The sequence below is a fragment of the Acipenser ruthenus genome, chromosome 15 (genome assembly GCF_902713425.1).
Source record: "Acipenser ruthenus chromosome 15, fAciRut3.2 maternal haplotype, whole genome shotgun sequence".
NCBI classification, from domain to species: domain Eukaryota; kingdom Metazoa; phylum Chordata; class Actinopteri; order Acipenseriformes; family Acipenseridae; genus Acipenser; species Acipenser ruthenus.
Window position 1 is genome coordinate 1094408 of NC_081203.1, and position 72089 is coordinate 1166496.

Sequence of the window (72089 nt, forward strand, 5' to 3'; positions counted from 1 at the left end):
ATTCAGATACTGGCTCATACATCGCGTTCATAATGATGTCCAGATGTATAGAGGTTAAAAAATATATAGTTACAAATTAGAATATTATAAAGGAAACATTTTGAGTGTCCTGGGTCCTGGGGTAATGTTAACACCATGTAAGTCTGTGAATACCTCATAGAGAAAAAAAAACAACATATGGGCAAAGAAGGAAGCACACGTCCCATGTGGCAAAACAATATGCTTTATGTTCTGCTGCAGATGCATTGCCAGTTATTTAAGGAATTATTTCATACCCTCAGTGCCAGGACTGCTCCATCTCACTGTAATCCAGTGTGTCATATTTATTGTATTTCATTAATTAGTCTACAGGATACACGGAAGATGAAAAGCAGTCTGGAAATGAACAGAATCTTCACCATTGTGAGGTGATAGAAGTGCTACTGCATTCTCTCAAACACGCTGTCAAAAAAAATTTGGGATGAGGTTCTCCAGTGCTCAGCGATTGTGCCTGATTGTAATATTTCATGATAATTGTGCGCTGAACCAGCCCCAGGGAATGACCTAATTCCAGCGCTGGTTAACTCTGTCTCAGTGCGTGCACTACTGCATCCCCCTTACTGTAATGATCAGTTATGCCACTGGATGCGAAATGAATGCTTTCCCCGTTCAGGAAACAACGGTGTATGAATCTGGATAAAAGAAAATTGCTCGATAAATATTTGCTTTATTTTTTTGGTAGACAGAAACTCACTGAAACAGGCTTGTCGCATTGTAAATAACACAAAATGAAAAGCCTCTTTCACAGCAAGGTGGTGTAAAAACGATGGGACTGAACGGAGGGAGGAACATGACCTGGATACCCCAGCATCATTGATTGACTGAGCACTGATTTCAATAATGATAACTTTGACTCAGACAGAGTCCCGGGCGAATGCTTCACTGCCTTACCGAATGCTTCACTGCCATACAGTATCTGTGCAGGATGCTGTCACACTTCACAGGAGCTTCTCATTTATTTATCTTGCTATTTATTTGGATCCATTGCGTTGCAGCGTCTCATTTGTTTAAGTGCCTCGCAGTTTCTCCTTTAAACAGAATGCAATATAATATGAAAATGCATTTGGTTGCACTTCACAATACAGATACGTCGACTGCACTGTACTGTAGCATCACTGATCTTTTGCTACATTATTTAATGTACTTCATCAAAGTGCTAAGTGCATGCAGTAAATATTACTAAACGGTGCCTGCAGTGTGACTACATGGCGTGAATGTTTCTGCATTTGGCAGTGTATCTACTTACCCTTACTCTACATAGTGCTTTCTGTGTCAAGACATCCTGGGTCGCTGCACAATAAAACAAATAAATAACAGAACACCAATCAGCTGATGGTGATAATCAGATCCAATTAGATCTTCAAGGGTGACCAAAGCGGGCCCTTCCACTCCTGGTCTCTGTTCCAACGCTGATCTAAATTGAACCAATTAAACCTCCATCCAGACCCTGAAGTACTTAATTATATAACCTGTTACACCTGGAGTGCAATGGCCCTCCAGGGCTGTGATTGGACACCCCCTGATCTACTTAAAAGTTTCAATTGCAATTGAATTCCAGAGTCAGCGGGAATAGCAGCTGAAAGCTCCTTGTCTCAGTTGATTTTAACTGGCAGTGCTGTAGCTCAGAATTCTGTAATGTCACAAACCTGGGCTGGTAAGATATGAAGGCAGCAAGACTAGAAGGATGCAGCCCCGAGCCCCGAGGTTAAACAAGCTCTTCTGTTCTCTGAAAGCCAGAGTCAGCAGGTGTGAATTCTTACCTGCATTTCTCAATGCCTGATCGAGATTAAGTAAATTAAATAATAGTTCCTGAGCTGGTTATCAATGCAAGGGAATGTGCCTTGCATGGTCAGTCACACATAAGGTAATGGACATATTTTGTCAGCCCATTGTTGTTACTGCTGCCCCCTGCTGTTCACATCTCTAGTATTGCAGCTCAATTTGAGTTGCTATACTCAAAGCCATCGTTTCATTCTTTTTAGTCAATCAAACACAGGGCAGTGGTGGGTGAAGTTCATAATCATCCATGAAACCCACTTTATCAGGAGTAGCTAGAATCATTGCAAACATTTCACAGAAGTCATTTGAACATTTGTGTTTCAGTAAAAACCTTTGCAAGTTGTATCCCCCAGCTGTAGTTAACTGTGTCAATGATATAACCCAGTAGGATGGCAACATGAACTACTGGCACAGAGAACACCCAAGGTCATTATATGCCAGACTGACGATGTCAAGGCCAATACATTTTGAAAGCTAAGCGATCATGCTTCCTTCATCTGTACCCAGACATACTTGAGACAGGGCTGTACAGGACTGAGGCCCCGCAGCTAGTGGTGTAGAAGTGGGGGGGGGGGGGGGGGGGGGGTTGTCCAGCTCTGTGGTTTCTCATGTTAATCTTAAGACCAGACGCACAGAGAGCTTTTTCCAGCCACCACACACAGGTACAGAAACCACACTTCTATTACCCTTCCAAAAACAACTCTAAAGAGGCACTTTCCTCAGCAAGAGGAACAGGAAATGGAAGCCCAGAAGGAAAAAAAGGGGGAAGCTCTCTGTCTCTGGGTCGCACTTTGTTCTCCTGTGCACTGTCTATGAGGCACAAAGACGGCTCCGGACTAAAACTCAGAGCCAGAGAGGCACAGGCATGTGTTTCAAACGCCTTCCTATATCACTGGAGACCTGCAGGTTTCACGTTTTTCCTGCAGGTCTACTTTCTCAATGTCCTCTGAATGCAGTGTGTTCTGTTGTGACTTAAGCATTGGGACTTACTATCAAACGCTTCCATACGCCAGAAAGAAGAAGAAGAAGATGAACTGCTGACAAAAAACAGAATGACATCTTGTAGATTGAAACACCGACAGCAAAGTGAAGCTGAAACATACTACCCCATTTAGCTATTTCTGGGGAAAAAAAGAAAGACATTTTTGCAATGGTGTGTATTATTATTATTATTATTTGTTTATTTAGCAGACGCCTTTATCCAAGGCGACTTACAGAGACTAGGGTGTGTGAACTATGCATCAGCTGCAGAGTCACTTACAATTACGTCTCACCCGAAAGACGGAGCACAAGGAGGTTAAGTGACTTGCTCAGGGTCGCACAATGAGTCAGTGGCTGAGGTGGGATTTGAACCGGGGACCTCCTGGTTACAAGCCCTTTTCTTTAACCACTGGACCACACAGCCTCCTTCACCGGATGCATCTGAAACGTCTGCACTTATCGGAGGCTCCTGTTTCTGATTTCGCAATTCCATGAAAACTGGCAGCTACAAATGACGTAATCTCTGTTGTGTGCCTTACATGATGGATAATGAAATATTTGGCAGGTATGAGCTTTCACAAATATTTTGCAGAAACAGAACAATGGAATCCCACAACAGGCAGCTGGGCCCTGCTCTAGTTGCGCTGTGTTCCGGAAAGTTGAAGGCTTCCCCGATGATGTCACTCACCAGCTCACTGAAAGAGTACCAGAGACATTTCTCACACTAGACTAACAGAATGACCCCCTCGAGATGCTATCAAAGCTTACTGCAGACCTCCCCCCCCCCGCCCCCTCAACGCCCGCGCACACAAACTCGACATTAGTCATGGCACAGGAAATGGAAAAGGAATTTGAATTAAAAAAAACAAACAAACAATAATGTTTGCCATTATTTAAGTCATTTTGCCCCTAGTACTTATGACTGCATGAGTTATAGTTAATTCTGATACTGTACATGCCTTTCTTTCACCAGAGCGCAAACGTACGTCTCATTGCACCTAACAAATCCCGCTAGGGATCCCAGTACAATCCCCTGCATTAAACCATGGGGGTCTTTTTCCATTGGCACCGCCAGACTGCTCGTGGGAAAAGTGCTTATGGGTGCACAAGCTTCACAGGGAATAACCATGGGATTGTGTGAGGACAGAAATGATGTCATGGAGAGAGCCGAAAGACCAATGGCAGGGTTCTAAACTGGCAGTGCAAGGTCAGCTGCAATGAGAGGAGCCATTGGTAGAACGACACCCCAGGAAATGTAGACACAGACAGGTGCTTCATACTGAGTGGAGGCGGAGAGGCGGAGGTGCGGGGGTGCAGGGGTGCGGGTGGAGGGGGGGGGCTCAAACAAACAAACCTGCGGCCCAAGGTTAGGGTCTCTTTTTTTCAAACTTGAAAATGCTGTTATTGAAATGCTGTTTCCATTCAGACTTCTTGATGAGCGAGAAATATGCCTGGTAAATCATCAGCGATACACAAGTATGGATTACAGAGTCTCAGGATTGTAGGTCTTTACCCATCATCGGCTCAGCAAGGTTTGGAGGTAGAGGTGCTAAGCAGTGTGGACCCAGAACCTAGTGCGAACAGGTTGGAGGAAAGACCCCAGGTTACTGAACCAGGTGCTACATGTAGAAAAAAATGAAATCCTTTCGATAACCATTGTCGGTGCTTTTGTCATGCTTTCATAGGCCGTTCCTTGCATTTGCTAAGCTTTACCCTATCTCAATATAAAGCCTAAACTAATGTAATCTCACGCATCCTGATATGGTACGTAAAAGGGATATCATATGCATATTTGTGCTGCTCTCTAGATTTCAACAGAAATCAACATGTAAATTTAACAAAGCATTATAAAATATAATATAACATAATAAGACGTGTTCAAAAAGAGCCTTAATATAAAAATAAAAATGTACATAAATAAATAATATATTCAACTATAGAACCTTTTTTCAATCCCCAAAGAAACATATTTCAGGGGATAGTTTTAAAGATTATTTCCAATGTTTAAAGTGACGTGCTGACTTAATAAAACGTGCGACGTATCAATATCAACCACCTCTCATACTGAAACCAAACAAGTAAAACAAACATTTACGTTAGTCTCCAATTACCGTGTGATTACACAGTAGTTACATGTGTACTTAATTACCATGTTATTATGCATACTTACAATGTACATTGTAAGTCTGCATAAGTACACATGAATTTACTAAGTAACTACTATGTAAATACACCGTTATTAGAGACACTTACTGTAAAGTGTTAATCCCGGAAAGACTCATATCCCTCAAGACCTGACGGAGTCTATGCCAAGTCAGGTCAAGTCTAGGATCAGGGCAGCTGTAAGCAGAGTGTCCAGGCTCTGCATTTTTATTAGCCTGTGATATCACTGTGTATCACTGGCCTCCACACGACCCTGTGTAACCTCGACACAAGCAGACGTTTACGCAGTGTGAAGAGGTCGTTTGGCTGTGATGAAAGCGTAGAGAATTCCACTTGTGACATTGAAAGTAAACATAAAACGTTGTGTAGGAGATGTTTTTCTGTTTGTTTTCAGGGGAGCCCAAGCAGTAGTCTATTAAACTGAAAACTGTGATTGATTATGCAATGTTAGCCACTGCTAAAGGGTTATTTTTAACTTCTTTTGACTTGTATGTCCTTCACTAGCATGTATATATATACTGACAACATTATACAGTATATATATATATATATATATATATATATATATATATATATATATATATATATATATATATATATATAGTATAATGTTGTTAATCACGTCTATAAACACAGAATAATGGAAATGAAAAAAGAAAAATCACAAGGAAAAAATATATAATTTACTCTCATTTTATGAGCATTTGTCATAGTTGTGTAAATAGATTAATAATATTAAAAAAAAAAAAAAAACTGAAGATGTGCCACATACCAAACTCCAAAATACAGACACATAAACTGTCACAAGCATAAACACAACACCAGGCCAGCACATTTGAAGCTCACTGTGATGAATGTGTTTTTTAAATTGAATTTCCAGAACATGATCTTTTTTTAAGAGATTCTCTCATCCGCCAGGCAATACATTTTGTGACAGAGTGTTTTTCTACTGCAATCTTTTTTTTATTTATTGAATTGAGTTTTTTTTTTCAAAAGGCAGATGATTAAGATAAATATTTATTTATGTAAAAAAAAAAAACAGAACTGTGTTATATAAGTTCTTTTTCATTTATATACCAACACAGCTCCCTTATGAATCAGTGAGTTTATTGTACAGTGTTTTCTGGGATGAATTGCTGTCCCATGCGAGTTCACTGGACGGTACCTATTTTTAAGAGTCGCTATAATAGCAGAGCACTTTCTTTAAAAAAAGCAAAGCACTTTAAAAGCTTTGCAGATCACTAAATATTTACAGAGAGTTTAAATTACAGAGAGTTGCACAGACGCTGGCCCCAAATCATACAGCTAAATTAATATTCTATTATATTGTAAACTGTTTAGATTTGTCTGACACTTGGATGAGGTTGCAGAACATTGTATCACGAGTCCTTTAAAGTTCAATGGCTCAAAGTAATTGGTTTCCAAGACACTGTGTTAGGTTAGGTGTACGGATCACAGTCACGCCTCTGTATTTAGTGTAAAGATGAAAAATAAAGCCCTTTAAAACAACTGGATGCAATTTATAATGTTTCACAAATAACTTTTCAAGGTCCTCAAGATGTTGATGAAGTTTTGTGAAAAGTTTTACATACAAAACAGAACTTCTCTTTCCCCACGTTAAGTTCAGCTTTACTAATGCAATACGTGGCTCTGCGGAGGGGCAAGCCCTTTTGTACTATATGTCAGTGATTTCACTAGATCTCATACATCATTGAACATACTCTCCTGTACGGGGTGGAGATGGTCCTCTGAGTGTTTAGTCTGGGCACCAGGGTCAATGCTGTGGTTCCACTTCAATGAAAGTGTGGGACTGTCCAGCGGACGGATGGAACCTCAGTGTCATGTCTGGTTCAAAGAATGGATCCTCTCATAACCCAGCATACACCCACTCATTAGGCTGATGGATTAGCACAGATCACAGGAACGTGCAATCTTTTTAACCTCTCGCTACCAGTATTTCTTTCATGCTTGAACTGTAAAAATGTTTATTGATAAAAAAAAAGAATGATTTTGCCAGAGCAATCAACAATCTATCGCAAGATCTATGGGTGCTGTCACGATGAAGAAAAAAACCAAAGGAATGCCAGGAAGTATAAATGGAACTTCCTTATGTCATGATGAAGAAGGTTCTTTTAAGGAATTTTGGGAGGGAAGACCCGCGTGTTAAGAATTGATTTAAAGTTAAGATCACACTCATCTGCTAACTAAAAGTTTGTTCCATCATCCGATGAAGGAGGAGTAGTTTGTTTCAGTCGCTGTCACTTGACTATCAAGACCTGAAAACAAATATATATATAAAAGTATGCTGAAAAAAGCAAGACATTGGTTACAAGTGAAAAGCAATTGAGGACATTGTCAGTATCAGGCGTGTTTATTTCTACTGTACAAATAAGGAATCCCTTCCCAGTGCTCTCTGGAGTGTACTCAGCCCTGACCTCAGACATGTTAAGCCACATTTGTGATTAGCTGGCAGCTGGGTTCAAAAGTAAGGTCTCTCGTATTACCATCTACTGATTTATTGAGGCTGTCGCAGCACGGAAACAAATTAGGCTCTGTATGTTTCATTCGTTGATTTGTGAATTAATTTTGTATTTGTTATGTTTGTTTTGAGAGTCTGAACCAGAATTAATTTAACTTTTGAACGTCTGAACTATAATTATGAACAGTCTAATTCAACATCGGGAGAAATGAAACATGGTCGATACTAGCTAAATTTGCTGGGATGCAGTATTTCTAATACAATGACATAGTTAAGAAGGGAGACAAGCTTGGCTGCAATCAAAGTGTTATCAGAAGTCAATGATGCACAGTAGTGAGCCTACCTTATGCACCATATCATATTCTTGAATGTGGGTCCATGCAGATAAACAGAGGAAAACCCTAACCCTGACCCTAACCCTGACCCTAATGCTTTCAGGGACATCTTTAAAAAAAAACAAGCAGCACATTCATTTCCACATTTCACTTGTAGTTTGTCCTGTTTTTTTTTTTTTTTAATAAAGTTCATTAACAGTTTAGCGGTTCTTTAAAAAATGAGCTATTGCAGACACATACAAAACTCCTAATCCCTAGACTTTACACTTCACAGAATTTACTGGTAACCATAACCATTCAGGGTTTGTGCGTGTGTGTGTGAAAAGGAAGGAAAAGTAAAAGGAGGTTGAACGCTGGAATGAAATTAGAACTTTGCCGGTTAATTATTGAAATGCATCAAAGTCTTTAGAGAATGATTTTAAAAGGATGTGGAAACACAGTACCTATTCTGCAGAGAACATGCTTCACCTCAGCAGAAGGGTCAAAGAAACGTTCTTGAGTGTTTGAGACCCTACTGTTGACTCAGAATCCCTTGTTCAATGATCATATTACATCTTTTTATGATGCTTGCAATTTTCCTATTGCAATTACTCAAATACAGATTTTTTTTTTTTTGTAATATTATTTTGTCTGTTAAGGTGCTTTGACTATAAAGACCTTAAAATATAAATTGGAAACTGTCGGCTGACCCAGCTGATTTAGTAATCCCGTTTGCAGTAACTCTCCAACCATAGTTTATCACCACAGTTTACAATGCTATGAAAAGTTTACATGACAAGCAAGATAAGTGGTAGAACATGACGTATGCTTTTGTGGTTCATGGTAGAGTTCGACTGAAATAATGGAAAGCATGACATCACCTTCTCTTTCATCAGAACCATTAGATCCAGCTGTCTAATTATAAGCATCCTCTGACAAAGATAAAAAAAGAAAATAAAAAGCTAGAAAAGACAGAGAACCAAACTACTGCGCATGGGAGATGAGAATGAGTCAGTGTTGCCTTTTCTTCCTTTCCTGAAATACGGGTTGCTCTGACAAATTACTGTAATCACAGGGCTGACATTGTGGAACGAATCTGCGCAATGTAACTGGGGTCCTTCTGAGGCTTTGAAACGGAATACGGTTTTTGACTTTCTTCATTTCAAATTACATTTGGATATAGATGACCAAACGGAATAATTTCGTCTAATAGAGGCTTTATTTTACAATTAAACCCCTTCAGAATGATGGCTTTGTGCTGTGCTATGCACACACAGAAGTGCCGATCCTCCCTTGGCAAACGTTGACAGCTGCCATTAGCCTGACCGCAAAATGTTCTTTTAGTCTAGAGTTACTTGTAAGTGGACAGAACTCTTTTAATGGAGATAATTAACAAATATACGATAGCAAGAAATTACGACAAAACTGCTAAAGATGAGAACGGTAAAAGATGTATCTCCTTGTTCAATTATTATCCATAGAATTACACAGCAGCTTGCATATTGATTACATTTAGATTAACGGGAAGCCAGCGTGATTTATCGCTGACAATGAAAAGGCGCTAAAAACAAGGGTCCGCTGTTCTTATAATGGTTTGTTAAGGGTGTGGTAAATGTGAGCAATTATTTACCAGTTAGTCAACCACCACGCTTCTTTAAAAATTAATCTGGTTTGTGTAAACCACACAACCACATCCACACAACACTGTCTTTCATCTTTGCAGTTCAACATTCATATAAGGTCCTTTGCATCTATTTCACCCCATATAAACACTCCATTCACTACAGACCAAGAGCCTCACTTACTATACTTCAGTCCAAGTTGTCACGGCTCCTTTTTCTATCAAGACAAGCAAATGCTTTGTCTGCTGTGTTACTTTGCATTTCATATACAGTAGTGTACAGTGGGACAGTCTTTAATTAGAGCCTCGTCATTTACAGTCAGTGCCATGGGGTTCCACGGTCAGTTCAGATGCAATGGGCCATTATGTGCACACTCAACGGCAGTAGTGTGGATACCAAATCGAGATTCAAATTGAGAACGTCATTATCTTTGAGATGGTTCTCTATCAGTGGGCCATGCACAGTATGCCAGTTCGTGATATCAGGTTCTTGTCATTCCTTCCTTCCTTCAGTTTCAGTTGGAGGCATCAGGCTTAATCTTTCGCTGTTGTCTTTTTAATGGACAGCTGGACTGGATGCTGGGTCATGTGAAGTCACTGAAACACATATCCGAGCTCCCCTGTCTCAAAGTTAGAGTTACAGAACACCTTGCAGTGTTTACAAGAAACTAATTTTAGTCACACTTTCCATGAAGTGTCTAGAATTCCTCTGTATTTACATAGTAGTTACATAGTAAATGCATGTGCACTTACACATGTTTACAATGTTATCATGCAGTTACAATGTACTTAATGTGTACATTGTTTTCCATGATATAACCCTAATCTTAACCCTAACCCTAACTCGAAACCGAACACAATTGTGTACTTACATATATCATGCAAAAAGATTTACACTTTAAGTACATTGTAACTATGCCTGGTGAGCACCATCTGCTCAATTCAACAGCGCCGTTGCTGAGTCATCAAACAGCCTGTCAACAGGAGGAAGATATCTTTCCTCACTTGTGAGGCTGTATTTACCAGGCTAAGCAGAGAAGCTCGGCCATCCCATGTTCTTGCAATCACAGGGTGGCATGCCTTGGTTTTGCTGTGAAACCATGAGTCACAGCAAATCAATCAATGGCAGCTTTGTCACTGTGAATTCACCGAATCAACCCTGCCCGGCTGGAACCGCTGCTAGACATGGCTCCGCACTGGAGGTTCAAACAGGATCCCTTCTCAGACAGGTAAGGATTATACCGGTTCTACCTCTACTGGGCCTGTTAACTCTTTTAGAGCTTGTTTTGAATCTGCACGCTACTCTGTAAATTTGAGCACAATGATGTTCAATTGAATTCAGGGGCAATATCAGCACAGGGGCAGCTGCTAGGGGATTGGTAGAGGTTGCCAATAGTAGAATGATCCACATGTGTACCAACCCATTGCAGTGCCATGGCCCACTGCAGAAGCAGGTTTAAATTACAAATAAGTGTTCCCAATCCATTCTGTTGCTGTTGCTGGTGTGGTGTGATATGTCAGGGAAGCTGGAATTATAATGGTATCCCAATGGTATTTTTCAAACACCCCAATTTTCCACGATCTAGTTCCCAATTGAACCTGTTTAAACAGCTTCAATAGCACCTCTCTGTTAATGTGTGCCACATGTTTCTCACTGTGCTCCGTGTGAGAAAAGCTCCCGATCTGCTGTTGATTTCCTCACGTCCCAAAGTGTTTGAACTCTTCACTGGTGTGAACAATGCATTTCCAGATCAACTTCATAAATCTTTCCAATAATTATCCCTCTACTTAGGAAATGCACCCGTCTTGCTTGAATTCCAGGGCAGCCTCTTTATCTCAATCAAAAGATAGTGAGGACATGAAAACTAGTTTCTGTTCCTTAATCCGCATTGAAAAGGCAGATGCCAATACTAGGCAATGCAGTTCGGGCTAGTGGTTTAATAAATTTCTATTTATTTATTTATAAAAAAAGCCAGATTATTTTTTTATTTCAACCCGGCTTACCGCTGCCACCCCCGCGCTGACTCGTGAGAGACGAAGAAGGACACACGCGTCCTCCGAAACGTGTGCCGCCAGCCGTCCGCTTCGTTTCACTCTGCAGGCCCGCCATGCAGCCACCTCAGAGCTACAGCATCGGAGGACCACGCAGCTCCGGGCAACTTACAGGCAAGCCTGCAGGCGCCCTGCCAGTCTACAGGGGTCGCTGGTGCGGCTGAGCCAAGGACACCCTGGCCAAACTAAGCCTATACTGCCTTAATGAGATACACTGCAGTTTGAAGGTTAGCTTCACAGTCAGTGCACAACCATGTCATTATGGGTTTAGGAAAAGGCAACGTGTTATGACTTCATGCTTGCTCCAGTGCCATGCCACAACATGTGGCGGTAGTAGAGACCTGATTACCCAGTTCATATACCAGGGAACACCATGGGTACATACCCACAAAGTGACCTTTAATTAGGGTCATAGATTGCATGAATATGTGGGTGCAATTCTGTATAATGTTACAAACGATGGCTTTCTTAAAATCAATCAATGTTCAGAATTGATTAAATCCCTGGTGGGTATAGGCACACAATCAATGGACCTCTGTTCATTAAACACAAACTAAATGTACATTTTTGTCTGGGCAGTATGATGTATTTTCCTGTGCCAAAAACTATATGGAGATGTGTGCCTGGGGTGTGCACTAAGCCAAAAGTCAAACCCCAAACCATGTCGAATTTGGAGGTGTGGAGACGGTTGAAAAGAGTTGTGCTTTGCTGCTGCTATATGTGAACAGTGTTGTGCTTGGAGCAAAGACAATATTTAGGTTTCTCTTTATAATATCTATGTATCTTATTATTGATTCAAATTGAAACAATTCAAACCAAACAAATGCGTATAGTATTATAATAATTGTGACTGGCTAACACAGCTAACAAGGGGACTATAGAAAGCTTTAATAATTGTATGAAGCTTCAGACGCTGCTGGCATTATCGAAGACCTCAATAACAAATGTCGCCCCTCTTCTCGTACATTTAGAAAAATTTCTCAAAAGTAAAACTCATTTGATTTATGAGCGGGAAAAAAAAATCCAGCACTAATAACTATAAAAATAACAAAAAATAAGCTTTTCTTTTTTTTTTTTAAACTGCTGCCTCCCAAAGTCAGAACCATTTTGCAATCGTAAATATTAAACTATCAGATTTATTGTGATTGATCCTGAAGTGAACAGGACTTGGACCCGGCCCAAATCGAAAAGGTTCTGCATAGCCAAGAATATGTTTTTACAATTAGTTTCCAAGACACACACATAGCAACGCATTCAGAAAAAATCAGAAAACTTTGAAAAAAAAAAAACAGTTTGTGTTGGTTTTTCTTTTCCCAGTGGGTTTGGGAAAAGTGTCATTTTTGTTTTTAACTTTTAAAATGGCTGTAATGTATATTTTAATGCCTTTAAAATCCCAGAAGCTGAACTGCAAATCAAAGCCAAGTGTTCCAGCGCACTACAGATTAACCCAAGGTTGTACCTCTGATGTCATTTGAAAGGCATGTGCTTCCCTAACCTAAACAGTTTCGAACCCTTGGGAACTGCAGCTTGCGGTAATATTTAAACATGCTATTCAACTTCATCTCACACCGAAACATAGCAGACAGAACAGCACTGTTCAAGCAGGAAGGCGAAGAGAAGACACATTAACACCTTAATCCGTAGCAGCCAAGGTGGGGAAATTCCTGCTGAAGCCTTTCGCTTTACCAATGGCTTTCACTCGCAGGTCAAACATCTTTCTCTCAACAGCCTTTTCATTACAAGAAGGCTCACTCATTCCCAGGTCAGAATGGAACATTGCTCCACATGTCCCTTCATAGTTTAACTCTCTTAGTCCAGGTTCGGATGGGCCCCCAATCTCTCAGTCTTCTATACTGATATATTTCCTGCACTGTAATTCGGTTTGTTTAATTAATAAATTAAGGGATAAAAGAGAAGTATTCACTCATTTCGTCACAGATCAAGCTTTTTATACCACTTTGATGAGGTGTAATTTTAAACGAAGCACTCAGAAACGTTGTTTAATAAAAACATGTGTTAAACCGCCATGAGTGACTAGATAACCTCCACTGCATAACTGTTAACAACTGGCTTGCTGTTCATGTTAATTATTTGTTATACATAGGTATAGTATATAACCTGATTTCACTTAGGCAACAGGGAGAAGTTTTTAAAGACTAATAAATGAGCCTCTTTTAAAGAAATCTTCCCCAGCAGTTGTGTTATTTCTGAGAATTCCCAGAGTAATTGTCATTTGTATACTTACTGTACACACCTAAACATTGCTTCAGAGAATTCCTGGATTTGTAGCTGGCATTCTGATCAGCATCTATCGTCACACACACACACGCTCATATCAGAACTCTATTCAGAATCAAATCTGCAGAACATTCCCATTTAGGAATTCTTTCTGTGTTTATGAGACAAGGGTATTATACAAGGGGTCGCTATTTATAATGGGGTGATTCAGAAAGAACTGCTGTGGGATTTTACCATATCAAGGTTCTTACTCACCTACCCCAGTCGTGTCTAGCCATCGCACAGTCTCTGTGGAAAACTTTGTTCAAGAATCAAAGAGGCTATGGTTTTCCTGAGCTCCTCTTTTCCATTGCATCACCAGCTGAGAATGTCTCGTTCCTCGTTAAGAGATTTTTAATCTGAAACTTAATTTTCTTGTTGCTTACAGGGGAGGGGGGGTCATATAAAAGTTCCACCCCCAGTAACATTTATTTTAAAACGGACAGAAGGCTCGCTTCTGAGCCAGTCCTTTATTAAGTTAAGGTGGTCCTCTGTATCTTGTTAAAAAAGACATTTAATAGTTTGGGAGAACAACTGATTCAGCCATTACGAAACCACAGTGGTGTAATTGACTAACATTCCTCTGCTACCATCGTCAGTAACACATGTTCCAAAACTCGTTCTTCGATTGCAAAGCTAACAAAACAAGTCCAGTAAACCTTGCCTAATCTCAATTGCCACCACATTATGGGTCTCACATTTTCCGAAAGACGCACGTATTCTGGTAAGCGTGTATTTACATTTTTGGAGAGAAATCCCATTAAACTTGCTTTCGAATGATAGTAACGTTATTTATCTAGGTCATCCAGAACATGGAGGAGGGTGTGAGGGTATGAGTGTGTGAGGGTAGGAGCTTAGGAGGGTGTGAGGGTGTGAGGGTATGAGTGTGTGACAGTATGAGGGTGTGAGGGTGTGAGGGTAGGAGGGTATGAGGGTGTGAGGGTATGACTTACACAGCGATTCGTTCACACCACACCTGCCCTGGCACTGTTCCCCCAACAGCATGTGCTTTGTGTATCATCATGAACCACAAATGGAGGAAACCTCTCCCCATGTTATATTGCAGGGGGGTTCTGTCAAGGGGAAAGCACATGGCAACATGATATTCAGTCTCAGATGACCGATGACCCAAGACACGAGGATGAAAACAATCAAAACAACTGATATTCTGTTTGAATGGAAATGACCCTGCCGACCCCCCCCCCCCCCCCCCTCCCCAAAGCTCCTTCTCAGGTCCATCTGAACTGCATAGTTAATTGAACATAATGGTTCTCAACTGTTTTCCCCATTGTAAAAACGAATAGAACGATTAGTGGCATTGTGGCAGTCTCGACGTCTTTAAGCAATTATTTCCTGCATGCCTTGTAAAAAATGATTTCCATTTCACCTAAATGACTTGCAGGATGACAGCATCCAGCCCAGATGGACACGCATCAGGACAAACAATAAGGAGTTTAACAGTACGTTAACTAGCACCGGTACGAAAAGTATTTATAGTAGTACATAATAGTTACCTGGGGCAATTAGCAACCAATGTCTTAATCGAATATCGGGCAAGTAATAATCAACGCATTGAGAGTTTCGGTGTCTAATTAGACCAGCCCGGGCATTCAAGCCAACTAACAGTGCGTGTGAATGGCTTTCGTTTCCACTGGATGCTCCACACAGTGCCTGCATACAGAAGCTACCCGCAGATCCTATTCAAAGACACAACAACGGCTCTGTATCCACTTTCCATTGCCTAGCAGTTTCCGCTTCCTTGGCTGGAAGATGAAGAAGCCTGATCTGAAAGGGAGCTGCCACATTAGCATCGCTGTGTTCCTCCTTCATCCTGCTCCCAGAGGTACGCCTTCATGCGGCTCTCCCTGTGCCTCTCACAATCACATACTGCCTCGATGCCTTCTTAAAGTGTTCGAATGTTTCAGCGGCCAGCTAATTCCCTTTCCCTTTTATGCTCACGTCTGGTGCCATTGATAGTGCTGCACACGCTAAACACTTTTTTTTTGCCGTAAACCACAGTAAAGACATTGTAAAGTGTATCTAGTAGCATCATGGTAAGACATAGTAAAGAGCTGTGATTTACATCAAGTCCTAATGGGATATTTGCATAGCACACAGTGCCACCAAGTGGCCACATGATACAATGACAGCAATGATACCAAGGGAAATCTGAGCTGTATGCACACATGCAGTAAAGCACAGTCAAGCATACAGAACATGGTAACAGCATAGGGGACTGTACTTTTGACGGCAGCCTCTGTTCTGAGCAAAGCTATTGTTTTGTAAGAGAAGACGCCTTCATAGAGAAACAGTACCCCACAGTTAAATCCACACTGTTTCAAGTCAAGGTAATCAATCTCTTTCATCCTTGGTATATGGCCATCTCTATAAAACTTTCCTTGTGTTTTTGATCATGACTGATGCCTTCTGACACATGTGTCCTGGTGGCCAACATGATTTTACACAACGGTCAGGGTTGCATGGTAAAAACATTCAGTCAGGTGTCTTAAATCTGCAACCGGAGACTGGTAGCTTTAGACCCCGCTATGTGAAATGGAATGAGTATGGAAATCGCGCTGCCTAAATAAATAAGCACAAGCAGGCAGGTGTGGTAAATCACAGAGCAGAATTATACACCAGCAAAATGGAAGATTTTCATTGAAAACAGTCCATTCAACCTCAAATGCAACAATATATCATTTTGGTTTTTGCTGCTACTTTAATGCATCGGAATCAATCGCCTCTAAGAGGCTGTGTTCTGAGGTGCAGGAGACATTTCTTTACACTGAGTGTGGTGAGTTTATGGGACGGGTTACTTAGCCATGTTGTCGATCCTTTTAAGACCCGACTTGACCAGGTTTTGAGATCAACCAGCTACTAGGAACCGGGTGAGCCTTGCTAGGATGAATGGTCTCCTCTTCTTAAAATAGCACAACTGGGAATAATAATTTCACAGTTAAAATGGTGTTTTTCGTATGGGAAATGTGGCTCTTCTAAATAGGTGATCCACTGTACACTTACACGCTGATACACTCCACACTCTCGAACTGAAGTAGCTGCTTTGGGTAAACCCTGCCAGTGACCCTGATCTTCATCCCCCAAAACAAATGTCCCTCTTTTCCCCACTTTCTCAGGCCCGCACCCCAGGAAGAGATTAATTTCAAAGGCAAAACTAGAGACACAGAACTAACAGGGAAAGGGAAGTGAAACTTACCCCAGGCAGAGTTTAAGTACCTCCTAGTGTTTTTTTTTTTTTTTATAACACTGTTTTGACAGTACAGCACAGGAAGATCTCTAGGGTACAAACACCACACTTACAATGCAACCAAACACACCGCATGGAGCGATTCAGAGTACAAAAACAGGCGCTAACGTCACCTTAAAAAAAAAAAAAAAACTGCGGTAAATTGAGAGACTGCAGTAAAGTGTGGTAAAGACACCGTGTCGTAGTCTACATGAAAAAAAACACTTTTTTTTTTTTTTAAAGTGTATGAAACTCAAGCAAAAGCACGTGAATGAACCCTCTATGGGAGTGTGAGAGTGTTTTTTTGAAAGTGGAATCCCATTTGGTTCTGAATGATTTAATACTGAGGTCTGGTGCCGATATTAAATGCTGTGTGAAATACTGCAGCACTCAATTAACATCCTTGATCAAGAGGTCGTATTTATTTCATACTTTTAACACATCCACACACATCGTCAATGTTCCGAAGCTTATAAAACAGTTACAGGAATTGCATCAATTTGGAATTGTTTTTGCACTTTATCAAAGGTAGGATCTGCTGCTTCAAGAACTGTCATAATACAGCATTAGTCACCTGCATTAGCCAAATAGTATTAGATATAAAACAGAGGACAGCAGATGCACTGCTAATTGGACCCTTTTCATTATTATTATTATTTGTTTATTTAGCAGACGCCTTTATCCAAGGCGACATACAGAGACTAGGGTGTGTGAACTATGCATCAGCTGCAGAGTCACTTACAATTACATCTCACCCGAAAGACGGAGCACAAGGAGGTTAAGTGACTTGCTCAGGGTCACACAATGAGTCAGTGGCTGAGGTGGGATTTGAACCGGGGACCTCCTGGTTACAAGCCCTTTACTTTAACCACTGGACCACACAACCTCCAATTATTTCATAATTAAAGTGATGTGGAAGAGGTTCAATTCAACCTAATGGGAATAGCTTTGTACGCAGATATCACCCAGGTTTTTCAACCAAGCTCGTAAAGGAAATTTTAGGACAGATTTTTTTTTTGGAAAACTCTGATGATGCATTTTCCCGTATGCGTCCCTGGGTTATTGGAGTAGGAACTCTAATAACATTCTAAATAAAAAGCTGTCTGGAATTCCTTGGAACGGACGAAGCACAGTGACTAGGAGTGAGCCAGCATGATTTTCCCATTGAAAGCGCGAGCAGGGGCGTTAGCAGAAGGGCTGCTGTGCTTCGCGCTTTGCTGACGGATACAGATACAGCCTGCTGGAGCTCTGCAATGGAAAACCAGCCACACCTCCGACTGTCTCCTCTGTAGCCGTGCTAATCAGAGCTGCAGCCAGCAATGCAATCGGTGTATCCTGTCTCTCCCCTCCATGCCTTGTTTACCAGCTCACCCCAGAGTTCCCATGTGGAACATCAGACCTTTCAGTGCAAAGCCACCTTTCCTGATTGTAGCTGCCTGGCTTTTTAAAATGCAGCATCCCCAGCATTGTTCAGCGTTTCGGAGGTTTCGGGTTTCCACAGGCATTGCCAATTAAAAGCTCTGCGCTAATGCACCAAGACGCGAGGTCCCATTATCTGTCAGCACCTCGACAGGGAGCCGAGATGTGGGAGCTCATGTGTCAGTTTCTTCCACTTTGAGGGTATCTCAGAAGTGTTGGGCGAAAGAAAGACAGAACATGCAGAGACAGACGTGGAAACGAGAGCTCCCGCTTGTTACTGATTGGCACGCATCATTCTTAGCTGGAGTCAAAAGCGACAGGCTGGTAAAAGTAAGTCCATGTGTAAAAACAAAAGCATCACTTTGCTTTAGTGCGGTGCTTTAGAAAGGTATACCTTAGTGAAAGCAGAGACGTAGCTGTAGATGCATGGAAAACTACGGTAATGACATAAAAGATACTGCAAAATCAGCATGCATGGTCACTGTTTCACAGGGTCTCCAATCATTCCTTTATCAGTGTTTCATCTAGCAGTGACACTCTGAACTGGTGTAAGTTTTTATATGCTTAGGGTCTTATTAATAAAACCCATCATGTGTGTTTTAAAGTCCACCTTTATAGCTTAAAAAACCCAAATGCATTTACCATAGTTTACCTTGGTTTCCCATGTTTTTTTCTGGGTTTTTTCTTCTTTAAATATGCTTTACCACACCTCTCTGGCTTCCCTATGCTTTACCATGCTTTCACTATGCTTTATTACACTCTGATCTGCTTTTACTATGGGGAACTTTTATAAGGGCTGTGGTTAACAACACCTGCTCTTTGAAAGACTTCAAAAGGGTTTTTAATACCCATGGAGTTGACAGGATCTTGGTTTAGCCTCTCATCTGGAGAGTGTCAGAGCCTCCTAACACGGTGCAGGGGACTGAGGTGGGGCTCAGAGGAGAGAGCGCCCCCTAATGTGCAACCACATACTGCACACCTTTCATGCAAAACCTGGCAAAGCCTTCATGCAATGAACGCACATCTACAAATGAGTTCCACATTGCCTGGGGGTGGATGATGAAGCAAATCAGAATTCCATCTAATAACAAGCCTGGTAAAACCGACTGTTAGCCATCACTTGTGACCACCATTACCTCATTTTGGCTGTGGGGGAGCAGAGGTTTGTTTGCAGAAGCTTGGATATTGCTAGGCAATAAACTCCCACTAATCTCTACGGATGTCCACCGGTCACCCCCACAACTCAGCGTTGGAGAATACTTGACAAGCGATCCAGCTGCGACTGAGCCTGTCTGCAGCACTGGCCTCCCCGTTCAGTATGACTCTGAATGAGGGTCCCGGTAGGAATCCTCAGTCCTTACTGTATGGAGGAGCAGTCGAGTGGAGGTGCCGGGACAGGCGCCCAGCTTGGATACTCTGCTGGAAATTAGTTCAGCCCAAAGGAATGCTTTTGAAACAGCACTGTTTCAATTAGTTTTTTTCCCCCCATTTCTTTGGTAGAGTTCTAGCAGCGATAATTTATATATTACAGATAAATAGATGCAGAGACAGACAGATAGACAGATAGACAGATAGACAGATAGATAGACAGGTAGACAGATAGACAGATAGACAGACAGACAGACAGACAGACAGACAGACAGATAGATAGATAGATAGATAGATAGATAGATAGATAGATAGATAGATAGATAGATAGATTCTCCCTCTTTACAACGTAATTGGAAGCTGTAGTTACTAGACTGAGCTCTTTGTTTTTTGCCTTACTGTATACCGTGAATGAAAGTGTTACTGGTAGCATTGTTTTATATTGTTCTGTTCTGGTAATTTTCCTTTACTTCACTCATTCCCATGCTTTCCCTCAAGCTGGGTGGGCAGCACAGTTCTGAACCCATACACTGCCATTGTTCTGTGGTTGTTTCACCTTTGGACTGCAATGGCCCACCGCTTACAGATTTTCCATTTTGCACCGCTATTTTATTTATGTGGTCATAAAACCCACTATGAACACACAGGAAAACAAACTGCTGCATGCAAACCCATTCTTTTTGGCAGTAACAAAAAAATAATAAAATGGAATAATACTATTTCTGTACACCGGTGGGATACACAATTAGAAACACATGGCTTATGGGATACTGTAACACACACTTTGGAGAACAGCAAACAGGAGGTCCCCTAACGTAGCCGTACCTGAAATCCACAGCTGTACCTCAGTTGGGGGGCACTCTGAAGGCTTGGCTTGATTGAGAGAGCTCTGTGGAGGACACAGGGGGTGCACCAGGACTGAAAAATAAAAATAAATCTAAACAACAAGAAGAACAGATTAGTTAGGATCACTCTGATATTTCACAGCCATGCCAAAGCTCTCTCCTCAGCCCTTTGCATGTGCACAGGCTGCAACCAGGGAGCGGAGAAACAAGCATGGCCAACTGTCCAGACAGACCGCTTACCAGAAAACACAGGGAAGAACCACACATAACTATGGAACAGCAGAACATTGCCTCCAGTAAAACTATAAGAAACGCAGTGAAGTCGGAAAACAGATGCCTTTGTCTGTATTGTTCTGCAGGTCCTGGAAAACAATACAAAAAATTACAATGTATAAAAAAACAATTACAATGTAAAAACAACACAATAAAAACACATGTGGTTCAAACTTAAAATCAGAGAATAGAATAAATAAGACCAGTATCTGTTTGTTAGTGAGGATTGAGGGTGAATACATTGGCAGGAGGTTCTAAGCCATTCTCAAACACAATCTTTAAAAACAGAGAAGATAATCAAATTCCATCGTCATGCTATGATGGAAACAGTTCCACGTCTTCTGGAGTTGATCTGCAAAAGAGAATTCTCCCGTACATGTTCGAAACCCTTGGAACGGCCAAATTAACGCTTACTCCCGGTTAGGAGTTAAACATTTTATTATGAGCACTGGGAAAAACCTCACCAGCCGTTGTCCATCAAGCTTCAACAATACAGTCAGCAAGCCTCTCATACTCAAAGAATTTAAACAAAGTGGAATTAGAAAGAAAGAGACAACAAGTAACTTGATAAGAAATAAAAACGTGTTTAGTCTACTTCTGGCCTCTGTACACCGAGTGAAAGCCTGGTGGTGCAGTCATCACCCCATGCTGGTGGGATTTACTGGGGTTCATGCTGGCTTTGCTCTGTGTTTATCTACAGAGCTCGAGGATGTGCCAAAAAAGTGACAATGCAGTTTTACACAAGATACGATGAACCAGCAGCTTCATTGGCAAGGACTGGCTGATTTTTGTCCAAGAGAAAGAGTGGAGATGTTTGAGGATGTTTCTACAGTAATAAAACTCAACATCATGTCCCTGTTTATCACATTGAGAACAGCAGATTATCCACAGTGAGGAAACTTTGATCCCCTCAACTGCTCTGCCTGTGAGCCACGATATTAGGGTTGTGTAAATCAATGCAACACTGCCATCAACACAGGGCCAATAGGAAATCCACATGACCTGGAGGAAAAGCGCTGAAGGCTCATTTATTACAGCGAAGCTACGTCTGGGTTGGTAGACAATCCAAGACTTTTCTCTTTTTCCCATTTAAACCCAGTGTGCCGCTTCCTTTTCCAGTGTGAATGACGGAGTTCGTAATTCAGCACCAGTGAGCAGTTCCGATTGAGCCTTTGTGGGGTTTGTTTATCTGAACTGTACTGGTGTGGAATTCCAATACCAGTGAATAGCAGCCTCTGGTCATGTGATTCACAACAGTGTCAGTGCAGCTGATTCATTAGAGAGCAAAACAATGATGTCATGAATGGAATCCTTCCGAACTCAGGGAATAGAACTCCAGACTGGAGGCAGGAAGTCCAGATGAAGAGAAGAAATATAGACATAGATATATTTAGATAAAATTATATTTTAGGACGGTGGGAAATGACATCACCTGCAATAATCCTAACAACTGGAAAAAAAAAAACTCTGCTAACCTATAAAACAGCAACAACTCTTTGAAAAGTCCCATCACTCTTTTAAGATATGTTTTTAAGCAGCCTTCTAGATAGCCAAGACATTTGTCTTTGGAATACGTGAGAAACAAAAAAAAAATGTCATAATAGATAAGACTGTGACAAATTGTGCAAAACCTTTGGCTCGTTCGTATTTATACCCAAAAGATGCGCTATTGGAAGCGGACATTTCTCATGGAAATCAGGGCAGTATTGACACTACAGTAAGCCCCGCTGTCTCGTTATGCAGGAGAAGGCGGCAGTAGAAACGCATTGTGATCTGGAGAGGGGTCACCAGTCAGAATTAACCTCTGAGCGTCTGCGAGTTCTCCGAGAGGAAAGCGAAGCATGGCGAGGAAGCTGGAGGTCGGTGTGTTAGATGCCAGGGGATAACCGTAGCAGCCATTGATCTCGATAATATAAACCACACTTGAAACAGAGCGGCTTTTTAAACAAAGCGGGACCCTGCCAACTGCAAGATTGAAACCCTTTTACTGCCGAGACAGACAGGCCCAGAGTACATGTGAGACCTGCAGAAATAAAAAAAGGGATACATCATAAGCAGTCTAGTGAAAAGACGTGTAAAGATTGGTTAACGCATTCCAAGTGCTTTATCCTTTTCAGATCAGCCTTTTGTAAAAGTTAGTCTCCTTGCTGTTTAAGTTTTTTTTTGGGTGGGGGTTTGGTGCCTTTCTTTTCACCTGCTTTTTCAAACAAGCATTCATAGCAGGTTTTTATTATTATTATTATTATTATTATTACTATTATTAAATGAAATGCTAGAATTTCTGCCAATACAAAATGAAAACAAAGCTGGCAGATCTCTTCTCCGTGGCCCTTGGCTGGTTCTGCTGCAAAGCCAGTACAGCATACTTTACTGTTCTGTATCCTTTCCAATCAGATTTTTGCTCTTCTGTTAGCTGGAGTTTACTTGAGTCTGTCTCAGTACCGTCTGGCAACAGAGAGCACCATCAAATCTTAAAAAGCTCAACTTTAAGAGTACTGCCTCATCATGATTAACAGCTCTTGTTTAATATAAAAAATTGGCCTAGGATTAAAAAAAATAATAATAACGTAATGATAAAAAAAAGAGATTCCAGTTGTTAGAAACACATATTTTTCAGGCACAAGGCATTAAAACCGTTATTGCTGCCATGTATTCCACAAAAATAGCTTATGAACTGACAAAACAGCAAAGAAAAAAAAAACACATAAAGTTACATAAAGTGGAGCTCAGGGACAAACCATATGGAGATGCTCAACATTATTTATCAGTCTACAGTACACGTAGTATGCATGTTAAGGAATATGCAGTCTGGTCCAGGGGAATGTGATTTGTTGCATTATCCATGCCAAACTGTAAAACATCCATGTCGAAGTGTTTATGGGGTATGATGTAGCTTAACTAACTGGGGTCCCAAGCAATCTTACTACACTGTATGAGGACTGACTGTAGCTGCTGTAAGGTTCTGATTAAAGCCAGTGCCTTGAATGCTCCTCCCCCCGAGGGTGTTACTGTACATCTTGCTCCTCCCCCAGAGGGTGTTACTGTACACCTTGCTCCTCCCCCTGAGGGTGTTACTGTACATCTTGCTCCTCCCCCTGGGGGTGTTACTGTACGCCTTGTGCTGATATTGAGTGACAGCAAAGAGCAAAACCAGGAAGTTACACAGGAACATATTCATTCGAAAGAAATCTGGCTTCCTTCGCCAACCTGAAAACAAATACTTAAGAGTCGAAAACTCATGATCAGTCAGAGAACTAATGATCAGACAGAGAATTAACATGGATGGAAACTTAATCCATTGCAAAGCCTTACTTGCGTAGAGATGTGGTATTGCACATCAGACAATATTTAATCATCCTCTAATATAGCAACATGCCAACACAGGATTTAAGAATATCATACAGGAAGATAAATGGCTATTGCAATAAGTATCCAAAAGTTATCTGTGGCAACAGTCTGTGTGGACAGCACATGCCCTCTTTGCAAAAGTACGTAGTTTATATTTTCACCACAAGGTGTCACTGATGATCTCCATATAGTACAGATATCAATTCACGTACCTTTTGAAAGCATAATGGTCAGAAATGAGGGATTTTCACTGAAAGCATATGAATATGTAGGGAGGCTGCAATGATCTGGATTTGTCGTGACTGAAGTTTATAAATGAGCTGGAACAATACCAGTTAGGGCTCTTAAATGTATAGGCTTTTTTTTAAATTTTCAAAATCATCAAGGAACCAGGAAAGCGTTTACAAACACATGGTCATTTACTGAGTGGAGAGCAGGCTGTAGAGCAGTAGTTGCTAATACTGATCTGCACAGCAGTGGATGGCTGCACACAGCCCAGGCACAGATGGTTTAGTGAGGCAGCACGTGTACATCCACACAGCTTCAGACATTCACAGAGAAGAACAACTTTGCACAAGCAGAGCTGGGCAGAGTCTTTGAAAGTGTGGCTCTTAACCACACATTCTAAGAAGCCATGTTCAGAGTGTCAGGCTTCTGTTCAATTAGAAAGACGTTGCAGATAGTCCCTTCTGAGATCCATTGAACAAGAACCATTCATATGTAAGCAATGTGTACACTGTTGTGTTTTTGTATTTTCTATACAAACAACATTTTGCAAGAGACATCCATTCTGTATAAAGCTTTTATTTTTAATATTGAGAGGTAAAACAAAAAAAAAAAATCTTAAATATGTAAAACAATATTTTCATATCTGTGTATGGTACTACACCATTAAAAGGGAAAACTTAAAAACACACAAAAACACACCCAGGTTGGCATTTAAACCAACGTATAGAGGATTCAATATAAACACAGATATATGAGGGCTTAAGCTTGTGCTATAAGCTTAAATGTATTCCAGTACATCCTGTAGCTGCTGAAAACGAGAACAAAGAATGGGGACTCGAGAGGGATTAAGACATTTAAAGAAGAAACAGGCTGTTATATTTGACAGAATATTTATAAGGGAGCTCCTGTACACCATTATTCATCTGGGATCAACGAGAACAAAACCAAAACAAAAAAAAAAACAAAGAGAAAAGAATGAGATTGCAACGAGACTCGCTCCAACGACTTCTGTGAAAGACATTTTGAGAAAGAAACGTCTCAAGAATTTGTGTTCCATTTCGGAATGGGGGACGGGTACCAACCCATACCCTCTCATGTCTAAGAAAATATATACACATTTTTTTTTTTATGAAAGAAAATAAATGAGACGGCAGAATGGCGCCACTGTGTTTTCAGTTACCCATCAATTGCCTAAAAACAGCTCTGGTCCAATTCCCCTCGACACTGACGTCATTTATCATTTCCAGCTGCTTTTCCAATAACGCTGATGCAGCCGTTACCCTAAAATGTGGCACAACACTGCCACCCGGTGGACGATCAGTGTACTACTTATAACAGGAAAATCCGTACCTTGCTTACGCACTTGGGTCTACCCACCTGTGAAACAGATTAGATTTAAAAATAAAAAAAAAACAAAAAAAGGATTAGGGACCCCTTTTTATCCGCTTGGGAAAGTCATTGGTGGCTCCAGGCCAGATCCTGCCGAGAGGTAAGTGACTGGTTGTACTGGTTGGGTTACTGGGCAGTCAGGTGTTAGATTGGCTGTTTGCAATCTCAAACGTACCCGCTGTAGGGCAAGAGGAGCCGGTGATTTACAGGTACGTCCCTCGTAAATCCGGCACTCCTGGCCAAATACTTATTTGTTTCTCAGTTTCGACAGCATGGAGATATTCCATTTTAGCAGTTTGCACCTTCAAATAAGGGCTGAGGTTTGGAAAGCTGGGACTGGGAGAGAAAAGTTACCCAAAAGAAAAAAAACTGGCAAAAATGTCTTAATTTTATTTATTAATAATATGTATTCAAAAGATTATTATCATTTTTTTTTTTTAATCAACAAATATCCTGCTAAACAAACACATCACTTCGATTAAACATTTAGCAGTTGCATTTAGTGCCCTGAAATCAAAGTATCACTTCACAGCTGAGAAAACAGTCTACGTTCACAAAGCACTAGCACTTCAGCAAACGCAGGGGATGAAAAGTAGACTACATACTCGTTTGACCCATTCCAGGTTTTATGAGAAGTTATTTAGACACAGCTGAGCTTGCTAATTGTTCTAATTAGGCTCCCTGTAAAACCAGGAACGGATCAAACTGCTCTGCAATGGGAGATTTCCATCCCTTTATTAATGCTTTGGCCAATATCGACTATATCAGCACATTAATGCTTTATTAATGCTACGGTCTATTAAACAGTTTATTACAGATTTAACAGAACTTGATTACAGAACACATTTATACAGAATATATTCACGTAGTAACCCTAAAGCTAGCTTTTATACATTTCACCAAAATCACTTCGGATTCTAAAAGCTACACACACCGAAACCAGAGACTCACGGTCAACTCTTCAATTGTTGCAACCTTAAAAACACCTCCGAAGACAGCAAGCCATGTAGTATATAAACACACGCACCCCGATTGAAAACGCCCCTGGAAATCACAGATTGACCACTGGCAGGTCACCAGCGCTACTCGCTCTTTAGTTCTATCTAAAGAAAAACAACCAGCACTGCATCATACAAGAAGGCCTCCTTGCCTTGTCCTTATTTCTAGATCCTAGCAGGAGTGATGTTGGCTTGCCAGCGCCCAGCTTGCAACTTCCAGGCACGCCTGAAATCAGTGGGGAAACATACACAGCATTGGGATGGAAACAAGACTCCCATTGCACAGCGGTTTGATCCACTTGTGTTGTACTAACGAGTTTAATACGATACACTCGGGTTTGTTACCTATACACTGCGGTTAATCAAGCTCGTAGTAAAACCTGGAGTGGGTGACTCTGCTATGCAATGGGAGTCTTATTGCTATCCCTGCAAGACTTTACAGAACATAGTGCGTGGGATTGGCATGACTTGACCATCCCACAGATGTAACCACATCCACGGCAGACCAATACACCTTGGCAGATAATGACCAAACAGGAAGTGGGTGGGATCGGGGGGCTTGCTTGGGGGAACACTCCCCGCTGCAGAATTTCAGAACTGCATTTGGAATTTGTTAAAATTTCAAAAATAGCTACAACAGAGCAAACATGTTTGTCAACCATTGTGATTAATTAATCATACAATTCTCTCATGAAAATTAAAATAACATAGCTAAGAGAAAGGACGAGCATGCCTGTACATGCATGACAATAATATCATTTAATAAAATTATATTTGTTATATGTATATATAATATGTGTAGAGAGAGAATATATTTCCATGTATTTTAAGTATGTTTTGCAAAACAATAAGATAAGCGTGTAATAATAGGAATTTAGGAAAACATCACTGGTGACTTTATACAACAACAACAACAACTTTTTGTATTTAAACAGGCAAACTTTAAATGTTGCTTAACAAGACTGCAAGAAGTCTATGTGAATTCCTGGTTAAAAGGTGTGCTATCAAAGCATGTTATCTTGGTATTTACCGGATTAAGCCTTTTGTACCCCTGCTAGACTTCCGAATTCCTTAACTACTTCCTAATCACATTCTTCAAACCTTCTGTCTAACAATCACTTCCCAAAAACAATAAATAAAAAACACTCTGCTATCATTTAACCACCTACTGTACTGATAGAAATCCCAGCTCAAAATATCCATGTTACACAAACCTAGGGAGAGTTCTAGTCAAGTTTCTAACAAACTGTGCACACAGCAGAGTTAGTGAACAAGTAATGACTACACCAGGTTTAGTACCACGTTTAGAAAACTGCAGCTACAGCACAGGCAGTCATATGGGTGTATGAAGCTTGCCTCACCGCTGAGTAGCACTGCTCCTGACCAACTCACACTTCACTGCATCTTCCACAGATTTAACATGCAAACTCACATCACATATAATTATTTATAATATTAAAACACACCCTCAATCTGCAGCTGTACCTAAATATGCAATCAAAAGGTTCAGCTGTCAAACAGACACATTTTGCGGTAACTTGCGATTCTGAACCCAAAACATATTGTCAAAAGTTTGGCTAATCTGTCCTTATAAACACCTTTGATAGATCTCCGTAAGGGCTAGCAAACGCTGCACATGTAAAAAGGAATTTGGATCCATTAGGTCACAGCTGTTGTATTGACTATGTGGTTGAGAAAGGCAGCCAGCAAGACTTTTAGAATGATTTGTTTATTTAGCAGACGGCTTTATCCAAAGCGACTTACAGAGACCGGCTGTGCAAAGACAAAACTAAATGTCCTTGAAGCCTCTGCCGTCAGAGCGGTCTAGCTTTCAATCTACAGTATGTGACTGTGTGCGTTACAGCTGCAGTGACAACAGGAGCAGGTACAGGCTCAGTTTGGGCACGCCTGAATGCAAGCCCTTTTGCACTCAAACGGCAAAGGGTGCAGTAGACGTGAAGGATCCGGCACGTCTCTCCCCAATGCAAGCCTAAGCGCTCTTACAGGTCATCAATGTCCCACCTCTCCGCTGTTCCTTGCACTGCAATTCTAGGCAATGTGCACCATTACAAATAATTACAGCTACAAAAAAAAAAAAAAAAGTCAAATGCTACTTGGTGCATTCGCATTGCGGGAAACGGAGAACAAGCCAGCTCTCTCATCATCGCAACTCCATCTTCTGTTTCTTCCTGACTCCTGCAGAAGACAGGAGGGTTGTCTCTGGTATTAAACAAAGGGGAGGGGGGGTTGGTACTGCAGATGCATTACAGCCAACGGCTTCACTACTTGTAGCTACTCCAAGCACACTTCAAAACAGCAAGTTTGAGGAAGACTACGTTAAAACAAATATACATAATAATAATAAAAAGGCAGACACGGCTCATATCACAGACCCTGATTATAACCAATCAGAGTACCTTGCCTTGCCTTAGATAAGGTACTACAAGATTAGTGCTGATCAGGGTAATTAGAGGACTATGGGCTGCATTCAAAAAGGACTAGCACGCCGATAAATGCATTGCACCACAATACACATACCGGCGCACTATTGCTTTTGAAACACTTGCCCTATTCAATTTATTTTACTCCAGTGTATAACTCGCACCATTACTGGTAAAGAGAAAAAGGAAAGAACATTCAATGGTGACCAAGACAAAAAAAAAGGATTTTTGCAACAACATTGCTCACCAATGTGTCTTAACCCCCAACATGTGGGACAGAGCCCAAGTCCACTGCATGCTTACTCCATCAGGGAGCGCCAACAGTGCAACTTCACGACAGCTCAGAGATTGGCAGAGACTGCCTGAACTCATTTCACATGGCAGGCAGCTAGAGTCAGATCTCCATCCCAGTGAGTAACAGAACCTGCTTATGTTAAAGCAGTGTAAACAAACTGCAACCGAGCATCTATGTAAAGTTGCACACCAACAATGGCCTGTGATTTCAGAAAAAAAAAAAAATAAAGAATCTCCTTTTGCTACTTACATGCCCTGACTGAATAAACTACTTGCAAGCTACACTGAACAGACCTCTAGTGTAGCACTTGTGTGTGTGTGAACCAAAGAGAAGTGCTTGGTTTCCTGATCTCCATGTGGAGAACACTTAACCTGCTAGACTAGCACTTGCATTCTAAAGTTTTTTGTTTTTTTTTTAGTTTTACTAAGCAGCGAGTCACCCATTTTATGAGGGCTTTAAGACAGCTATGACCTCACAAATGTTGAGTCCGGCAGACACACTGTCGTGCTAAAGGCCAGTCAGATCCACTATGGCCTTGATGAAGATGGTGTCGTCGCGGATGTAGGAGTTCTTGGCGTCCAGCCTGAGCAGAGGGCAGAAGAGCGGGCAGCCGCTGGCGATGTTCATCTCGCTGACCGGCCGCTGGAAGGAGGAGGAGGTGACGTCGGGGCGGAAGGCGTCGATGATGTGCTCCCGGTTATTCTGGTCCAGCAGCATCAGAGTGACCTGGAAAAGCCAGCGAAGAGAAAGAGAATTACATCACTAACCGAACAGGGAAACAGCCATAATATATACGTCTTATTAGATAACTGATATGCTGACAGTTTTTTTTTTCTTCTGATGAACTGCAATAGTTTTTTACACAATGTGATTGATTTTCAAAGCTCTTCCAGGGATGGACATAAGACTCCCACTGTATAACAGTATGATCCACTCCTGGTTTTACTACGAGCTTAATAAGACTGAGCTTGTTACCTATACACTATTTTTGTAACACTAACAGGTGTTTTTTTTATTCCATTTGAAAAAAAAAAAAGAAATTGTAATTTGGATTTAAGAATCAGCCCAGATGATGACAAAGTCGTGTTTTGTCGCTTACGCGTTTTAATCAAAGCTGACAGTAAAACCTGGAATGACAAACCGTTCTGCAACGGAAGTCATGCTTGCACATGCTGCACCCACCTTCTGGTTGAAGGGCCACTTCAGGAGGGCGTCGCTCTGCCCCCTCATCACCACAAAGAACAGGGAGAGGTGCGACCCCCTGCCCGTCCCGTCTCCGTTCAGGTAAATTCGCATGCACATCTTATACCCGTACTTGCTGGTATAGAAAGCTGTGAAGCAGTCCAAAACATTTCAAGTCCAAGAAAGCTATGGGAAATGTCACATTCACTAGTAATAAAGAGTGCACATTATACTGTATGTATATATATATATATATATAGATAGATATATAGATATATATTTATATATATATATATATATATATTTATATATATATATATATATATATATATATATATATATATATATATATATATATATATATATATAGTTTTAACACCACTTTTATATAACTTCAAATCTTACTTCTCCTATTGTTTTAATTCATTAATTAAAAAAAAACACGTCATAACAATAACAGATATTTGATAATTACGATCAGCTAAAGGGAGTCCTAGGAGCATCCCACAGGACTGCACCGTACCTGGGGAGAACATGGCGGGTGCGCGGCCGGCGATGGCGTCCTGCCGTTTCTTGCTGAAGTCTGATATCCTCCAGATGAAGACCCCGTCGTACGTAGCGGCGGAGAGCTCACGCAGATGTCCCTCCGTCTCAGCGATGGACAGGTCTTTCAGCGCCATCGCGCGCTCCAGCTGATGCACCTGTGAAGACGAGCGTTAGGAGAGAACCGCTTCAGGGAAATCAGGGACAGGAGCCGCTGGCTTCCATTCATCACTAAACCTGGGGATTGTTGAAGTTTTTCCCTGTAAGTGGCTATAACAGAATCATTAGAAAGGAAACAGACACAGGGTGTCTTGGGTACATCTAAGCTTGCACTGCAAGCTGGAAAGGCTCAGCAATGGGAGTCTTATGAGTAAGAGTACCAGGTAGACGCCTTGTAGGTTTTATCCGGCAGAACTTACAGCATGACATTATAGAATAACGAAAGACGGGTCTCCCCTGCACCTTATTGCTCAGCATCTCGATCTTCTCCTGGTCCAGCCTGTGCTGACGATTATTCGCCTCGATGGAGGTGGAGGACCTCTCCACCTCGCGGTTCAGGACGCAGATGATGTTCTCTAAGGTCCCGATCTTCAGCTCCAGCTCCTGGGTCTTCCTCTGCAGCTCTCCCAACATTGAGCTCTGCTGCTCCAGGGGTCCGACGGGCAGAAGAGGGGCGAGGGTTCTGGAGGAGGCGGCGGCCGCGGCTCCCTGCACGGGAGCCAGGTTCAGCTGCCCCAGCTTCAGCTCCAGCTCTGTCACGGACTCGTGCAGCCTGTGGATCTTCAGGCTGGTGTTCTCCAGGCTCTGGGGCTGAAGGTCCTCCAGGTTCATCTTGATGTTCATGATGTAGTGGAGCAGCATGTTCAGGTGCTCGTAAGCACACATCCGCTCGTGCTCCGGCACCTTTTCATTCTCCACCTTGAAAAGCACAGGGGTGGAAATCAGGGAATGGAGAAAAGCCCAAATGTACGCACCGTTTAAGGAATTCTAAGATAAATAAAAACGCATGCTACTTACTGATGCATTACACCCAACAACATGAAATCTGCACGGCGCTTTACATTTACTACATAACTTAATATGGTCCACATACTGCAACAGAAGAAAACAACAGAAATATCATGAGCACATTCAAAGGGCTTCACATAACAAGCACGAGAAAGCCAGCAGCGACCTCTTGTGGTCAAAGGCTGCTATTTTCTTCAGTAAAACGCAAACCTTTCTCCTGGGTTTTTTTTTTGTACCAAAACAGGGTTTTTTAGCCTCTGCTTCAGGTTTCTGAACTACTCGAACCCCCTGTGTTGGCCACTCAAAGCACGGTCAGTCTTAAATGGGCAAAGCTATAAGGGGACTTATTGGTTTAATTGTAAGGCACGATTAATTGCTTTTAAAACATTATGCCCATTGTGAGCATAGTGACTCTGATTTGATTGCAACAGGAAACCTACCTTTTCTCTTGGAATTTTTTTCTTAGCACACCCTTCACAGGTCATAGGAAATTTATGGCATATCTCATCATGAGCCTAAGGAACAACACAACTGTGTTTAGAAAATCAGCACTAAATGTCTCTGCGTTAATCTCTGAATGATGGGTGAGGATTGTAAAGCATGTAGAAACTTGACATGCAATGCAACTTTAATTAATTTACCTATGTGCTTAAGCCTAGTCTTGTATTCTACATGTGTGCATTAACTGGAAAATGTGCTATTTACTGGAATGTTTGAATCATTAAAAAAAGATGAACAGGTCAAGCTGCAGCACACAGGCTTATCCCCTTCTCTGATGCAAGATCAAAATCACTGTGCATGGTTAGAGACTGGCTTAGAATGGAAAAGTACTGTATATGCAGGCGCAGATCTTTACAATTCAGAATCCAGCCTAGTTAGGGCATACTGGCACAGAAGTAGAACAGACAATGGAAACACACTGGACTAGGAAACGGTACTGTTTAATGCTGAATACGCTAAAAGACGGAAGGCCTTTAACTTACCTTAATGTTTTTAAAATAAAAAAGTTCTTTGCAGTATTTGCAATTCAAAGTTCTTTCTGGGCATTCCCGTTCGCTGTGGTGCTCTCTTTCGTTAAATCTTATGGTGTCACAACACGCCGGACAGGGAATCATCCTGAACTCACACTTCCCTTCATGGTTAGTCTGTGGAGATGAAGGATCACTGAGAACCGAACAGTAATACTGGCAGGAAGAGTTCCAGGATATTCTGTCATTCAGCCAAAATACATGCGTTACGCATTTCTTTTTGAAACCCCCTTTACTGTATAAAATAATTAAACATGTGCTATTCAAATACTTCATTTGCACTAGTTTAACATTACACAATGCATCAAGGCAACTAGTATTGCTTTCCAGGTACTTTCCACAGGCTGTGTATACTTCCGCTAAGGGACTTTCCAAACTGAATTTAGTACAAGGTCCTCCAAGCAGAGAGCATCATTTGCTAAAAGTACAGTATACTGCATACACAGAGCAAAAAAAAACAGTATGCTAAGCAAACACAAACATTTAAGAAATGTTATGCGATTGTTGCTATGCATGTAGCATGATCTGGATAAAGATCACAGAGCACACATACCGTACCGACAAAGTGTCTAAGCCCTGTGCACAGGCACGTTTAACTTACAGGTCCTTTGAAGATGGCAGTCTGAAATATGCAATTTATTTTACATTGGTAAATAATTATACAGTACAGTTACAGTTATCCAATCATTTCTGGCAAGCCACTTTTTTTCTGATCCAGAACATCCATGTACAGTAGTACATTTAAGACAAAAATGAATAGAAAGAAATCTACGAAATTTCTATGCCTAACCAGAGCCAGCGCATCACACTTTTTAACACTTTCTGAAAGCATGATCAGCTCATGTGGGGGTCTTGCTGGCAATATCAGCACAACAGCTGGCAACGCCAGGGTTAAAGTTTCTCCATTACCTCATAGTCTTTAATAGTGCCTTTCCACACGCATCCCTCATTCGGGCAAACTGCAGGCAGAGCCTCCACCTCTCTGCGGGCCGCATTGTCTGGAAAAGCCTTTGAAAAAGAAGAGACACACACGTTACAGCATTCACAGGAGCTAGGGCTCTGCACAGGAAGAATACGTTAAAGCCAAGGTACAGAAATAAGTCTCTGATTGCATAGCGGTTTCACCCATTCCAAGTTTTACTACAAACTTGATTAGCCCTAGTGTGTACAGGTAACAAGCTCAGGTGTGTCAGAATACATCACGTTGTTATGCAAGGGGAGTCTTATTTCCATTATACCTAGGCTGGTATACTTCCTTGGTCCATTCTGGAGTTTGTTTTGTCTAGTGTGAAAACAGCACCACGAGAGAGAGGGACAGAAGACTCAGCTGCTCTTGCTAGTTTAATGTACTATATTTATGACTCACACAACAGTTGAATTGCAAGATGATGGATTTTCCCCAACTACTTACACAGTCTTTCGTTAATATAGATATTGGTTCCTCAAATATTTCTTCTTTTATACATGCATCACATTTCTGAGGCCCGGAGCTGAAAGAAAACATTTTTATTTAACAGGGATGGAAATGAGACTCCCACTGCACAGCAGTTTGATCCATTCCTGGTTTTACTGTGAGTTTAATAAGACACACCGTAGCTTGTTACCTACACGCTGTGGCTAATCAAGCTCGTAGTAAAACCTGGAATGGGGGAAACTGCTATGCAACAGGAGTCCAACTGCCATCCCGTTTCACTTGTGAAGGAGTCAACAGACAGCATTCCATATGCATGAGAGAAACAGTACATGAGAGAAAAAGGGAAAACTACATAAACTACAAGCTACGTTAACTGCTTCAGGGCAGTTCTGTCAAGATCCTTCGCACAGTCACAAGACAACGCGTGTGGCAGTTTCCCTTCTCTCATGAGTTGCCTTGAGTTTGTGAAATATCTCATACTGTTCTGACAAGGGTTCAGTCACTCCCTATTTCAAGTTATATAAAGAAAACACAAAAACAACTACTGTATGTACCCAGACGAGCAACACAGTACATCTTACAGTGGGGTAGACATCATTTTGTATCTCGTACACAGCCCCCCTGTACCAGATACTGTAGTTAAATAAGAATATTGAAACAGTAAACAAGGCATCTGATACAAACACGTGGTGGTACAGCGCCCTCTCCGGCAATTTTCTATTTGGGAACTGTAGCAAATATTTACAGACAGACCTCTTACTAGGAACCCAGGAGGTATATCTAACAATCCCTGTCAACGACTCCAGCAAATGGGTTCCTTCAGTGTAGGCAACAAACTGTTTGCTTTAGAACTTAACAGAAACATTGAATGGATCCAGTTATAACCAGTTCCTCTCCCAGTAAACCTCCAGCATACTCCAGGAGTGGTCATTATCAGGGGTGGCAGTTTGAATTAGAAATACATTGTAAATAACATTACAATACTCCAATAAATGGAGTGGACTGCGCACTGCGCTCACCTCACCATCCTCTTCAGACAGCCCGAACAGTAGCGGTGCCCACAAGGAGCTTGGAGAGGCCGTCTCAAGATTAGTCCACACATGTTACAAAGATGCTTCACTTCAAGTTTGTTTGCCAGGACGTTGGTAGCAAATCCTGACTGCAGACTGTCCAGGGAAACTGGGGGCGATATGTCCTGCTGGGTGGCCATTGTCACAGGCTTAAAAACTCGCTCTGAAAAATTGAAATGAATACAACTCACCCACAAGGAATGACACAGCATCCTTACTGACACACGAGATTGCAAAAAAGAAGAAAAAACAAGTTTACTGCCACGTAATGACTCGGTATGTAGTCACGCTTAAAATATTGCGACTGTGCTGGCTCAGTCATTATCAACGAATCACAAAATATGTGATACTGTTACAGAAAAGTCACTAAAACTGCTACGCTTATTGTTCAGTAATAATATGGGTTATTGTGTTACTGCATTATCATACAGTTCGTTAATAATAATAATAATAATAATAATAATAATAATAATAATAATAATAATACATACATACATACATATTTAGAACCGATACGTCTTATGTTTCGTTTTCATTATTGTTCAATATGTTTTTGTGTGGGCGACTTGTTGTTAAGACTTATCCCAGGCAAGTATTACATACGTGTTAAAATTGTAGTTTGGTTTTCTCCGTCCCCCTCCGCAAACAGTATTTGGTCCTGGGTGCTTAAATTAAAAATCAACATTGTGCAATGGCCGGGCCTGCGCGCTTGTTGCAATGCAAACGCGTCTGAGTGCAGACTAGTCGACAAGGAGTGAACTTGCAAACCGTCCAGTTCGGTATAAAATCCCCGGACTCCTCTACTGTTACGGTTTGTTGTTGTTCACACCAGTCTCGTACAAGCCAATTCCAAAAAATATGACAAATTCCCAGTGCGCGGTATAATGGAAAATAAGGGGGATTCCCAATACATTTTTAGTATGAGTCACTCGTTTTTGCGGTCATATCGCTTCACTGCTGTCTCCATAACTGCTGCTGTGTTAGGATTTAGTTCCTTGTGTGTCTGTGCATTGGTTTGTTACACGACACAAATGTACACAACCTGATAGCAACCGCTCTCCAGTGCTGCATTACTATGATAGCACCCTCGATGTGCCCGTTTTTTAATAAAAATCAAGCGAGTACGAGTAGAGAAAGACTTACCATTTCAGACGCTCCTCCCTTCTGGGTGTGCTGTGCTGTGTGTGTAATATTACAGTCCTCGCATGCAAGGGGCTTTTCCGGCTGAGTTAACTTACACCAGTATTGCAAGCCCGCAATTGCAAAGTTACTGAAGTTTCACAATGTGATTAGGTGACTTTTGGAGGAGGAGGAGGAGGTGGCGAATTTCAGTTTTGTTTTATTTTCTTTCAAAAAAAAAAAAAAAAAAGCTTTTGACCTCACATCCAGTCATAGTACCATCACCATCCATAAATAATACTCTTGTCTCTTGACCGGCTTGGAAAAAAAAACAGAAGTACCATTCAAAGGCAGACCTTAAAAACCTTGTGGTGACTTACCGGTCCATTTGTAAAAAAAATAAATAAATAAATAATAATTGCAAGTGATAGTGTATATTATACTATAGGAAAAGAAAGCACATTTATTATTATTATTATTATTATTATTATTATTATTATTATTATTATTATTATTATTATTATTTATTTATTTATTTATTTATTTATTAGCAAGAATCACAGTGCAAGTAATAATACAATTAAGAGCAAGAAAAATACAATGATGAATACAATACAATGCAATGCAATGATGAATACATTATTAATAATAATAATAATAATAATAATAATAATAATAATAATAATAATAATAATAATAATAATAATAAAAGGATACAATATTCAAAGTATAATGTTTTGCTTTTTTATTGTAGGTAATTTTACAAAGAAATGATACAAAAGTTAACAAGCTAGGACTGTAATAATAATTTTATAGGTGCAGTATTTTAAAATGACTGTTTGTGTAATAATAATTTTATAGGCGCAGTATTTTAAAATGACTGTTTGTGTAATAATAATATTATAGGTGCAGTATTTTAAAATGACTGTTTGTGTAATAATAATATTATAGATGCAGGATTTTAAAATGACTGTTTGTGTAATAATAATTTTATAGGTGCAGTATTTTAAAATGACTGTTTGTGTAATAATAATTTTATAGATGCAGGATTTTAAAATGACTGTTTGTGTAATAATAATATTATATATGCAGTATTTTAAAATGACTGTTTGTGTAATAATAATTTTATAGGTGCAGTATTTTAAAATGACTGTTTGTGTAATAATAATTATATAGGTGCAGTATTTTAAAATGCCGCTAGGTGGCACCACACAAGCCACAGCGACTCTGAATCGGCTCGTGTTACCTTCTTGGTCTCTGCGGTTTCAAGCACAGAGGAAAGCAGAAAATGGCGGCCGGGGGAGAGTGATGTTAGTGTTCAGAGCAACGAGCCGGAGAGCGAAGCACCTAATTTGAAAATAAAACCACCACTAACCACGACCGGATGAGAGATCTGGAAGGGAACGCGGTGTAAATAAGGAGAAAAATCAATTGCAATGTACACGTTTTTTGTAAAACGAATCAGTAGACGTGCGAATTACAGAACTGGGAAGATTTGAATAAAGAAATCTAGCTGTATTATCAAATGTTAGAGGCATCTGGTGGCTGGGGCAGTGGCATTAAGCAGTCTTAAAGTCGCATCTTACAGGGAAAGGGTGACACTTTACAGTAAGGTAAATAAACCGACCAAACCTTTCTCGGTTTAGTGTCTTTTCAACGAAAAAGGGAATACATCGGAGGAATCTTAATTAAGAGGCTGGCTTGAATATACAGAAGGGGTACGTTGATTGCTTTAATTTATTTTTTTAATGATTTTGTTAGACTTGAAATGACAGTGCGGGGGTGTTTTACGAATGCAGTCGTATGGTTAATGATCGGCGGTACCTGGTCCAATGACATCTGTATCAATGACACATGTACAGCCATTCGTCGCATTATTATTATTAGCTAGCAGGGTTTTGATCGTGAGGGTTCTTGTTTGTGAACACGGGAAAGGGGCGTGTGTGTGTGTGTGGTTTATGCACGGGACTTGGATCAATTCATAAAATGTAGTTCTGCACCGGACTGTGTTGCCTGGTTGTGTTTAAGCATACTGCAAATATTGCAAACCATCTGAAACGCAAAGCATCCCTCTTTTATAATGGTACAATTTCAGAATTTGGGTCGGGATGTTATTTCAGTTGCCCTTGACTACGCTTTTATTTTATTAACACACTAGCAGTGTACGTTTGTTTTATTAGCACGGGTTTATTATGAATTACAGTGTCACTTATTTCTTTGTTAAACAATACTGTAAAATGACTGGGCCATTGCAGGAGAAGGCTACTGCACCAGTCCTTCAAGTTTACACGCACCGGTATATTTTACCCGCATTTAGACGTGTACAGTTTTGCTCCATTGCCAAGATTAGACTAATTCGTTTAAACAAATGCATGGCAATGATGGGCTTGTTTTCTTCAACGTTGTAGATGATACCAGCTGAAGATTTAAGGAAGAACCACGCGTCGAGGCAGCGTGGAATCCGCCGTGGACAGCACAGCCCTTGCGAGTCGGAGTAGGGGACACAGATACGTGGTGCATCCGCCTTTGTGCAGCAAGGACTGACATTTCACATCTAAGATCGCGACTACATGGGTGGATTAATAAGAGAAGATTCACAGCTGGAACTGTGAAACGGTTTATATAGAAAAGGAAAACACTTTTTTAAACAGCAACTAGACGACTTACTCTGGGACGTCAGGCAAGCAATCCACTGTTTACTCTATCAACTATAGCCAGCATAAGTTAGACCCTACTTTATATTATTGTGCATCTGCAATGCATGAAAATAGCATCATCAGATAGGCATTTTGCCATTTCATATTGTGTGGCATAGTTAGAGCGACCTTGTCCTAGTTTTTTTTTTTGTTTTTTTTTGCAGATGATACGTTTCCTCTGGATGACTTTGTCTAGATATTGAAGCTGTTTAGTTTCAAGTTCTAGACCACTAGAACCGACTGACTGCTCTGTGCAGATACAGATTGTTGTGGGTTCATTTTCTCTTGAGAAGAGGGTGTAGCTAAAGCCTTTTTCCCCCCTCAAGATGTTTTCGGCCCTGAAGAAGCTGGTGGGTTCAGAACCCGGGCAGGTAAGGGATAAGAACATCCCAGCCGGACTGCAGTCCATGAACCAGAATCTGCAGAGGAGGTTCGCCAAGGGGGTTCAGTATAACAGTAAGTAAAACAGCCACAGCTACCTGTTGAAACTGAAGCATTTACTCATTGATATAACAGCGCGGATGTAAGGCTTGACTGTAATTACAAATTGCCTGGTTTAAACACTGAGTCTAGTATGGGGTGCTGACGTAATGCATGTCAAAGGGCATGCATTAGCTCTATTTTATAAAACCGGATCTGTCCATGTCCCTCTTGCAGTGTACAGCGGCAGGGAAATACAAGCTGTAGTTTAAATAGATGCAAAACATGTGCTTTTGCATCAGTGCCTACTGTAGTCTAGAATCTCTACAAGAAAACCCATGTAATATATTCATAGTTTTCTCTGGGTAGGTAAAGCAGCTGTTTACGTGGGACACACCGAAATGAATGTTGCCGGCATATATAATTTTTCTTGTTGATTGAATTTAAAGTGTAACTTTACATTGGTCCCAAGTTTGAAAAAACTGAACATAGGGAAAATAATGCTGATTGCAGAGATTATTGTTTTTTTGATGCAGTAGCTTGGCTGATTGCAGAAAAATACCAAACCGTGCAGTAAAAAGCATGGTCAACAAAATCCAACAATCTCAAGTGTTTCGTTCTTAAAAAAGACTTCTGATGACACAACACAGCCTGCAGAGCAGCACCCCATGATCTTAACAATCCTGCATTTTCTCATCGGTCCTCCTCCTCCCTCTTATTTGCCCTGAAATCGAAGGCCCTGTGTTGTTTTAAATAATGCAGGGATCATCTGATCGCCTAACGGAGACGGGCTCAGGGTTTCACAAAGCTATGAGGGTACGGTGTCACCAAATCTCCGGCGATGGTGTCAAATGCTGGTAGCGGTTTAAAAAAAGAAAGAAAGAAAACTCTGCTTTCAATTATACTTGTGATAGCTTGTGCTTGAATTTCTTTAGTAAATCGGGTGCTGTAACTATCAAAACAGACACTCAGTTTCTCTTTTTTTGCTGAGTGAATTTTCTAGCTAAGCTTCAGTAATATTGCTTCCTCCAGTTTTGCTTTAAATGCAAGCCTTTCCTCAGGGTGACAGCCTTGGCTGCTGACCTGGGAAATGTTCTGACTGCATCACTGGCTTTAATAGAGAAAAGAAGGAGCAGGCACTCTAAAGAACAGTCACAGGATATTGTATAGGGAATGTTGGAGGGTTCTAAGAAGACTGAATTCTAAACAGATGCAGCTCTGTCTTCGTCACGCTTGCTTGTAATTCTATTGAGATTCTTAATTCCACAGTCTATTGGATTCGGTGCTGACTGCTGAATTCCACTGTTCCCTCCTGCGAGGCTAAAACCGTTTACCCCGATTTAAGAATCAGCGTTTACAGAAATGCCGCCTTAAGTGGATTTGCATTTTGATATTGATACCTCATGATGAGCCTCATGCATAATATAGGAAAGCTCTTGTCAGCGTGTGAGGATGAACAGTCTGAAGGGAGGAAAAGACAATCTTCATATGAAGATTGCTGCTGACTAGATAATATGTTGCTTTGGAAATGAATTGTTCATAACACTTTTTTTTATTTGTGTGTGTGTATAAATACTATTCCTTGATTGGAATATGACTCCCATTGCATAGCAGTTTGATCCATTCCTGATTTTACTATGATTTCAATAAGACATATCTGTACAGTGTAGCCAGGGTTGGCAAAGTTGGTCATGTTTAGCAATGACTAAAACGATAAGGTGACGGCAATCTGCTCTGAACGGACTGGGGTCAATGTATTACTTAACTAATGCATAGAAAGATCCAGGTAACTATGGAGGTGTTTAGCTTGGGTCTGCTAGCACTTTTAAGTTGGTAACATATTTTTAAAAAGGTAGTTCAGGTCGGCAGGCAGAATCCTTTTCGTCCTGCGATATCTGCGTTTTTTCTAAACAGGTCACGTCTGTTCCAGTCAAGTACTTCATTAGTTAATTGACCGTTGGCCAGAGCCACTGGTGCTATACAGTCCAGTAGGTCTGCTTGAGGTATTGTTCCATGACCCCTCCTTTAACCCCCCATGTGCGTGTGTGCTTCTCCCTGCAGTGAAGATAGTGATCCGGGGAGACAGAAACACAGGCAAGAGCACGCTCTGGCACCGGCTCCAGGGCAAGAAGTTTCTGGAGGAGTACCTGCCCACCCAGGAGATCCAGGTCACCAGCATTCACTGGAACTACAAGAGTAAGTGACACAGCAGGGCTGGATCCAGTCCCAGGTTTTACCACGAGCATGGACTGCTGTCACACCTGAGCAAGCAATAAACTCAGATGCAGCTCCTGGTAAACTCTGGAGCGGTTCAGGGTTGGGAATTGCCAGTGGTTAAAGAAAAGGGCTTGTAACCAGGAGGTCCCCGGTTCAAATCCCACCTCAGCCACTGACTCATTGTGTGACCCTGAGCAAGTCACTTAACCTCCTTGTGCTCCGTCTTCCGGGTGAGACGTAATTGTAAGTGACTCTGCAGCTGATGCATAGTTCACACACCCTAGTTTCCTGTAAATCGCCTTGGATAAAGGTGTCTGCTAAATAAACAAATAATGAGGAGAACGCTTTGCATAGACTAGGAGATAATGCCTGTCCCAGCTTTTCTTCTACGTTATCTAAAGAAAGCATTTTTCTCGTTTGAAAGTAAATTATATGTAACATAATGGACATAAAAGCTTTTGGCAGTCTCTGGCATTTCGGTGACAGTTCTGTTCAGTGGGGAGCCACATATCTTTACAACAGCGTAAGATCAAACTTAATGTCTGTACCTTCAAGTGCAGGCACATTTATATTGCTTTTACTGCAGCTGAACAATTTTGTCAGATATTGTAGAAGCAGCAATAAGTTCCTAATAATGCTGGTATGGGGGACGGGACGGGACTTGCTTGCTTGCCAAATATGTGGGTTCCAGTCTGAGAGCCAAGTGTTTAATTGAAAGCCAGGGCCTGTGCGCTGGTCTGGGTGCATTAGCTAATTCTGGACAGTGTGCCAAGAAGATCTTTTTGAGTACAAATAACAAGCACTTTCCCTAATGGCCTGCTGAAGAAATCTGCAGAGACCTTGTACAAAGCTGATGCACCAAGATTGATGTCTCGTAATACAGAAGTGAATCAATTTGCCTAGCGGTAATTTAGTTCCTTTTTTTTGTTTATAAAACAAAATTAAACCGATGCTATTGCTCACTTTTTTTTTTTTTCTTTTATCCATCTGAAATATGTCGTTGTCATTTAATTTAAGACGCTGATCCTGGGCTCATGGCTGTAGCTGTGACTCTGATTTATTTCTGTTTCTTTTACAGCAACAGATGATGTTGTCAAGGTCGAAGTGTGGGACGTGGTCGACAAAGGTGAGCGATCAGCAGAGAGCTGGAGTAGCTACAGCACTGCAAACCAGCTGCTTTTAATAGGAAGAATAACAGGTGCTGCAGAGTGCAGGCATGGGGAGCACTGCCGGAGCCATTGAAAAGTAACTGCAAATTGGAGACGCTGCTGTGCGGTTGGGACTTCCTTAACAGGTTCCAGACAGGCCCCTTCGTTTTTGTAATAAGAATCACAATCGGTTCTCGACAGCCCCTTTTAAAAGCCCAGTCATCCTCGAGCACTGTGCTTACGGCTCCTCTCCAGTGCAGCTGATGATTAATTGAAATTCACTACCCTGCTGTGGAGATGGTTTTGTACATAGTTCCCTCAGGCTCTAGGTAGCCTGAGTGACCGTCAGCATTTGGGCATTTTTAGAACTACTGAAAGAAACTTAATTCAGTGAACTAACGTTTTAACTGTAAGTCTGTCTCTTCAGCAGGCAGAAATATTAGCATGTTTACAATGCTACTGCACAGCTGCTACACTTAACCCAAAATGCGAAATTACTACACCTACTATTACTATAGCTTTCCTTAAAATGACACCATGTGACACAGGTGACTTCACACTGTACTTTCACCAGTCCCCTATATCTGCACCCCTTCTTGCTCCCCACCCTTTCATCAAGTAAGGCTGTTACTGTACACGTGTCATTCTAGAGATGACTAAGAAAGAGTCCATGTTTATTTAAACCTGTTGGCACATACGTTTGTCTGAATTATATGATCATCTAGCATTCGCAACCTGTAGGTCACACACCCTTGATATTTACCTATGCATAAACCAAATGTATGTGTAGAAGGGGTGGGCAAATAATTAGGAGCATAACGCTGTCAATAGGAGGTAGGATGGCACTCGTTTGATCTGATGCCTCAAATTCCTCCACAGAAGTTGTCTGTTATGTTTATTTGGGATGTCTTGTATATTGAAGCAACTGCCCACCAAGCAACTCCAGTCTGCTCTCAATCACATTCTGTCTCTACTGTCTGTTGGGACAGGGAGGTGCAGCTTTGATATATTACAGAATTGCATTGCATACCCAATGAATCAGCCCTGTTTACGCAGACGGGTGTGCTACATATGGCAGATGGTTCCTAATTTTATTTCACCAACCCCTTTACTTATTTGAAATATTTTAAGGTTTTTGCATGCATGGTCACCCCCCCCCCAATCTGTGGTTAAAACCTTGTCGATTCTATCATTAACTTCTTGTCATTGATTTTGTCTGCTCGTGATTTTTCATCTGCTATCCAGTTTTCTTTTCTTTTCATGCCCTTTTCCACTTTGGTTCAGGTCACAAATTCCCTATGCCTGATGCTGTAGTTGAGAGCTGTCTTAGCTGTAGACTCAAGTTTATTCAGACTGTTTGTCTTTGCTGAATTTCCATTTTCATTGTGCCTTTTGTATTATCTGAGTGACACAGAGGTAGGCCTTTGCTCAGTGCCACGTAGTTTGTGGACACAAAGAGGTAGTCTGTTATTCATCTGTTCGACGCTATCTCGTTTGTTAAAGGCACAGCATGCAATGAAAAAAAATAATATATATATTAAATTGAAAAGCTACGAAATTACTTACGAAATGAAAATTGATTAAAAAAAAAAGTATGTTTTGTTGTGGGTCTACGTAAATTTAAACTTACACTTTTATAAATATTTACAATTCTGCACTGTAGAAAATTGGAAGGCGTTTGTGACTTGTGGCCAAGCATGCTTTCACTTGTCAGAAAGGAAATCATTGTTTATAAATCGCCTGTTTGCATCATAAACGCCAGTTCTGTACCCCTCTGGTTCCCATTTGTTTTATTTCTCTCATGCATGGTAACAGTATTTTAAACAGCGGTGTTCTTTAATGGAGCCGCAACCCCTTCTTTAGACTCGTTGGTATTACACAGACTCTGTCTACCTCAAGTCATTCCCACAGGGTTGCAGGGCGACTTTCTGAAGAAAATCTTTTGGCCTAACTGTTTTATGCTGCAGGCAAAAGCAAGAAGCGAGGAGACAGTTTGAAAGTGGAAAACGAGCCCCAGGAGGTAAGACAAATACCCTGATGGGAACTCACAGAATACAAAGATGCCTTAATCGGCATCAGCGTGGTTTTTAAGTATAAATGTATATTGTGTACGAAACACATGAACAGATTTATCAAGGGATTTACCCCAAAGTAGTTTTTGCACAGTTTATTTTAAAAGGAAAATAAAACTGGTATGGTGGTTTCACAGACCCCGATTTAAGACAGTGTTACAGAATTAGTAGCAAAAAACTCACTTTCACAAAAAAAATTTATAACAAAGAATTAATCTTTGTAATCTAAACTCCTTGTAATTGAAATGCAGGACTCAATATTTGTGTTTCCAAGCAAAATAGCAATAAAAGCAATTCAGTTTCAGATAAGTAGCGGCAGTGTGGCAAGGCTGGAGTTGAACCACACTGTAGTTCTGTTCAGTCGCTGTGAGCTGGTGGTGACGAAGCAGCCGTGAACTGAAACCTGTTACTGTGGGACTTACTTAAACTGGGATCTTTAAACTGGAGCTGGGAGGGGAGGCATTCAAATATGGATCTGAAATATTGTTTTACTGTGTCTGCAGTCTGAAAATGAGATGGCCCTGGATGCTGAGTTTCTGGATGTGTACAAGAATTGTAACGGAGTCATAATGATGTTTGACATCACGAAGCAGTGGTAAGGAGGACAGCCTGCTCGCCCTGATTAATACACTAACACGGCAGGCAGAATCTCCATGCGACCGGCCCTGTAGGGAAATGAAACTGCCTGCCCTGTTTACCAGAACAGGAAGACATTCTTAACACAAGCAAAACGTTTCTGCCATGTAACTTACAAACCTGCTATTTTGTAGTTGTGTTTAGTGACAGGATTCTCTGCATGAACTCCCCAGGGCTGAAGTTTGAACTGGATGCAGTTTAACAACGCTTTCCTACTTGTACTGTTTACATTTGAACTCTGTGATCTCGGCTGGGAGTAGGTAACAGTACTGTAACAGAAAGGGAGTTTTTGTTTTTCAGCAAACGTTCCAGCTTTATCTGTACGACGCATCGTGCACCAGATAACCCTTCCTAGCTGCCAGTTTTGCAGTGTGCTAGTCTCCATTACACAAGCCTGTAACAGGATTCCCATCTGAGAGAGAGGCATGGGGGGTTGAGTTGCTTAGCTTTTAGTGCTGTGGCTATCCTAGTGCCCTTTTAGCCTGATGCAAACAAACAAACGGCTCGATACCTTACAGAAACGAAATCCGTAGATCATGCAGTTGGTCAGAGCCTGCTCAAAATCCAATGTGTTCCATTTAATAAATTGCATACAAAAAAAAAAAGTTGTAATTTTGCCTGTTTTAACAAAATCGTTCTAGCCATTAAAACGTATCTGTGATGTTGCCGTCTTTGTCAAGGACGTTCAATTACATCCTGCGGGAGCTTCCCAAAGTGCCGAACCACGTCCCAGTGTGTGTGCTGGGAAACCACCGGGACATGGGGGAGCACAGAGTCATCCTGCCCGACGACATTCGAGACTTCATCGTCAGCATGAACAGGTACAGTAATAATCATCATGATCATCATCATCATGGTAATAATCATTGTACTTGTAATAATAATAGAGGTGATACAAAACGCATTATGATATCTAGTGATATTCATCTTGAAAGTTGTTTTGCGTCTATGGGTAGTATTGCATAGCATACAGTGCCACACGTTGCACAAAGTTGTAATTGCAGCTTGTTAACTGAAAGGTAGAATCCAAGTTTCTTGATAAATCTGCCTGTGGATTATATGTTTACTGCACTGTCTGGAACACTAGAAGGCAGGCTGTTTTAAGCAAAGTGCTTTTCATCCCTTGTTCTTTGTGCAGACCCCCTGGTTCATCTTACATTCACTACGCTGAGTCTTCAATGAGGAACGGCTTTGGTTTAAAATATTTGCACAGATTTTTCAATATACCCTTCCTGCAGCTGCAGGTGAGTTATCACCTTCTATTGTACTGCATGCTCCTCCTTCAAATCTCAAATCGCATTCCTGTCTATGATCCAAAAAAAGTTTGTAATTTACAGTATTGTATTGTCGTTCTTGGTGTGGGGAACATTATTATGCTGCAGATGCATGCATTTTAAACTCAGTTGTATACCATTGGTTTAGGGTCTCAAGCAAGGTAGTTAGGAAAGGCAAAGCAGAATCCAAATGCAAGCATTAATAGGTTCCTTGGACTGTCCTGCAGCTACTGCAGACCAGAGACTCTGCTGTAAATACTCGTGTGAGTCAGAGGTTTGCTTGAGTTAAGCCTTTTAGCAGACTGTGGAACAGAAATCCCAAAAGAAAGCATTAGACCCTGTGATCCTGTCTGCAAATCCTGGAGTAGAAAAGGGATCAGGATGTACCATTTAAGATATGATATTTAAGGATTAAATCTCATAGCTCACTATATAATGCAGTGGCTTCAACGTGTGGCACACAACCTTATTAATTGATGTTGATATATTATCTATGAAAGATCATCCTTCTAATCATTCTAAAGTAGGCATTTTCATTGCGGGAACCTTAATGCTTCAACCCCAGTTACCCAAAGTCTCACGTGAGTCCCTGCAGTGATTCAGTGTGTTCGAGTGCAGTGAAAGAGGTTTGGCAGGCTTGATTTCTAAGGCACACCTGTGTAGTGCACAGAATGAGAATCCGGTACGAGATTGATGGTGCTGGTTTAGGAGCCCCTTTTGTTTCTGGAGCTGGTTCCTCTGGTTCCAGTTATTTAAGATTTCCAGGGGGTTACTGCAGTGCAAGTGGCACTGCAGCAGCGGGAGAGGTTTGTTATATTGTGGCCAGCTGCCATTATTTTTGCCTTCGGGATTGGGTTCCAGATTAAATATAATCCTTTTGAAGTGTATCCCTGCAAATTGCTCGTACTGCCCGAGGAAATACAATAAACAACAACATATAACAGCCAATCTTTTTTTTCAAATTGAATATCAGGAGAGGGATCCAAAGATCATCTATAAAAAAAAAACTGGTGCAATTTTTTATATGTAGTTATCAGACTTTTTCCTATGTGAAAGTCGCATTCGGTGTGTACTGGACTCATCAGCTGTGTTTTCATAGCCATAGCTCATCAATCTTTAAATACACAAGCTGCCTTTTTTTTTTATGCTCCAGGATTCATTTCATGCAATGAATACAGATTGAAGGAGCTGGGCTAGCTACTCAGGTCACCACTGTATTGACAGCATCTCAAGCTATGCTGCTTAAAAAAAACTATTAAATTGCAACTGCAGTACAGTAGCTGAATTGTTCTGAAGAGCCCACATGCAATTCATTATTAAAACTACATTTTATATCAGTTTAAATCCACTGGAAGTCATCCTGGTATATCCTCAACGTACTCTGTAAAGCAAGCAAGGCCTGATTCGCTTTGCAAGGTTCCTCTCCTTCATAATTGATGGAGCTCGGGGAGGTGTTGTTTCGCCCTGTTGCTGTATCAGTTCGTCGGGGGCTGGGTTAGAGCAGCCTGGCCTGAGCTTTGTTTCCGCTGTCGCCCGCAGAGAGAGACGTTGCTACGGCAGCTGGAGACCAATCAGTTGGATATCGATGCCACCCTGGAGGAGCTGACTGTCCAGCAAGAGACCGAGGATCAGAACTACGAGATGTACGTGAGCGGCCGTCCTTTACACCCCACTGGGGTGCACACATCTACAGGACTTGCACTCCACTGCACCGTGCACGCTACCTGCACACATGCACCACTGCAGCATGCACGCATCATGACACTTTGTATGTACAGAAGTACCGCTATTTGCATTCTACAAAAAAAAAAAGAGCATGCATGTAACTAGTTTACTTAAAACGAAGCCATGCTTGTTGGTGTTGCCAGCCTAGCTTGGGGAGGGATATAGACTGACACTAGAAAGATTATCCAATTCATTTATTTCTGGCATCAGTGCTGTAGTCATTGAAATGCGATGCTGGGTAATTCCAAGAGGCTGTCTGGAGGATTTCTACCCCACAATTCTCAACGCTGCTAAACCTCAGGCTTGGAGAGAGCTCCCTCTGGTGGAGCCTGGAAGCTATTGTGCAAGGTTATTTGAGTCAGCACTTGCTTTTTCTTTATCTGATCAGCACTGGCACATGTTATGAACAACCTCATTGTCCTTGGAGTTGAAATAGCGTACCGAGTACAGCAAAGCTGGGACTATCCAGTATCTTCACTAGCTTTAGTACAGTGTTTATTGTGCAATGTAAAGAATGCAGGCTTTAAAATGATCTTTTAATCCTCCCACAGTGGTTTGGAGGGGGTGGGGACTACTGTATTACAAGAGTGCTGTAGGAGACAAAGCAGACAAAAGCAAGCTGTTTCATTGCACTGTACAACACTGTACCCACACACTCACTACACTTCTTTTTTTCTGCAGTTTCCTTGAAATGATGGAATCGCGCAGCAAAGGCTACGCCTCTCCTGTACCAACCAACGGACAGAGCCCGTCGTCGGGGTCCCAGTCCCCCATCATCCCTCCGAACGGAGCCTCCACAGAGAACTCTAGCCCGGGGACCCCCCAACCCCTCCCTCCCACCCAGACACTGCTCACAGTGTCCTCGCCCTCCCCACCTCCCCTGGCCATGACAGGCACAGCGCTCCCTGCGGCTGAGATCCAGACAGCGCAGCAAGCAGCGGCACCTCCTCCTCCTCCTGCGCAAGCACAGGAGCCCTCTCCCCCCGTCCCGTCCCTCTCTCCAGCACCCTTTCCGTCCGCTGCAGCCACCCCCGTACCCCCTCCCCAGAAACGAAGCATCATCTCCAGGCTCTTCGGCTCCTCTTCCACCCCCGAGATCCCCACTAACAAACCCGGTGAGTACAGAGAGGCGTCCAGGCTAGATCAAACGAAGCATGGAAGTAAGAGACGGCAAATTCTAGCACAATCTGCTGCTTTGCAAACTAGTTCAGAGATTGAAATAAAACTCCCTTTGCATAGCAGTTTGATCCATTCCTGGTTTAATAAGACACTCCTGAGCTTATTACTTATATACTGTAGCTAATCAAGCTCATAGTAAAACCTGGAATGGGTGAAACCGCTATGCAATGGGAGTCTTATTTATATCCCTGCAGCTGTGTCAAAAAAAAAAAAAAAAAAAGCTAAAAGTTTAAATTCTCCTAAAATGACCTATCCCAAATGAATAGAAACATCTCTTGAATCTTAGACTAAATAAATATACATCAGTTATTATTTATTTTTTGTAAGCAATATCCAGTAGTAGTTGTAATGGCATCATTAACAGACCCTTACAACAGAATGGTTTTTATTGAGGTGTAAATCTTTTCATTGCAGAATTCAAAGTGATTGCATGTTATTAATATTGATTCAAGTAGCCTGTAAATGTTATTGCTTTAATAGCAACAATAAGTCTGTTGACATTCAAAGCTGCACTTTCATTTATTGCACCGTTCTTAGCAGCCAGAGCAGCTACTCTGCAAACCCCTGGTGCTGCTGCATTGCAGATCCTGTCCAGGGGTTGCAGTATATCACCTGAACAGAGAAGCACATTGATTTTTCTTTTTAAATAAATGAGATCTCGCGGCTGGGTCATCGGAGAGGAATAATCGAATTTAGATAAATGGCAAGTTCTCTGTGCAATTTCGTACTGAGTTTAAACTGGATGCAGGTGAAACTAAGGGTGCCATGTAAACGTGTACATGTTGCAGAGTCCTCGCTCCCGGCTCCCACGGAGGGCATTGTGAAGAGCGTGGACGACTTTGTTCCGGACGACGGCTTGGACCGCAGCTTCCTTGAGGACACCACCCCTCAGAAGGACAAGGTCAAACCCCAGGCCCAGCCACGGGCCAGCCACGACAGCGACAGGTAAAGGAGCTGTCTGACAACCCAGACCACTCCTACTGCAGGTTCGGCCATTCTGGGCTTCTAGCAGCTAAGCTAAAGCCTTCTAGGATCGGTCTGATTTTAAGCTAGCGGGTCTAAGCTGGAACCTTGTATGTTACGCTGCCTTAGTGTGCTTTCCATAAATTGAGCTTTAAATGCTTTTGCACCTTCCTCTGGGCTCAGTAATCTGTCTTTCAGCAACCTGGTGTCACAGGGAGCAGGACGGCAGCGTCTGTAAACTCACCCGCTGTGTGTGAATGTGCTTCTGTGAAGCTGCTGCTGTAAAGTTGATGGAGTCGATTTGTGATGCTGTTGACTGAAATGCAGTTCAGCTGTTATTATGTATTATTAGTTTCTAGTGTCTATTAGTTTTGCAATTGATCTGGATCATGCACTTCTATTGGCAGTGCTTAATAAGCGAGTATTGTGGCAATTAAAAAATGACTCGTAATTCTGAGCAGACATCTCTCTGGCAGCTGAAGTGTTTCTCACTATCTCTCTGCTCACAAGGAAGATACTCTGTGCTTTACTCCTCGGTTAATGATCCTTAAAGTGAGGCAAAGGGGGATTTTAGCCCATTCTCGCGTTGTCATTTTTATACCGTGAGGTTTGGGATTGCAGTTTCAACACTTATGGTTCTTAACACCAGGATATGGCTCTCAATTTCCCCTCCACACATGACATGAGCTGGCCTTCCCAAAGTGACAATAACTCTGCTAACGGAGAAGTAATCATGCCCACATGTCTGATCCTGTCCTATACATACATGCATCAAATGCTTCAGGCCAGACCAACATCATCAGTGGACTAGCTAATTGGATCATTCCTTCGCTCTGTCACACACAGAACAGGGAGATTGAGCTCAGTAGCAGCTCCAGGGCAGTTAAGGTTATGGAGAAGCTTATCTGCACCTTTTATTGTCACCCTGTGTTATTTAAAATTCTCCCTCGTTTTTACATAAGTGCATATTAAATCCTGGAGCGTCAGTGAGTGCTCTGCAGTAACACGCTGTCCATTCCCACTCGCAGTGACGGCGAGGACGGGGGAGAGAACCCCATGGTGGCGGGTTTCCAAGACGACCTGGACACTGATGACGAGCTCCCCCACAAGCCTGTCCCAATAGCCACTGTCCCCAGCAAGAACATCACCCTGTCCAGCGACGAGGAGGACCAGGGGGGCGGAGGGACGGGCGCTGGGCAGGACACTAAATGGTGAGCTGGAGGGCAGCACGTTGGATACAAAGTGCTTTTGTTAATGGTTTTAAATACCCTGATTAGCATTCATCTTGGAATTCCTAATGGTGCTTCGAGATCAATGTTAAGCAGGGTCTGGGGAAACCAGCCAAGAATGTGTTTATACTGGATTGATTCTCTCTAGAGATACGACGTGTCTCACACAAAATGAGATGCTCTTTTTAAAAGATATTGCTTTTTCCTTTGTTTTTAGGTCTTCCAAAAACTCTATAAAGCCACCGACCAAAACTAAGACTGTTACAACGGAACTGAAACCTGACGCTGTCAACTTACCTCAACCCCTGGGGCCTGAGAAAGTCAGTAGCCAGAAAACTCACCTCAGTCCCTCCCCAGCCCCAGCCCCAGCCGCGGGCTCCAAAAAGAAGAGTGGCCCCCAGGAGCCAGAGTCCTCGGATACAGACCTCGAAGGGCCCGTGGCTAAGCAGATGCTCTCCTTTGTTATGGACGACCCAGACTTTGACAGCGAGGAATCGGACAGCCAAATAAAGAAGGTGGTAAGTAGAAAGAAATCACCTGGAGTGCGTGCGTGCGTGGGTCAGCCATACCTCTTCCAGTGATGCACAGCTATAGAAAAGCTTGATCTAGCGTCGCTAGCGCCGCCAATGCAGTAGTGGTCAAATAACTTTTATTCAATGGAAATATGAATCTGCATCAATTTGTAGTCAGTGAAGCATGACATGAGCAGATGCTGTGGCCTTGCACTTTCTCTCCCTGTTTCACTTCAAGAGCAGCGAATTTCAAACGTCTCGCATCCAACATTTCAATCTGCACCAATATGCTAGGGAGTGAATTAAAGGCTGTAGTATTTAGATCTGCCACCAATGTAGATCAATTGAACACCTACACACGTGCAAAAAGACTTGAGAAAAGGTATTGGCTATGAAATCAATTGAGCTAATAAACGACTGTATAAACACCATGGCTGAAATAATCTGTATTTGTTTTTTGAGCATGGCTAAACGTGTAAAATCTTTAACACTCGGATCATGTTTCTTAGTTTGAACACCCCTGGTTTGGAAGATCAATAGTCCTGTTCTTTTTCAAATCTTGCAGGATGTGTTCCCGGTCCGGGATGAAATCTCCGACCTCTCCGATAACGAGTTCATTCCTTCCAAGGTTCCCGAGCCCCTGAAGCCCAGCGTCCTCTCCTTCAAACCCAAAGACAGCACTGACCTGTTCGGCCTGGGCTTCGAAGAGAAGAGCGTGCAGCTCAGAGACAGCAGCGACGAGGCTGCAGGCAAGCTGGTCTTAAAACATTATAAAAATAACCTTCATCCTGAGTGGTTCTGTTGTGTTTTTTTACTGATTTTTATATATTGTGTTTTCCCCTACAGATAAAGACAGTAAACACTCATCAAAAGACAAAAAGAAAAAGAAGAAAAAAAGCAAAGAGGTACGTGTCTATCTTGCCTGTCTTTAGCACTCTGGATTTGTCGTACTTTCAAAGTCTACACGCTTTGTATTTACAGGAAGGGACTGTCTGCTAAACTATTTAGTTTCCAGTGTAACTGGGTATTTGTTTTTTGAGCTTTCGCGTAGGACTTGGAATATAAAGCTTAAAAACCTTTCTTTAACAATGTTGCATGCTTGTGTCGTTTTTTTGATATTTACAATGAACTGTCTTCTCTGCGGGCGTTCAGGAGGAAGAGAAGGCCACTAAGAAGAAGCACAAGCAAAAGAAGAAGGAGAAAGAGGAGAGAGGAGGAGGAGGAGGAGGAGGAGGAGGAGGGGGGGATGACAAAAAAAAGAAATCGAAGAGCAAGAAACCAGACGAGATGGGCGACCTGGAGGCCTTCCTGGCAGGAGTGGAGGGGCCAATAAAGAGCGGGGGCGGGGACTATGAGGAGCTCTAGACTCTGTACTGTCCAATCAGGGCTGGACGTGGGCGTGGTTCGTCTGGAACCCAGCTGTCTCGCCGTAGCCGATGATGAACAATGCAACTGTGGCTTTACCTTTCTTGTTTTACTTAGTTTTTTTTCCCATTATTACTCCTTGTGTGTGGTGTTTATTTCCCTTTTTTTTTTTTTTCTTGACTTGTCGGAGCGCTCGATTCCCCCGTAATCAAGGAAAATAGACGTCTGTTCGATTTTTTTTTTTCGTTCCACTTCCAGAACCACGCTTTCAATTCTAGAATGTTTCAACAAAACAAAGAACCTTCACAAGCATTCCCCTTTAATCCAGGGGTGGACGTGCTAATGTGTTGTACATGATCGACATGTTTCCTTTGGGAGAGCTTGTTTAAAGTGGTACATGTAAGGTCTCTGATTACAATCTAAAATACTGGTTGTGAATTTCAAAGGGGGCTTGTTGTAAATGGCAGTCTTGACAGACTGATCACCAACCATTGCCGCTACTTTGGTTTCAGTACTGGTCCTTACTAGCTTACGCTGAAGTAAAATCATACTACTACAACCACAGCATAAACAGACACAAGAGGCATGTTAAGGGAGCCTCTTTCTTTATGTTTGATTTTATTATGCACACTTCAGTTTTCCCTGATCGCTCCTGCTTTCAAAGACATGCTATCTGAAAGCCGATCCAAATCTTTGCACATCGATAACATATTTTTCACTGTAAAACAGGGAAGTTAACACTACATCGAAGAGAAAGGGATTAATAAAAATATCATGCTGGTACTGCGCGATCATGTTTTATTAACACATACAGAAGTAGTATTTAAATGTTACATTTACCAGGCTGGTGTTATACTGAATCCTGATAAATTTAGCACAGTCTTAGGTGCCTTCTGTATGAAATCTATACCTGTGGACTCAAACCTGCTGAGGAAACAGAAAACTAGAAAGCTCTGTGCTGTTTAACTTTTACAACAACATGATGTTACAGACACTGCGGGACACGTCTTGGCTTTACTGCAGTACAGAAGCCTACACATTGTGTGCGACCAGGCACTCCCGAACCGTGGCTACCTTGTATTTGTGACTGACTTGTGTTTGTTTATGTGTGTTGTTTGGTTTTTGCTTTAAAAACCGATTGAAAGTAAACATGTCTGGTTTTTGTTTGAACAATTCGTGCTGTCAGACTTCCTCGAGGTTTTCAGATTCGAGTATCCTGCTGTTTGCACTGTGTGTCCAAAGCAGGGTAACTACTGCACTTCCATTCCGAATCGGACACTCCTCCTACATATCCTTTTGAACTCTTCTCTGTATCTTTTTTTGGAGCAAAAAAAAAAAAAAAACATGCTTAGATCTCCTGGTGCGACTGGTAGTAAGGGAGTGCCCTACTAATTTCTCTGCAGTAATGTTTAGCACCCTAATACTATTCTACATGACCAGAGCAGAATCCTAAGCAATCGGAACACCTGTTGTTCTCAGAATGCACAAGCGAAACATTAGTCTTGTTTTTAGAATCATTTGTCTGACAGGTAATGCAGTTGACAGCCAGACCTGCAGTGTTGGATCAGCAGACTACAGAATTGAACTCGATCACCACGCTGTTTCACTTCCCTTATCGCTATTGACGTACTGTTTTTTATTCCAATGTAATATATCCTGAAGCCTTTTAACTGTGTATAAAGTGCTTTGCTATATTTAGCTGTCTGCTGCGTAAGAATCAAAAGACCTGAAAAAAAATAAAATAAATTCCTGGATGTAAAGGCTGCTAGCGATTGCTGCTTGACCAGATTTCTTGGGTGGGACGACTGGCTTTGGTAATACACTCTCTGAGGTCTTTCGTTCTCTACCAACCCCAGAGATTCTGATTCCATGAACAGTGTTGCAATCCCGGCTTGGTGCTTTTAATCCATCAAGAGCCATTGTCCTCATTTGAGGACAGGCTACTTTGTAATGTTTACCTGACAATTAAATGTTCTCTTTTAATTATGTTATTATTATAACTTACTCCTCTAATTTTGTTAACCGTAAAATGTACGTCTAAATGTAGCGGTTAATTCATGATAACATTTTTCTGTGTGTCGAGCGTCACAGCCGACGTGAAATGGTCTGACTGCCCTCAAAATGGGACGCTGGGAATTATGTTGTAAATATTCTTGTCATTTTACACTTGTAAAAGATTGACACCTTTTAGAATGGTAGCATATTCATTTAGAATGTATCAAATTACACCAATTTCCAGATTCTGTTTATCGAAAAGCAATGAATTTGGTACTTGGTGGGTTAAAGTGTGCAACCCACTTAAGTCATCTGTCTTTAAAGCACTACATTCAAAAATGACTCCAAGGCACAATTTGATGGATCAGACCACTAACTAACTATTAAGAAAAAGGTCACCTGCTGGCTTCTTTGAAGCCTGAAAGCCATTCATGCTTTAGATTATAGGCAACATGTGGGCTGCTGTATTTCAGGGAGCCATCTGTCTTCACTGTACAGATTTAAATGAATTTTATAAGCACGATCAACTTGTGGATATTTTCCTACTACCGCTATTCCTGGTGTATGCATTTTTTTTCAGCTCCATTCTGATGGTGTGCAAAAAAAAATAATAATAAAAAGATGAAAAAGGATATCGATAAAGAACATTTGTCATTCAATGCTTCCATTTGCACACAGAACTGTTTGTGAAGCCGTATTGCAAATGCCTGTCTAATAAATGCAAAAACATTTTCTTCCTAACTGGTGTGGTGTGTTCATTCCGAGCCTTTGTAAACCTTATAATGATTCAGATGACAGACTTGCACACAAGACTCTTCACGCTGCAATGTTGAAAAGCTGTTATTAAAATCCTGCTTACAATAGGCAAGGGGAAAACTGCCTTTCCTGATGAAAGAGCATTTCTATTCATCCCTGAGATCTAAAGAAAGAATAATACACTGTAACCAGGGACAGCTATTTCATATCCTGTTGGCAACGTTTTATCACTGTTCCTCAACACTCTGTTTTTTTTTTTTTTTTTAATGAAATAAAAAATCTGCAGGTTCCTGGGAAGACCATGGATAAGAGTTTGACCCACAGGAAGGGATTTCTAAATGTATAGTGTTGTATAGATAACTGATTAAAATCTGCCGACATAACATTCAACAGGAAAAACAAGGTGAATACGCTGACAGTTTTCAGGTCCTTGTCCTAGAATTCACTGCACTCTTCCATAAAATTTTTCAGCAGTCTCTAGTTTTTGAAGGACCGACTTCTCCACTTGGTGGAGCTGTAACTATAAAAAAATAAATGTGTGTCCCTTCATCTGTGCAAGAGTGATTCTCTGTGCAGCCACTTGATAGGGTTTGAATATAGATACATTTTACAGTGTGCAGAGTACCAAAATAATAGCTAAGTCATCTCCACCACACCGCTACAAAATGCACATAGTAAACTGTATGGCCTGTCCAGAGTTGATCTGAGCACCCCCCATCATGCCAATGTGAAGCCGCTGAAATCTTTTCCATTTACTTACCATTTTCGGAACGATCAGTGCATGCAGAGCAATGCCTGAGGGGCTTAAATAACCTGGTTTGCTGCAGTGTTTATAAGCAGAAGCGTGGAACCGTGTTTGTAAAGGAGAGCGCTACAGGGGTGCGCATTTTCATTCTGGAACCGTGTTTGTAAAGGAGAGCGCTACAGGGGTACGCATTTTCGTTCTGGAACCGTGTTTGTAAAAGGAGAGCGCTACAGGGGTGCGCATTTTCGTTCTGGAACCGTGTTTGTAAAGGAGAGCGCTACAGGGGTACGCATTTTCGTTCTGGAACCGTGTTTGTAAAGGAGAGCGCTACAGGGGTGCGCATTTTCATTCTGGAACCGTGTGTGTAAAGGAGAGCGCTACAGGGGTACGCATTTTCGTTCTGGAACCGTGTTTGTAAAGGAGAGCGCTACAGGGGTGCGCATTTTCGTTCTGGAACCGTGTGTGTAACGGAGAGCGCTACAGGGGTGCGCATTTTCATTCTGTTCAGTGTATTGTTTTGCAGTCAAGGGACTACAGTACAGCTCTGGGTATTAAGGGAGATCTCATATAAACCTGCTCCCATACCATTAACACAAGCTCAGTCACACATGGGGTGAATGAAGGGCCATCTGCACCTGATCCCAGGCTCCATCTCTGACGGGAACCCCAGGATTCACAATCCTGAGACCTGCCGAGAGGAACCCCCGCTGGTTTTCATTACAGTGGGCCGTGCACAGCCTGCTAAAGCAAGCACCTGCATGTGACACTTGACAGAAAAGGTCGAAAAATACCAAACAAGACCATCACCACAGATACTATAGCATCTGAGAGAGGAAGAGAGAGTACGGGCAAGGTTAGGATACAGGGGTTCTTTTCCGTGGCTTAGACTGTATTCGAACTGCACAGAAGACAGACAGGCAGACAGACAGGTAGGCGTATAGGCAGGCAGGCAGGCAGACAATCGTGCTCAGTATAAATCTTTAACCCTCTGACTTATCTCACAAAACATACTTTCTGCTACCAGTGTTAATAACTAACATTGCCACAGGCTTCTATTTAACACAAAGCTTGTTCCATTTAGAAAAAATGAGTTGTCTCTCCTGAGTGTGCTGTACATTAACAGGAATCAACAGCTCAGAGAATGATCCCACTGTAGAGTTTATTTGCTCTGGTGTATTTACTGCCCCCTGGTGGTCAGGATGGGGGTTGTGCAGGTTGTCGCTGTCCAAGGTAGATACGGACAGTACAGCAATCTCTTTCTGTTGCATCGCAATGCCCCTGTTTCACAAAACCTCGTGTAATTCAGCATGCAGAAAACCTCTGTCATGTTGAAAAAGGGGTTTGATCACAACATTTTCTATAGTGTGCACTCCTCTATTGCCAGGGAAGCAGGCGCTTTCATTAAAAGAAATCCCCTGATCGTAGAGAACCTGAGCTGTGAGCTCCTTCAGTCAATTGAGATTGCTTTAAAGTTTACAAGACGTTCCTTCTCAAGCACAGAACCCACAGGGATACAGACACAGGCTCTCATGCCCATCAGGGCTATGCCAATACTCTGAGTTCCAGAGCAAATCCCTTTAAGACGATTTTGTTTTTGGTCGGCAGATATTAAATGAAACCGAACAAGCCTGCTCATTCATATGAGTTATTTTGATCACGGCAGGTTCTACATTATATCACACTGTCAGATTGAGCTGTGCAAACCAGAGCATTGGAGCTTTGTGTTGTTAAGCTGCATGTAATACATTCTTATTTCTCAAACAGCGCTACATGGACTCACACGGAATGTTACCTCCTGCATCCATTCAGAACAAGGCAGGATTTAAACAAACAAGACAGAAGAGAAAGGCTCAGTCTTAACAGTGCAAGAGCACTCATGCTTTCCTGCTGAGGTCACAGTGCTGTGTGACCTCAGCGGAGCCCGATTGGCTGGCTGCAGGCATTGCCTCGGAAACAGAGTGTTCTGTGATTGGAAGGATGGTGGGTAAGTCTCACTTGATGCTGAGTATCATTCCTTGGCTCACACCACACTGGGGCTCATTCCCGTGCTTTAAAAATGCATGAGGTTCTCTAGAGACGGAGCCCAATCCCCACTTAAAAAGGAAATGATTAAACACTAAAATGCAAATTGATTATTTTCTGCAAGTAATTAAAAAAACCAATAAGTTTAATATGAATAAGAAACAACTTAAAACTAATTTGTTAATCTCTGGTTTGGTAATTTGTTTAATTTTTTTGGTGCTTTCTCAAAGACTGATCCCTTTTCAGGGCAAATAATGGCTAATCTTTAACAAGCTGAAAAGACACAGACATTTTTTAAAAAAAAATAGGAATGTACCTCTGGGGAATAAACACGCCAGTAAAGCCTCTTTGAAAAAAAAAAAAAAAAACATGAAATAAAGCCAGCATGCACCCTGGAAAAGTACTTCAATCCAGCTTGTGTCTCAGTGGGGAGGATTTATAACTGCTGAGAAAATGTAAAAACTGGGTTCTACAAGTATATGAAACTGGGTTCTACAAGTATATGAAACTTTAATGGCACTGCAGCACTATAGACTCTGAGTTCACTAGGACTGCGTGTCCATTCTGTTATATAAGTACACTGGAATACACACACAGCCGCTGCTCTTGTTTATACAGTTATTGAGTACCAGTCAATCTAATATAGACCAGACTAACTCATATTAATGAATAGGCTTGTTCGTTTTTTATTTAATCCCTGCCGACAAAAAAAAAAAAAAAGACATCTGCATTTCCTTTTCAGAGCTTTTCCTCGCCAGCACACTCAGTTAACAAACCTCTTCACAGAGCCCTGCTTCCAACTCTCTAGGGCTCCTCAGCACTAAGATCTTAGCTTGGCATCTTACAGGCGGATGCTGCAAAGGACCTTGTATTATATGATTTTATTCAGGATACAGTTCCAGCCACCTTGAATCATCACCAGCATGCAAAGTTCCAAGACCCTGAGATAGTTTAGTTAGTGGGCAGGACTCAGTGATGCGGGACATGGTTTGTACTTGTCCACTAGAACACTTGATTTGAGACACCGCGTTCCTGTCCAGTTCCAAAGTGGCTGAGTAGAGTCCAGCTGAGGTGTGGCCAGTTGAGTCCTGGTTGACAGACTGTAGACTGGCCTCTGACGTCTTGGCTACCCAGTGTGGTAATTGAATGTGGTCACAGTACCAAAAAAAACACCACAGCAGTGTCAGTGATGGCAGATCAGGTTTTTAAACAGGGGTGTCATTGATGGCAGATCAGGTTTTTAAACAGGGGTGTCATTGATGGCAGATCAGGTTTTTAAACAGGGGTGTCAGTGATGGCAGATCGGGTTTTTGAAAAAGGGGTGGTATGCTGCATCTCTCAGTGAAGGGCCTCTAGCCTTTCTGAACCGTTTGCACATCAAAAGGCACTCGGCTTCATTACAGAGCATATAATATAATATTCTCTCCAGATCAAATAACTTTGTGTTCGACGGGGTGCTGCGTAATGAAATGTGCACGCCACAGCTATACACGGTTTAATTCTGCTGAAATGGTGGGAGTTTTGCACAGTGGCATGAACTGCTGAGCGCTCTGATTCTATATATTTGTTTCATGAATAATACATCTAAGAGTTTTTTTTTTTTTTTAAAGTTAGCAGATGTTCTAACTGAGAGTCAGTTGAAAGCGTCAGTATCAGGAATAGTTATGAGACAGCTGGATATGATGTAACAGGAGGGACAGGATGGTACAAGCAGTGTACTGTGCCCACATGTGACGATGATGCCAGCTTGTCAGCAACGTACAGTGAATGCATTGGCTCTATACATGCTCTTTTTTTTTAAAAAGTGAAAATAGGTTGTGCAGCGATAGGGCGAAGCATAGTCAATCAATACAAAAAAGTGGCTCGATAAAACATGACCGCTTCATGCCAATGTGTTCCATAATTCAGTTCACCTGGAAGTTCCACTTTGCTAAGATTGTTATGCAGCTGCTAAATGGCAGGCATGAGGACCCTTTTGTGTTGGTAGTTATGAATTTCAGCACGTTCGGAGGGGTTGCATAACTGGTACGATTACATTGTAATGGTAAATATACATGCAAAAAATCACCTTCTGAAGATCCATTTCTATGACCAGGCATTATCTGACAACTAGGTGTCAGAAATATTCTGTAATCTACAGAAAGTAAGAGATTTACCTGGTTGATAAAAAAAAACGAAATAGAAGGAAAGTTAAGAGGTAGGTAGCATCAAATCCCACTGAAACTGTCATTGCATGTTATTGTAATGTGTTTATATGGTGCTTGCCATCATTTCTGGCTTCTGTTGCTTCAGCATTGAGTCATCTTTATTTTCTAAAAGGGTGAAGGCAGAATAAGGGCTTGAATTATGTCTTTAGAAAACACAATGTCTGCATTAATTGACACAGGCAGACTCTTCCTTTGAGAAATGATTTTCCATATTCATATCGGCAATGTGAAGAGGGCATTACTGAGAAAGATGTAAAGTGGTTTAACTTGAAGTGCTGCCCAGCTCTTTTCTTTTATGAATACTGCACAAGCAGATGCAAGGGGAAAAAGAAACATCATCGAAAATTGAAACACTGCAAACACAATAGCTAGACATGCAAAACGAAATCTGTTTGTTAACAACGGTAAACACCTGAAGGGGGCTTCAGCCACGATAGTGTCAGATATCTGAAAATTAGCCCAGTTTCTTGCAGATCATGAATGCAAACACGTCTCAGTTGATTGCTGTTAATTCATATTGATTACGCCATGTGCTAATGTTAAGCACCCATTCATTTTACACCTAGAGATACCAATCAATGATACGCATACTGGAGCAGCTCAGGACTCTCATCCGGCTATCCAGCCCCAGGTAAGCAGCCACGGTCAAACTTCACTTGGGACATCACACTGACAGGCATGAGCTTTTCAAGACAGGTTTAGGTGCATCTCTGTTAAGAGCCCACCGCCCCAAATAACCCCATCGTTCTTCTGTGATTGACATGCGACACAGCCGCCGAGAGCCACTCATAATGTATACAGATAAAAACAGAGGCCGCCGTGTCGCGGGAGGTACTGGCTTTGTTCTGTGTCCAGGGTTGGTTGAGTCATCTCTTGTTGAAGTGCACTGGCCTAGACAGCTCATCTGCCAGATCAAAGGAGCTCTGCATTCCCAGCACACAGAGCAGATGATTAGATGAGATAATTCATGAATCATCATTCATCACACTGAATGCTAAAGAGCAAAGATTTATCTATCTATCTATCTATATCTATATCTATATCTATATCTATATCTATATCTATCTATCTATCTATATATATATCTATCTGTCTGTATATCTAATTACCGGTACCTATCTTTCTGTCTGTCTGTCTGTTTTTCTGCCTGCCTGCCTGTCTGTCTGTCAGGTAAAGTCCAGGAACTGCTAGTTCAAAAAACAATGGGTCCTAATCTTATTGCAAAAAAAGTTTTTAAATCTTACAGCAGTGCGTGGAGGTCTGGTTGGCATAGAAACCCTGCTGGCAGCTCCAGCGAGGGTGTTGATTAGAGCACTGATGGGGTGCCCACAGAGAGCTGTCAGTGCTGGGGTATGGAGCCAGTAAAGAGACGCATCAAGACTGAGCCAGGGAGTGTGTGACTGCTGATGGAATAACCTCAGAGAAAGAGCAACTCTGTATTCCCCAGGGTTCATTCTGTATGGAAAATCCTGCGCTAATGCATAGCAGCATTGTACTACACTGGCTAGCACTCAGTAGAAAGTGTCTCTTATTAAACTGCTGTTTGGCTGTAAATGCACGTGTAGTTACATGGTAATTAACATATGTGGAATAGAATCTTTAAGCACTGGTATTTAGAATGTCTTTTTTTATACTGTACATTCTGGAATAGAACCTTTAAGCATTGGTATTTAGAATGTCTTTTTTTATACTGTACATTCTGGAATAGAGCCTTTAAGCATTGGTATTTAGAATGTCTTTTTTTATACTGTACATTCTGGAATAGAACCTTTAAGCATTTGTATTTAGAATGTGTGTGTTTTTTTTCCATATGAAAAGCTTTAACTTCAGCCATGTGCAAAACTTTAACCTCAACAAAGTTATTGAAATCTTTTTTTTTTTCTAACGTCTGTTTTGATTAAAAAAAAAAAAGCTTGATATTTCCAAAAAATGTTATTTTCTAGATCTTCATGTTTCATGCAAGCAAAACCTAGCAAACATTAATAAATGTATCCCTGTCCCAATTCAGCTAGCATCCTGCTCTCAGGTGTCGGAAGTTCAGACAGGACGCTTCTTAGAATGGAGTGTGTTCATTTGTGTGCAAGTTTAATGATCTGTCAGGCAGGCAGTGAGCCAGGCCACCTGAGACTCTGAAAGACCCCTCTCACATCTCTTTGTGTCTGTGCTTCAGCTGCGAGCGGCTGGCTCTGTTCACAGCCCTCTATTTCAAAGTTTCTAAAAACCAACACCACGTCTAGATCGTTTGTTCCCATGGATACCGAGGAAGGAAGGCCCAGACTGCATACAGTATAACTACAAAATCGGTATTTTACGGGGAAACTGGTTTTGGTTTCGTGCACATTTCTACTGACTTGACGTCTGCTGCTAGAAAGTTTCCTTACAGCTTCAATAAAACAGTGAGGAGGACATGCTGAATTGCCCTAATGTGCTACCGTAGCTCCAGTGTGAAACGAAGGCTTTAATTAGACAGCGCTCTGGCTGGCTGGTCTTTGTAGAGCCAGGGACCAGCCTCAGTTCTATCCCTCTGTTTCTCACAGCAGCCTCCCTCATTGGAAGGTGTTAATTATAAAGCAGCGTTCCTGCTATTTTCAGCTCTGATAGCATGCTGGCCTAGTTCAGGGAATCATTCTCCTGACAGCTCTGTCGTCCTTCACAAGTGCTGCAATGTCACTCCTTGACTAATAATAATAAAACTCCAATATTACTGGGCACCTGTCTTTTTAGAAACCTAGGGGGGCATATTGGAAACTGAGTAACACCACGGCATGGATACAGTGGGTTAATTCTGCCGTGAGGACAATAATATTACCAGATGGCTGCATGGCACAGTACTGGGTAATGGTTACAATGTTAAACACGGTGATTAACACATTTACCCTTCAGAGCTTGGGTCAGCTGTGCTTGCTATGACCTGAACTTGCTCTTACTGTACAGGATTCAAAATATCCACTGCCCGGGAATATATTTATGATGATTTTGCTGCTCAGTTAGATACGTCCATGGCTGCTAGATTTCCCAGTTTATACAGCCCATCTCTGTAAGAACCACTGTGTTTATTCCTGACTAACTGTTCAGCAACGATTGCATTATCTCAACAGTTTGAAACCTTCAGCACGAAAGGGGTGAATCTCAGGTTAGATGCATTCATGAGGCAGCTGAACCAGGGCTGATAGGGGAGCTGTCTGACTGACTGCTCCCTTACTGTCAGTGAATCTGCTTTGTAAAATGATTGGGTCGCTCAGTTGCATGTGAAATGGCAGCATGGCGTAGAGGGAGATGTATGATACATTCATACAGGTTAGCAATCCAACCCGTACTCCGGGAGTTTGTGGTGTTGGTCTGAATCCTGCCTCCGCTTGTCTGCTGCGGGACAGTGCTGATGAAATCATTACTGTGAGTCTGGTGTGGAGCTGGACTAGATAAACAGAGTGTTCTCTCAGCAGGTCCTGATGTTTGCTGTCTTTGCTGCTATTAAAGATTAGTACACTCCTCCTGGGAGTGATTGAACCACAATGCATAGCAACGTATTGGACATCTTTTAATTGATATTTAGTGGTTATGTAATTACAGATGCACTGCTGGAATCAGTCACCGTAGCACAGCATTAGGTACGCACAAAAAAACTGAGCTAACATCCTAGTCAACCACTGTTACAGCATTTGCTCAGCTGGTGGCGTTGTGTGCTATGCGAAAAATCTGTTCCAAACTAACATTAGCTGAATGTAGTAGTATTCAGTGTTTACAGTATACTGTAGCATCCCTGTACCTAGCTTGCCTACGTTATCTCCCACTTTCTTATAGCATTTATTTTCTAATCTAAATGCATTGCAGGGGTATTACATAACATACCTGATGTGTTCTGTGTTGCAGAAGGTTTACAAGAAATGCCTTGCAGTTTGACAACAAAGAAGGCTTGTGATGATATTGTATGCACTCTGGCCTCGCTGTTCCCCCTCAGTAAAACAGCCTCCCGCTTGATTTATGGGCTTATCTGGAATCTTGCAAGGCCTGAAGCCGCAAAAAAAAAAAACATGGCAGCGAAAAAACAAAGTCTTCTGGGACTCCGACATGACGAGCGGCGTTGTGCATTTCAATGAGCTGAGGGTGGAATATAGCCCTCCATTCATACAGGCAGGGAAAGAAAGGACAGTTATAATTATAAATCTTTGAAAGCTACAGCAATGGGCTACGGAACTGGCTTGCAAAGCATGTGGAGCACTGAACAAAGGCGGCTTCGTTGCCAGATTGCTCTGTGTTGTCAAAGCCATGGACCAAATGAATGCACTTCTAGTTCACCAAGGCAAATGTCATTGCTCTAATGTTGTGCAACGTGATGCTACAGCAGAAACCAGGTGGACCGATCATAAGCTTTGACCTGCGTAAGCACGTCCAGGGTTTGCAAACTAGGTGGGCTCTGCATGTTACCATTGCACAGCAGGTACAGTCTGCAGCCGTATAGGTTTCCTGATTGAGAGGCTGAATGAAAGCACAAATGGAGGAGCCGTCTGCTGGGGAATCACCTCCTGGTGAGCAGCCTTTGGTTGTATGGCGGGCCCCTGTGCTTCCACACTGAAGAATTCTGTGCTTGTCATAGAGCTGCAAACACACAATGAATCAAAGTCTCTTTTGGGCTTGTCTGTAAATACAGGGAACCTCTGAACTCTGAACGGCATGTTAAAATCCTCAAATTCAAATAGGGGCTGGTTTACAAAAATGACTGACAAACGATTGCACCATCAAAGGATTGCAACTAGAGAGAACTCTAGACACACCGAACTATAAAAGTGTTGCTATTTTTTTTTTTTGCATGTGTGTGAATATATACAGTAGTTCTGTACATATTCTGTATTAAGGCACCATTTAAACTAGCAGCCATAACAGAATTGTATTGTACATAGCAAGAGCAATAGTAATTTTAATAGCGAGCAATCATTTGAATAGGGGAGTAGTTCAAGTTTGTATGTAAATATGGTAGCAGCCTTATTAACTTAATGAATAGGGGATCTTAACTGGAGATGAACAGGCAGGTATTTTTTGCTTCCTTTATGAAAAGTATACATCATGGCCAACATGAAAACTGATGAGGTCACACTAATCATGTGTATTAAGAAGGATCACGAAGAGCACTAGTCTCTCAAACAGGCACAACAACCAATGTGCATAGCTTTGGACTATTAATTAAATAGCTCCCCAGGCAGTGCCTGATTGCATTCACAAATCTGTTTAAGAGACACAGAGCTGGCAATGCAGCCTGCTCCTGCCTCTCACAGCACAGGTATTCCTGTGAATAAGCACAGGTCTGCTCTGGTGCTGTGAGCTGCAGTCATGGTAACACACTCTTACACAGCAATGCGCTTAAATTGCACCTGTCTATAAAGGACAAGGATTCACATAACAATGCTGCATTCTTTTCTTTTTTTAATCTTTAGCTCTTATCCGCAAAATACCTGCAATGCACTGTTTGGAGGGTTGTGTTCAACCGAACCCAACACGCGTTACTGTCTCTCGACTGAGAATGCAATGCAAACTGCAGCACCCGGATCCTCGGCTTCATTCCGACTGTGAGCCTCGAACTATCTAGTTCTGTATGTAAAAAATATGATGAAAACAACTCCCTCCCACACACAGCACTGAACCACAGCCAGGGCTGGCATGTCTTCTATTGTGCAGTTTGACTACACAGCACTGAACCACAGTATAGCTACATTAAGAGTAGCTATACTGTTTTACATCAGTCTTATTTTACTGTATGTATTGGGGTCACATGAGTGACCATCTGGATATCAGCTTATCACATACTGCACGCAATATGACATTCTATATGTATTGTATCAGCTTGCATTGCACGTTACCCTATTCGATAATCTATATGCATTGCACAGGACTGTAATCCACTTCTCAGTGTGCTAATGCACGGTAGCTGATTTCTGGTTGTGTCTCATGTTTCTGTATTCCGAGAACTTTCTGGCCCATTCCGTCTCCATGGTTACTTGGTTATTATTCATAATTTCAGGCTATTAATGCCTTGAAGTGGCAATCATACAATAGAGCGAATTGAATCACGCTGAATTGAAAATGAGGCTTTTCATCATTCTTTTAAAATATCTCTACAGACCTGGGTTTAGCTTTCGTTACAGTTTAAATGGGGTTGGTGGTCTCAGCCCGTATCACAAGGCCTCAGGCTAATGTGAAAGGGGCAAGATGGGTACTGAAGCTAACTGGGCAACGTTGGGACGCCACTGTTTGTGCTATCCATTCACTGTGGATTAATAGAGAAGATTGAACTCCCTATTGCTGTCTATCCACCTGTTATGAGCAACAATCGTCACACACACACACACACACACACACACACACACACACACGCACACACACACACATTCAAAAAAGGCTTTCCCTTTAAGACAAATACATAAATAAATAGCAGATCAATTCCAGTATCTGATCACCAGGTGGTGCTACATGCTAAGCAAAGATCAGTTAGAATTAAAGGTTACGTGAACAACAGTACTGACTGCCTAAACCAACCCTGACAACTGTGATTAGCCTAGAGAAGATGCTCCTGCACTTTCCACAGAGCCCAGGATCACGACATGCAGCAGCTATTGCAGTAAAAGCACGCAGCCTCTTGTTGTTGCAGCCTCATCTAGGAGAGAAAGAGTTAAACGACAGAGTTAAGAGACGAAAATCCTCAGTTTTGTTCTGCTGCCAGAGACCATGCTGGCTCCACATGCCACACTCAGAAGCAGATTTGCTTGATCCATTGATACGGCGCCAGGTAGCATCCCTGTCTCGATTTCCTTATTCCTGGTGCAGTCCGACGGTGCCAAGTCTCTGTGTAGAAAGACCACCTTGCAGCTCTTAGAAGGAGTTTGTTTGCAGGTCTGCAGGATGCTGAAACGAAATCCAATTGTGACGGGGGGGGGGATACGACAGAAGGATTTCTTTCAGCTGATCAGTGCTTAATCCTGACCGTCTGCATCTCACTGAACTATAACAAGAGTCAAAAAGACAAGGGCTGCTGCTCACTCTCAGATTCCAAGAGACTAAACTGGAGATTGATTTCTGTCATTAAGCTTAGTGTCGCACCTGCTCCTCTGGAATCAAAAACACACTTTTAGAAAGCTGCTGATTTTATGTTTTTGTTTTTAAGCAAATTAAGGTTTAGTGTTGCTTGGAAATAATCAGTTTAAAGTTTTTAAATGTATGTATATATATATATATATATATATATATATATATATATATATATATATATATATATATAGTAATGCTCATGGAGGCTATGTAAACCACACTGTTATGGTACGTGTGTTGAAAACTCTGACCATCTGTCTTAGTTTATGCACAGTCAATGCATTGTTAACTGACAAAATTACTGTGCTTGCTTTAAACTTAGGGGGCACAGGTAAAATAAATTAGCTGGGAAAACTCCTGTCATTTATAGTTTGCCCAGTATCTGACTGATCCCCACTCCTCTAATTTCTTCCCACTCCCTAAATGAATAATACTGACACACTCCTAAATTGAAACATGAATGCACTTAGCTGCCAGCCTTGAAATCATCTGCCTCCCCTTTCTCTGAGACCCGTGTATCTGTGTCACATCACAGCTGAAACTATTTAGGAAAAAATCAACAGCTTTCTGTGACCTTTCGTAGAAGGAAATAATTCAGCACGTTGGAGTTTCAGCATCTGCAGCTGACGTGAGTCACAAAGTGATTATTACTCCTACTCCAGCTCTAGCAGTCTTTTAAAAGGCTAAGCTGTCATTGTGGACATGTCATTGTTGTTTTCTTTATGTTTTTAAAGTAGATAATGTTCTGATATGCTGTACCTGGGTATTGTAAATAACTGACTTTGAGAATCTTGTTGGAAAGAGTTGTAATGTATGTTTCTCGTAAAACCCCCACATGCATTTCATCTACTGTATATGCAATATTGTATTTCTCCTAACTCCTAATAATGGTAAGTGTGTAAAAAATACAGAGGAAGGAACAAGCAAATTTGCCATAGCAGATGTAATAGCGGTAGAAGGCAGTACATCCATTCTTTCCACTGATTTCTCTTGAGAAGGTTATTTCATTATTATTATTATTATTATTATTATTTATTTCTTAGTAGACACCCTTATCCAGGGCGACTTACAATTGTTACAAGATATCACATTATTTTTACATACAATTACATTATTTTTTTTACATACAATTACCCATCTATACAGTTTTTACTGGCGCAATCTAGGTAAAGTACCTTGCTCAAGGGTACAGCAGCAGTGTCCCCCACTGGGGATTGAACCCACAACCCTCAACCCTCCAGTCAAGAGTCCAGAGCCCTAACCACTACTCCACACTGCTGCCCTTTTCACCCGTTGTACAAAGCCTCTCTGGTCTCTCGCTGTTTTCTTTCCTTCAAGAGAGAGCCAGAGAAAATTATTGAGCCTGAAAGCTGTGAGGCTACTACCGCCTGAATGTGTTTTTTTTTTTTGTTCCTGGTTAAATAAACAAATAAATAACAATAATACTAATTCTGTATAAGTGGTAAATTTTCACATTTGAAATCCGTACCAAATGTATTTGCCTTCTGTATTAGTAGGTTCAAAATTAGTAAGGCAAAAACAACAGACGTACAAAGACAGACAGAGAGAAAAACTGAAATATAAGACAGACAGACAGACAGACAGACAGATAAATAGTCTATCTGTGGCCCTATCCCATTTCAAAGCACAGAGGAAATCATCCCTTTGGGGAGGTGTGGGATCATGTCTCCCTTCTCTGGCTCCAGAGACTGCTGAGTAAACCTAATTGATCCCCCTTCTTACACGCTGCAGCAGCTTCTTATCACCCTACCCTACAGTGTGCAGGCAGCTGCCATAGATTTTTCACTTCCTTAAAAAGACTTGGACAACTGCTATTAGCTGGCAGACTGATGCCGTCTCTGTCTCTGTGCAGACCAGGCTGGAGCTTGTTTAACAGGGACAGGTATTCACCTTGAAGGTGGCAGCACGGGACTCCAAGGACAGTCTGCACATGCTTTCAGGGGGTCTGTGTGTGTAGGGAGGGTTTAACATATATGCAGGGCTCCCTCTTTATTTTGCTATCTTGCACATCAAAAAATAGTGAAATATTGAAAAGAGTTAGTGAAAGGCCCTTATACAGTACCAGGACAATTTACTGTCAACATGCCCAAACTGTGAATGAATTAAAAAATCGTGCATGTAACCCTTAATATATTTATCAATGATGACACACAGTATATTTCTGGAAATGTGGTTAGAATGTTAGCGAGAGAGAATTGTTTTTTCAGTGACGATGTATTAATATCCAACATTACCATTTCTCAATGTATTGTAACACCAGTGGAGGCATCAGCCGAAATGTCTGTGTGTGCTCGACTTGGTATCTTGTAGTTTCTCAGTAATTGAGATCTGACCTCGCCACTCCTGTAGCTCTTATTTCATATCCTCTAAAGTCCTGACAGGGTTAAACGGTTTCTTGTCATGCTGGCTGCTCGACTGCACAGTGACTACTGGCGCAATCATTTCAATCTGTCACGCTCTGCCTTCCCCCGAGGAACCGGCTCTGTAAGGCGTCTCTGCGGTCCATCAGCGTTCGTGAGCATCCCCTGCAAACCCCATCTCCTCCAGCTCTGTCATTGTGAACTGCATTGAGCAAGGGCAGGTGTCACCTGAAGCACAGCACTGTACTGTGACTGCAATCGCATTTCCAGTGTTACAGTTTTTCCATTAGTGTCTTCAGTTTATCAGCTTGGCAATCGGAGGCTCTGTCAAACAGACCAGTGCACTATACTGACAACTGTTGAAGCAACTTGTTATAGAAGACAACTTTTTCAAGCAACTTTTACTACATTGCTGAAATCACAAATATCATTGTGTTGGTGAACTTTGCACGTGGTTAAAAATGCTTTGAAAATCGAGCCACGCTGCCACCTCCCTCTTAAAAAGATCCGCAGTTATGCCACTTTAGGAGGTGCTGTGTATTTCGATAAAGAA

At 41.7% G+C, this 72089-nt stretch overlaps 2 protein-coding genes and 1 long non-coding RNA gene across 8 annotated transcripts; 2 read left to right on the forward strand and 1 right to left on the reverse strand.

Annotated features, from left to right (window-relative positions):
• Positions 1-29949: 29949 nt before the first annotated feature.
• Positions 29950-37111, reverse strand: LOC117396934 (TNF receptor-associated factor 2-like). Of its 5 annotated transcripts, none has more exons than XM_033995304.3 (11): positions 36942-37111; positions 35748-35961; positions 34726-34804; positions 34224-34322; positions 33270-33431; positions 32727-32801; positions 32296-32370; positions 31741-32196; positions 31259-31436; positions 30736-30884; positions 29950-30279 (listed from the first exon to the last, which is right to left on the reverse strand). In XM_033995304.3, the coding sequence occupies exons 2-11, from the start codon at positions 35936-35938 to the stop codon at positions 30061-30063; spliced, it is 1683 nt and encodes a 560-aa protein (XP_033851195.3). In that variant the 5' UTR covers positions 35939-35961; positions 36942-37111; the 3' UTR covers positions 29950-30060. The 5 variants fall into 5 exon arrangements, with proteins under 5 accessions (XP_033851195.3, XP_033851198.3, XP_033851196.3 ...); XM_033995307.3 differs by lacking the exon at positions 36942-37111 and adding an exon at positions 36402-36895; XM_033995305.3 differs by lacking the exon at positions 36942-37111 and adding an exon at positions 36290-36396.
• Positions 37112-38131: 1020 nt separating this feature from the next.
• On the forward strand, positions 38132-39773 carry LOC131697506 (uncharacterized). The gene is made up of 2 exons (XR_009307324.1): positions 38132-38635; positions 39326-39773. It is a non-coding gene; the product is annotated as an uncharacterized LOC131697506 (long non-coding RNA).
• A 4-nt stretch (positions 39774-39777) lies between these two features.
• Positions 39778-57089, forward strand: LOC117396863 (rab-like protein 6). Of its 2 annotated transcripts, none has more exons than XM_033995114.3 (15): positions 39778-40069; positions 42095-42229; positions 43329-43376; positions 45366-45418; positions 45974-46065; positions 46787-46927; positions 47245-47350; positions 48920-49023; positions 49787-50220; positions 51073-51229; positions 52276-52458; positions 52694-52994; positions 53554-53737; positions 53835-53893; positions 54141-57089. In XM_033995114.3, the coding sequence occupies exons 1-15, from the start codon at positions 39940-39942 to the stop codon at positions 54351-54353; spliced, it is 2340 nt and encodes a 779-aa protein (XP_033851005.3). In that variant the 5' UTR covers positions 39778-39939; the 3' UTR covers positions 54354-57089. The 2 variants fall into 2 exon arrangements, with proteins under 2 accessions (XP_033851005.3, XP_033851006.3); XM_033995115.3 differs by having other exon boundaries at positions 53617-53737.
• The last annotated feature ends 15000 nt before the right edge of the window (positions 57090-72089 follow it).

Coding starts and splice junctions, on each gene's coding strand:
- LOC117396863 (XM_033995114.3), top strand. CDS start 39,940: ATGTTTTCGGCCCTGAAGAAGCTGGTGGGTTCAGAACCCGGGCAGGTA. Junction 51,230..52,275: donor GCCAGCCACGACAGCGACAG/GTAAAGGAGCTG, acceptor TCCCACTCGCAG/TGACGGCGAGGACGGGGGAG. Junction 52,459..52,693: donor GCTGGGCAGGACACTAAATG/GTGAGCTGGAGG, acceptor CTTTGTTTTTAG/GTCTTCCAAAAACTCTATAA.
- LOC117396934 (XM_033995307.3), bottom strand. CDS start 36,483: ATGTTGATTTTTAATTTAAGCACCCAGGACCAAATACTGTTTGCGGAG. Junction 32,371..32,726: donor AAAAAATTCCAAGAGAAAAG/GTAGGTTTCCTG, acceptor CTTCTGTTGCAG/TATGTGGACCATATTAAGTT. Junction 32,197..32,295: donor TTGTTGGGTGTAATGCATCA/GTAAGTAGCATG, acceptor GTGCTTTTCAAG/GTGGAGAATGAAAAGGTGCC.